Here is a 72,089-nt window from a genome sequence, read left to right on the forward strand (position 1 = left end):
GTTTCTTCTGAGCAGCATTAGCCGAAAACACCGATGTTGGTTCAGAAGCAACTGGGCCTGAAGCATGAAGTCGCTGAGCTTCCTCTTGCATTAACATGGAATAAGCCTGACTAACAGTAGGCAATGGAAGCATCAACAAGATCGACTACGAACAAAGACTATAAGTTTCATTTAGCCCCATTAAAAATTGGAACAATCGTTCTTTGAACAATATGTTCGAGTTACGCCTTGAATGTTCACAAAGAACCACAAGAGGAAAAAGCCACAAGCGCATCATACTCATCCCACAACAACCGCATTTTAGTAAAATACAAAGATACTGACGTAGTCCCCTGACTATGAGAAGCAATTTCTCGATGAAGAAAGAAAATTCGAGAACCATCTACTTTGTTGAAACGCTCATTAAGATCAGTCCAAACTGAGGCAGCACTAGAAGCAAATACTATTCCTGCTGAAAGTTCCTTGCTAACAGTGTTCAAAATCCAAGATAACACTAAAGCATTACATCTATCCCATTGCGAATGCAAATCGACTGTCACCGACGCTTTAGAACAAGAACCATCAACAAAACCTAACTTATTCTTCGCTAAGAGTGCGATTCGCATTGCACGACTCCAAACAGTAAAGTTCTCGGGTCCAAGAAGTTGATAAGAAACCAATTGTGTACTTGGAGTATCCGATGGATGCAAATATAACGGATGATTGAAATCAACACAAATTGCAGGAGTTCCCATCGCAACGAATCAATAACCAGCTACAAGCACACAAGCGACCTAAAAAAGACAAAAGCAGAATACTTTGTAAACGGTACTCACGACAACCGGAGAAGAAGCGCCATCGGTAGCTCTGATACCATGCTGAAATTCATCAACGATCGTCGTCAAATACTGATGCTCCGGGGATGAGCACAAGGAAACAGTGCAGAGAAGTTTCGTCGATTTAGGGCAGTGAGAAAAGGGAGAAGTTAACTATCTGAAGAACCTTTTTCTAATTGAAAAAAAGGATTAATCTTTAAGTTACACCCTCAACTTATTTATACATCTACAATCTAGTCCTTAACTGCTTAACTAAGTAACGACTTTTAGTTAGAATACTAAACTAATCAGTAACAACCAACAGCCCTTCAACAAAGGTTCATCTTAATGACCAAAGGATGGAGCCGAACTCGGCAAATATGGTAGACCTGGTGTCTATACCGATAATGACCTGAAAAGACAAACTAGAAGAGGATTCTTTTATTTTGGGGAGGGCATTTGAAACACCAGAATTTGCGATGGAATCTAATTTGGAATTCGTTGATGGAGACATTAAGAGATCGAATATTAATGGAAAACCATCAATTGATTTTTTTAGAGGGTTAGTCAATTGCTAGTTAAAGATATGGCTCTGACGGTAGTGATCAAATTACTTGGCCGAAATATTGGTTTTATTTCAGTCCAAAACAGGATTTCTAATCTCTGGAGACCCTCAATGCCTTTAAATTTAATGGACATTGAGAGTGGCTATTGTTTGGTTAAATTTCAGGGAAAAGAGGACTATGATAAAGTATTATCTCAAGGGCCTTGGATTGTATTTAGACAGTACCTTACAGTTCAGCAGTGGTTAATGGATTCTGATCCTGCAAAACCTTACCCAAGTATGTTTAAGACCTGGATTTGCCTTCCTAGTTTGCCAGGCCATTTGTACAATAAGAAAATCCTTTGGGAGATTATGGAATTGGTAGGAAAGGTTGTGAGGTTGGATTTCAATATTGATAATAGGGCTAGAGGTAGATTTGCTTGCATGGTTGTTTTCATTAACCTGTACAAGCCCTTGGTCTCCCAAACTCTAATCAATAGAGTCCTCCAATTGATTGAGTATGAATTGTTTTCGTTTGACTGCTTTGCTTGTGGTAGATACAACCATGGGAAAGAACTATGCCTAAACATAAAAAATGTTGCAGTGGTCGAGGAAGGTTAGCCTGTTGTAATCGAAAGAGGGGAGCCCAATGTGGCAATAGAATCGACTGACAAAGAGGTTGAATCAATGAACTATGGCCCATGGATGTTGGTAGAAAGAAAATCAAGGCAAAAATCGAGGGATGATAATGGATTTGGTACCGAAATTCAAGAGGTTGGATCTTCTAGATCCAGTTTCAATATCTTGGTTGATGGAAATAAGGGAAGGAATGATACTGTGGGGATTGGGGAAATTAGTAAGGGGTAGTTGGAGGGAGTTTTAAATGGAAATAGAAGTGAAACTATTAATTTGAGTACAAATTCAGGGTTGGGTAAAAGGTAGCATGTAATAGCCCGTTTTTAGTGAAATGGGAACAGTGATTTCGGGACCACAAATCTGAGCCTGTAAGGAAAATTATTTTAATATTATTGCATGGTCTGCATTATGATAGGAATGTATTATAAAAATTTTGTTAAAAAAATTTTACCGATTACATGTTTAATTTGATAAAGGACCAAATTGCATAAAGAACAAAAGATGGATTCTAATAGCTAAAGGAATTAAATAACTATGAAATTCAAAATTAGAGGTCTTTATATGGCAAATATACCATTTAGAGGAGTTAGTAGATAGGTATGCTTAATCATCCATGAAAAATTAAATAAAGAAAAGGATGAAATTGGAAAGTTAATAAAATAAAAATGATAAATAAATATCTAATATTATCATTTATCATCATATTTCCAAATTAAAAACATAGAAACCCCTAGCTATAGTGTTGATTTTTTGATCAAGCTTAATTGGCTTAATTAGGTAAGTATCTTGGTCCCATTTTTAGTAATTTTTATATTTTCGAGATCGTAATAGCTTAATCTAGCTATCTCGGGGATTAATTTGTAAATTTATCAAAGTATTAAAGTTTTTTCATGGATGAATATGCATGAATTATGAAATTTATGGTAGAAAATGAAAGGTTGTTGATAGATAAACAACTTTTGTAAAGTGAATTTTGATGAAACTATGATTTAGGGACTAAATTGTAAAGATGTAAAATTTATGGAAAAATTCTAAATTTTATGAATTAGATGACTAACATTCTTGATGAGGATATGTGTTTAGGCAATTGGCCAAATTGGTTTAGGCAATTGGCCAAATTGGTTTGAGCATGTTTAGTTAGCTTACCTTAATGTGAAATAAATAGTAAGTTAATTTTCTGTTATACGGACTTGTTATGCGTTATATGTTTACTTTGTTTTATTTTTTTCCTGTTTTATAGTACTCAAAAGCTCATAAAGGTTGGAGGTTGGTCGGAGCATCATCACACTATCCCTCGACTTATTTCAGTATAAATAGTAAATTACTTTTGGTTATAATGACATGTATATGTTAACTAGCCAATGTTAATATGAAAATGGTTTTGGTTGTAAATACCCATTGGAATGGCTTTTGATGATTATATTTTGATATGTATGTAAAAGGTCTTATCATGTTTAATGTATGCTAGTATAGTTTAATGATGGATAATTTATTAACATGTTTATGGTTGGATTTGAATGTCTTGTATTGACATGAGAACATATTAAGTGTTTATGTAGGTGGAAGGGAAAATTTGGGTGAGAAATATAGCTTGGAAATGACCTTATTTTGTCTACATAGGTAGAGACATGGGCGTGTGTCTCAGCCGTGTATAACACATGGCCTAGCACATGGGTGTGTGGTTTAGCTGTGTGTCCCCTGCATCTTTAAAATTTCAAAACAGAATGCTCAGAATTGATCACACGGCCTGGCACATGGGCGTGTGGCTTGGCTGTGTGACCCCTGCACCTATACACGGACGTGTGACTTGGCCATGTGACCCAAGTTAGAGAGTTGCACGGGTTGGGACACGGTCATGTGCCTATTTCGAATGCCCACACGGCCTGACTACACGGCTGTGTGTCCCTTGCACCTTAAAAAATTTTTAAAATTTTGCAAAAAATTCTTTGAGTACCCAGTTTAGTCCCGACTTGTTTCCAGTGCATATTTTGGGCCTCAAGGGCTCTTATAAGGAACATTACGATTGATTATGATTAGTTTCTAATATGAATTAGAAATGGTATGAAATGTCTGTGTTTGATCTGTAAATTTTGGTAATGCTCCATAACCCTGTTTCGGCGATGAATATGGGTTAGGGGTGTTACACAATAGCTGTTTCCAACAAAGTAAATCAAGGCGAAAATCGAGGGATGATAGGGGATTTGGTGTCAAAATTCAGGGGGTTGGATCTTCTGGACCCCGTTTCAATATCTTGGCTGATAGAAATAAGGAAATGAATGATATCGTATGGGGATTGAGGAAATTAGTAAGAGGCATTCGAAGGGAGTTTTAAATGGTAATAGAAGTGAAGCTATTAATTTGAGTAAAAATTCAGGGTTGGATAAAGGGCCAATAGTTGTTTCCAACAAAGGCCAAACTAATAGAAAAGGTGGGCCTAGTGAATTTTCTTCCAATGGGCAAAATAAATTGGTGGATAGGGCTGGTCTACTTTCAAAATCCCAAGAGAAACGACCTATACAGCCTAATGGATCTGTCCTTTCGTCCCTTCTAGGCCCAACTTCTTTTCTTGAAGACAATTCTTTTAATGTGGATCCGCATGAGATTGATTTTTTGGGCAAGTATGTTTCTGATTATGAGATCAAGAAAACTATTTTTGATATGGCACTTCTAAAGGTCCAAGTAGGGATGGTTTTCATACCTTTTTCTTTCAAAATCAGTGGAATGTAGTGGGAAGAGTTGTATACGATTGGGTCAGGAAGGTTTTTTAGGGTGGTTTCATTGATCCTGTCCTTAACAACACTCTTATAACCCTTATTCTTAAAACTACTAATCTAAATAGTTTCCAACAGTTTTGTCCTATCAATCTGTGTACTATGTTGTATAAGTTGGTGATGAAGTCATTGTAAATAGGTTCAGGTTGGTATTTCTTAAAATTATTGTGGAAGAATAGACATGTTTTATAGTTAGGATGAACGTTATTAATAACATTCTGATATCACAAGAAATCATCCACTTTATGAAAGGTAGGAAGAATAAATAAATGATGATTTAAATAATCCTTGAAAAAGCTTGTGATAGGGTAAGATGAGAACTTATTGATGCATCGGTAAGGGTTGCTAGGGTTGCTGGTATTCTGGATTTCTTGAAAAAAGTCATTTTTATCATTTCTAATTCTACCATGCAGATATCGTGGAATGGAACTCCTACATGGAAATTTAAGCCCACTAGTGGAACTCACTAAGGATGTCCTTTGTTTCGATATTTATTTGTGCTGTGTATGGAGTGGCTTAGGTATGATATTAAGTCAACAATTTTGAATGAACAATGGAGGCCAATTAGACTATCCAGAGCAGGTCTAAATCTGTCTCATTTGTTCTTTGTAAATGATCTTATTTTTGTCAGCAAAGCAAATATGGATCATGCTAAGCTTATCTAGAAGGTTTTGAGACGTTTCTGTGTTTACTCTGTCTCAAGATCAACGCGCAAAAGACTAATATTTGTTTCTATCATTATATTGACAAGGCACTTGGACATTAAATTAGTATATTGTTGGGCTTGAAAAAGGTAAATGATTGGTTCTTACTTAGAGTTCCATTATTCTACGAAAGAGTCACTGAAAGTACCTTTTATATTTGTGGTAGACAAGGTTTGTAGTAAGCTTCTCAGTTAGGATGCAAGATAATTTTCTCTTACTAGGAGAGCCGCTCTAGCTTACTTGGTACTTCTATCAAATCATAATTATTTTATGCAGTCAATGATGATACCGAAAGGGATCTGTGAGGAGATTGAAAGTTTAGCCAAGCAGTTCAGAATACTTTATTTCTGATGAAATTGGGGTTAATCTTGTTTCTAATGTCAATATTCTATGGGTGAGGGTATATCGGTCAAAGTATAGATTAAAGGATTGTTTTTCGAATAGTATATTGAGAAGTAATAGCTCTCATCTTTGGAGAGGTTTGTCAAAGATATAGCCTTTATTTAGGGAAAATATTGTGTGGTTAATAGGGGATGGAAGGATCGTACGATGTGGCATGATCCTTGGGTGCCACTGATTGGCCCTATAATAAAACAGGTTCCCTCGCATGGAAACTTGGAAATGGATTGTTTTCTCAAAGAAATGGTTACAACTAAAGGTAATAGGAATTTAGATTTTTTTTCGTGTATAGGTCTCGAAAGGTATCATAAAAAATATTGTGAGTATTCCTCCTTCGCATTCCGATGCAGGTCCAGATAGAATTACTTGGGTACCTAATTCTTCAGGGGCTTTCTTAGTTAAAAGTGCCTATAAATCGATTAAAGAAAACTAATGGAATCCGACGGAGTCATTTTGGAGAACTTCTTGGAAATTTAAGGGCCCTCAAAGCGTCCGTTTCTTTCTTTTGCTTATTTCCAAACAACACCTATTAACTAATTTGGAACAAATAAGGCGAGAAATTGGCCAAGAAGTAGGGTGTTTTTTTTTGTGAACATGTGACAAAGAATATTCTTCATGTACTTAGAGACTGTTCTGCGACAAAAGAGGTGTGAGGATAGATGATGCCCTCGAATTATAGTGGTAGGTTATTCTCCTTTAATCTTTCGGAATGGTTGATATCCAATCTAGAGTCTTGTGAGACGTTAGATTCTATGGAAGTTAATTGGGCAAGTTTATTTGGTATCATCATATGGTGCATTTGGAAGAATAGGAACTTATTCGTCTTTCAATGCCTTATTTGGAAAGCATCTAAGATTGTTAAAGTATTTATTTTTTGGGTGAAACAGTTTTGGTCCACACATAAGAAAGACTTGTATCTAAGTAATATCTCCATTCAAAGGCTCCATTTATCTGAAAATTGGGTCCACTTGCACACTGATGGTGCAGTTAGTTTGAATAAAAGGGATGCTTCCATAGGGGAAGTGGTGTGGAATCATTTGGGGGAATGGATTTTGGGTTTCAATCACCCATTGGGGGGATGTTCAGTCGTTGATATCGAGTTATGAGGCATTTTGGATGGCTTAACTCTTTTAAAAGAAAAGGGGCTAGACAAAATTTTGATCCATACTGATAATCTTGAGGTAGTCCAAGCAATAAAAAAGGAAACGTCTTCAAATCCAATCTCTGCACTGGTAATACGAATTCAGAAGCTGTTACAAAATGTATTTCATTGAATGATAAACCATGCCCCTAAGGAAGTTAATCAAGTTGCTGATAAGATTGCCAAAATGGCTTCAACCAATGTGAAAGGAGTATATGTGTTGACAACAATTTCGGAGGAAGTTCTTGAAGTCCTTAAAAACACCAAGGCTACTGATTTCTTTGATATTGTAAGCATAGTTTAAAGACTTATGGTCTTTTTTTTTTTTTTACAAAAAGAAAAAGGAAAAGGAAAACATAGATGGATTCAAGTAGAATGAGATTAAAATTGTCATAAATTTCATATTATCAAAGTTATGTAACATTACTTATGTAATATTGAGAGTATCCCTTTGTTATCAAATTTTGGTATTATTGATAATATATTACTAGCTCAAAAAATCTGTTTCATCCAATATAATTTTAAATTTTAAAATTTGTTTGGAGTAATAGTTAAAATTTTTATTTGATGCTTTTAAATTGTATTATCTATTTTTCCTCCTCCAATAATGTAATGATTAAAATAACTTTTATGAGGTGAATGATAAAACTTTTATCTTAATGAGTACTAGAATTTTTTTCACGTGTATATGTGTGGAAACCATATATTTAGAACACAAGTGTGTGTTTAGAAATAATATATAATTAATAATGAAAATTAAAGTTTGAAACTAATAATAATAGCATATATGCAATATGTACTAAATTTAAAAAATAGTTTAAATTGAAAGTAAAAAGAAAATTTAAATTGGTAAATACATAATATTAAGAATATTAAATGCACTCTAATTGTTTATAATGTTATTGTGATTTTTCTTGAGTTGACTTGTGATATCAACTCAATAAACGACGTTATCAATACATTCAAACAATGTGGATGAAACAATTTTTGCAATAACATTGAAATGTATAAAAAAATTACAGTAAAACTTGGTTGAAGTGATAAAGAAAATATTTTAAACTTGTTCGTGGCATGGATTCAAATATCATTATATGTAAGGACAATAAATTTTTTATTGATTTTATTAAAAATATAAAAAAAACAAAAATACTATCACAATAATATAATTTATGTTTACATGAAAAGATATTTTCGCAATTCTATTAATTAAGAATGACACCAACTTAATTAGGGATTTAAATAATAGTATAGATAGTTGACTTAATTTCAAATATCTTTAATATTAAAAGGTAGGAGGGTAAAGGAAAATTTCATGAAATTGTTTGTTAGATTTTTGATTTCTAATTGAAGTTTCAACTTTTTTTTTTTTTAGATATTATTGCTTCTCTTTATATCATATAATTTATAATTCATTCATATTAATTATAATTAGGCATGCTAATTGAGTAAGGTGAGAGTGAAAATTGTTAAATCCGCCGCTATTTAGTAGTTAATACGTTTTACTCCACCACTCATCCCGTTTTATTATGGATGTATAATTTTAAAAATCAGTATTATATCTAGAGATGTTAAATGCATCAATTCTTACCTCACCCTACTTCACTTCAATTTAATGTTTGCTATTTATATTTAATATATTTAATTTTTTAAAATCAATTAAATATTTAAATGTATATTTTTTAAAATATTTATATGTTTTTGCCATCCTTAATTATAATATTTGATGGCGGGTTCAAATATGTTTGTTGCTATATATCTACCTAAAACAATGGCATGAAATAGGCATCCAAATTAAAATTATATTAGTTATTTTTATCGAGATGACTCAACTTCAAAAATTACTATTAAACTTAGTTTGATTGGATGAGTTTAAAAACAAAAAACAGGAGGTGGAACACATCCATAACAAGATGAAACCTACATTTTAGCTTTACCAAGAATTTAGGCAAAAAAGAAAAATAAAGAGGTTTTATTCCAGATTCACATGCCCTCTTAGCTATTCTTCATCATTGCCGTGTCCTATCCTACTAACTTTTTCTGTAGCCTGTATAACATTACTAGATGCAATCAGAATAAGGAACATTATATTCAGGAAATGAGTCAGTTAAAGACAAGTTCTCCTTTTAATCTTCAGAATCTGATTCTCCAAAGGATGTCTTTCGTCCAACCATCCAACCTTGAAATCCGATTCCTATTACTTGGATCATCTAAAAAAATGAAGACTGTGCAGTGGAAGACTATGATATAAAGCTGGAGAAGGGTATTCATGAAAAAATCAATCACCATGCTCATTTATTAGCTGCTAGGTGAAGAACAATGACAATTCAAAGAGATGCCATGGAAATCTTTCCCCCACCCTACTTTTTAGTATTCACTAATTAAAGAATATCACTATCAAAGATGAAAGCCATTGACACATTTAATATATCTCAAACTATCATAGCATCTTATAGTTGTAAAATCCCGTAGAATTTAGAAGATCGAAAAGAATGAAGATTACCCCCTTCTGTTTTTCACTCTTGAAATATCCGTGTTCCATGCATATCCAAACATACATGGAAAACTCGGATAAAATTGAAGATGCAAATGTTAAGAAATACTCGTATTTGATACTTACACTTAATTCTGATGCATTTTCTAGAAGGTAGTTCAAATTTTTTAGTTTCCAATGATAAGCTGGAACCAATTACTGTTATAATAATCACCATGCATCAACAAGGTTACAGATTACTGGAATCAGGAAAAAAAGAAAGAAAGAAAGAAAGACATATTGTTGTACCATTCGCTAAAAGTTTTCATATCCTTGCAATCCCAACTCTTAAAAAGTCTATCAAATTTCCATTTTTCAGGTTTTCTAAAGGCTGATTAGATCATAGATTTGAATTGCGATTGCAACCGCATTTTCAGTCGTGTTGCGGATATAACGGATATTGTTGCGGTTACTGCGGATATTGCGATCGCGATTTTTTTTTTAAATTTGCACAACTTATTGTAAAACATAATAATTATAATTATAATTATAATTATAATTATAAAAAGTCACTTTTAATGATTTTTAATGTGCTTTCTAACATTTATGAAATTTTATTAATATGAGAACACAAATTTTACAATAATTAATTATTCTTATATTTATTTATGTATTTTCTAATAATATTATATTAATTAATAACAAAGTAAAAAATATAGGAAATATTAAACCTTCATCATATTTAATAAGTTTAAAATTTTTATAGATAAAATAATTAAAATTTTATACATGAGAGAGGTCTTCAATATTTCTTGATAGCTTTGAAGACGGTGAAGATAACAAAGCATTTTATGCTGCAAAAGAAAAAAGGAATAGATAAATGTATAGATTCTCATTAATTATTCCTATTTCCTACCACTTATTTTTACTCTCATTCTACTTTCATATATAGTTTAACATGCTTCAATTCTTAATTATTTTTCATAAAATATACTCCATTCATTTATCTTTAGATATATTTTAAATGGTTTAATATCATTAAAATTAAAAACATTAACAAAAGTTTTCTTTAAAAAAAAATACCTTACAAATAGTGTGGTACAATTTAGTTTTCACCAATTAGTGGAATGATGAGGAGGATTAGATCCTTCACCTTCACTTTGATAGCGTTCTTGACTTGATTCTCGTGGCCTTTGTCCAAAAATACATCCAAAAAAAGTAAAATTTTCACCTTGGTTTTCATATAACTGATATTGAGGATATACTTGAGGAGCATACATGAGAGGTGGAGGTGGGTGATACATTGGTGGTGGAGTGTAACACCCCTAACCCGTTTTTTTGTCGGATTAGGGTTACGGAACATTACCGTACAAATCATAACAATAATGTCATTTAATATTTAATTAAATGAAACTCATTACAAACCTATCAAACATATACATTTGGGCCTTAAATCCGGCCTTTGAGGTCCTAAAAATAGTTTGGAAACAATTCGGGACTAAATTAAAACAAATCAAAAAGTTGGGAAAAAGTTAAAATTTTAAACACAAGGGTCACACGACTGTGTAGCCAGGCCGTGTGACATAGCCCAGACCATTTGTTGTTCAAACAAAGGGACACATAGCTGTGTCTCAGCCCCTGTCTTAAACCGTGTAACTCACTGAGTTAAGTCACATAGCTGTGTCGCAGGCAATGTGCCAGACCATGTAACTCTCTGACTTGTGACACATGGTCGTGTCGCAGGCTGTGTGCTAGACCGTGTAACTCACTAACTTGAAATAATAAGTGACACACAGCCGTGTAGCCAAGCCGTGTGTGTCACACGGCCATGTGACAGCCCGTGTGCTCCATAATTAACCCTTAAAACAAGACAGCTCAATGCCTATGCTTGTATTCCAAGACACCCTTCTTCCCACACATACATGTAACCAAAAACACACCTTAAACACCTACAAAACATGTCATTCAAACATCCTAAATGTTCCAACCAATATGCCATTCAAGGGCACCACAACTCAAACAATAATCCAACACATTTCAAGCATTTTCATACCTTGAACATATACCGTACAAACACACAAGTGACATGCTTCAATATTGACATTCAAATGACCAATTACACATATTAAATTAAGCATTTTACAAGGCCAAAAAAATGTATACACGAGTTTGGCATCAAACGAAATATCTCAACTTACCAAGTAGTCAACTAACATATCCATTCAAACCTTATACATGTCAAACACACATCACACACTCACCAGTTAGTTACTTTATTCTTAAATTATATCACTTAATCATATTCCTTCACAAGACACACACATAAGAGACCAAACTCACTTATTAACACAAGCATATACCAACTCATTTCAAAACACACACACACACACACATATATATATATATACACGCAAGTATGTTAGGCATAAGCTTAAAACATAACAAACTACCAAAATAGTCAATGGATAGTGTGATTGTGCTCCGATGAAGATTACAACCGATTGAACCTTCTAGTGATCCACAAAACAAGGAAAACAATTATATAAGCAACTAGTGCTTAGTAAGCTCGTATATAGGAAACTTAAACTTATTGAACATTTTAAATTAAACAACCAAACCTACTTTCATCATGTCATATGCCAAACTTCCTTTCCTATACACACCACCTCATAAGGTTAGTAAGTATAACATTACATATAAGTTCCAAGAAAATCATGGCATATGCATAATAAGCATTTAGGCTTTCTACATCATCCATTACATATATGTATCCAATACACATTCTTCTCATTTGAATTCACATAGTTAGTAGATGATAAGTAAACATAACATCTATGAAACATATCATATATTAAGAAGTAAATTCCATGCATATTTCATTCATCATATGATAAATTCTCATCATTTTCATTTCATATATGCATATCCAACTTTCCATTTCATATGAACATTAGTAACATTAAGTTTTTATACATGCCTTTCCATTAACCTTTACTTACCAGTTGAACCGTAAAAAATAACATTGGATACTCGAGAATGCTCACACATAGTGTGTCTTTTCATGTAACCGTAACATTTCCTTTCAATTAGTGCTCACACGAGCTGTGAAATGGGCCTACTCACATGATCTGTGGGTCAGAATGATAGCTACATGATGCTGCTCACACGAACTATGGAGTATTCGCAACAAATGCAGGACATTAATTATCAGTAGGACATTCAAGATCAGCACCCAAAATCGTATAACCCTAATGTCATGTCATTCGTATCCTAAGTATTCACAAGGTTCAAATAGGACTTCTACATCTCAAATCCTTTATTTCAATCGCATTATAACATTTCTGTATACCATCATGAATTTCACATTTATAAATTACAACTTTAAGACAACTAACCTTCTAACAATATCCAAAATATCAATTATCAAATCAAGATTATAATTCACATAATTATACATATTAACTCATCGAAAACATCAAATGAAAAATTTAATCTCTATACTGACTTACCTGTACCAAAATGATGCTCCAACATGATCCAACGACTAATCCTTTATGTTGATTTTACCGCGATTAATGCCCGTTTGAGTTGTTTCTTGATCTAGATAAACATTTTTATTCAATTAATCCCGTTCCAACATTTAAAATAATTATTTTAACATATAACCCTTCATAAAAAAAATTTACAAAAGTACCCTCAAGTTTTACCTTTTATGCAATTTAGCCCTTAAACTCGAAACTTGCAATTTCACCATTGTTAACCATAAATCATGCTAGCCGATTTTTACCCAATCTTATAAAAGCCCATATTTATCAATAATTTCCACTATTTTCCTTGAATTTTACCATTTTCGTAAATAAGTCCTTAAACCTTTAAATCATCAAAATTACTTAACAAAATATGTCCATTTAACAACAAAGCTTAACAATTTATCATAAAACTTAAAAAACATATTAAATTCATCAATGGAAAATTTAAAATTTTTTAACAATTTTGAATACGGAGATACGGGTTAACTAGATTAAGCTGCAACGATCTCAAAAATATAAAAATTGTGAGAAACAGAATTCAAATGGACTTTCATGCACAAGTTGAAATTTGATCAAACCTTTAAAATCAATAATGGAGTTTTCATGTCTTGGTTTCAATCTGAAAGAAAATTGAAGAAGAAAGCTTTTTATTTATTTATTTTATTTATCAAATTAACTTTTTACGCTTATAGTTTTAACTTAAAAATTAACAAAACATGTCCATAATTGTCCACTATCAATATGTATGATATATTTACCATTTAAGTCCATTAATTAACTTTTCATAGCCATTTGACCTATTTAACTAATAGAAATCAACTTTTGTAGCTTTTACAATTTAGTCCTTTTAATTAATTAACTATTTAAACGTTAAAATTTCTTAACCAAATTTTAATATAACCTTAATAGCACTCGTAAATATTTAATAAAATATTTATGGGATCGATTTATAGAAATGAGGTCTTGATACATCATTTTCTAAAACCACTTGACTTTAAGGATTTACCATTTGAACCTAATTACTCATTCAAACAACACAATTTATCAAATCCAAATTTATTATAATTTATATTTGACTCGTAATAATATTTACGAACTCACTCATCGGATTTGTGGCCTCGAAACCACTGTTTCCGACATCACTGGAAAAACGGGTTATTATATGGAGGATACATTTGAGACTGATATGGCACACCATAATTAGGAAATGATGGATAATAACCTATGGTTGTGGATAACCATGTGAAGGTTGAAAATATGAAGGTTGTTTCGGTGGATAAAAACCTTAAGTGCTAGTAGATGAATCACTATACCTAAGGTTACTAGAACTCGATCTCCTACCAAATGAAGAGCCTACAAAAGTATGCTTATTGTCTTTTCCTTTTGATGGAGCTCTAGGTTCACTTGTCTCTCTCCTAGGTTCAGGAAACATATTTCCATCAAATTCTGATCTATCACAGAAATATCCACTAGTGGTACCAACCCCATATTCTCATCCATACCGACTAAAAGAACTAATTTCACCTCCATCACCAATATATCCATCATCATCATCAATTGGACTTAAACCACCACCATCGGGTCCATCACCACTCTAACTTGGCATTGCACTAGAACTTGAATGAGACAAATTTTGTTCTTGAGATTGATCAACATTCATTTCATCATCAGAGGTATCCATAGGCAACACACCGGTATTTTCACCATCTAACAATAGATTCTCTATCTCTTGAAGTCATTTTGATAGTGGATCAACATCTTCAAAGATATAATCAAGGCTGATAAGATTAAAATTATCGTTTATATCATCAATGCTCATGCTTTTTTTTATGCCTTATCTGAAGCCTCATATTATAGTAGGTAAACACTAGTTTCTCAAGTTTTTTATACTTCAACCTATTTCTTGCCTTGGTGTGAATATAACTAAATGTGCTCCAATTTTGTTCGCAATTTGATACAGAAGTTGTTTAACTAAGCACTTTAATTGTTAATATTTGTAATTGAGGAACACATGTGCCGTATATTATCCACCACTCAACTGCATAATATTATTTAAATTTCAAAATAACTTCAAAATGTACTATATAATTAAATAATATAAATTAAATATTTAATTAACTATTTACCCGAATTCATTTGCTTCCAAGCTCTTTGTGCTTGTGGAGTACCGAATATCTCACGTTTATCTCAAAATAGTAATGATTGAATAAATAAAAGATAGAGTAAAAATGAAAAAAATAATTTAATTTCAAATTATATAACTAAGTTACAAATAATAGTACTTGAATCTAACCTGATTAACCATTCTGACTTGAGTATCAAAAGAAGGTTCTAATCTTTCAATTACTAATCTTGTACCTTCTAATGTTTCTACATTCTTAGAATGTTCCACCCCAAATTAAAATTGAGGATTGAGAAAATAACCGAAGCATAATTTATAATAATATCATCAAATAATAATCTAAAGCTTAAAATAATAAAATATGAAAATAGTTCGAAATTATATGAAACATTTTATCTTACTAGATGAATGCAAGTCGAAATGCATAAAATTCCATCTATTGTCAATAATCTTTTCGTAATCAGTGAAATATCAACAATCTTGCCGAATCGCTCGTTTAGCTCTATCAACAGTCTCATAAATAAAACTCATTGTTGGTTTTTCATCACCATCCACAAGTCTTAATACTTTTACTATGGGCTCGTAAACTTTAATGAAGTCATTGGCCTTTTTCTAAAAATCTTTTCCCAAAACAAATTTTTTGGCTTCATAAGCAAGCCTTGACTTTTGTTGCCCCCATTTTGATTCTTTAAATTCCTATATATTCATAAGAAAATTTTTAAAATAATATAATTTAAATTATTTGGAACTAATAAAATCATTAAAGATCGCTATATTTAAGTAATTATATTAACTAATTATAAAATAATGACATTTGAATTAAACATTCCTCTCAGACCTTACTTTTGTCTTGTTATCTCTTCAAGTTGAATGAAATGAGTTGCAAATTGAGTAAAAACGGGTCGAAGTATTTGCTTCCCTTGTGGATACTTCTTCACCAAATCAATAGTCCAAATGTGATTGTATATAAAGCAAGTCACTTTCTTAGCCTCATCTAACACTTTTGCTACACTGGGCTTTTTCCCAATATCTTCAAGGCATGAATCTAAACAGTGAGCTACACATGAGGTCCAATTTTCCAGTGGCTTTCATTGTTGCCTCATTATTTGGACAATGTAACTTTCTCCAATTTCTTCTACAACTGAATCAAACAAATTGTAGTAGAATTCAGCATCTCTACTACGAACACGTGAGACATCCACAGATTTCCAAAAAATAGTTCCTTTACTGCAATAAACAAGGAAATTAATGATGTGCATTTGATTCAAATTGTTAGTTCAACCATCACATATTAGAGTTGCACCCAATTGTTTCAATGAGTTTTTAGTCTATTTACCCAATCACAAACTTGTTGATACTTTGACTCCAAATACACATCTAAAACCTCATAAGGTGTTGGGAACTTTACACCTTGTCCAACTTCTTTTGACACTTGAATTAAGTTATACAATCATGGAGACCTTGATAATTGAAAAGGAAGTCGTTCATATATTAAAATTTTAGATATTGCTTCACCTATCTTCCTGCATAAAGTCTTTAAAAAAGAGCCACTGATCTTTGGTTGCTTTGAGCTTTTACTTCTAGCCAATTCAAGCATAGCTTCCCTTAAGGTAACTCAGACTCACATAGAGTGGATTTACTTGTTCTTTCTCTATGATTTTCTCCAGCTGATCCATGAGAAGATCACCCTTCTTCATAAATGTTACTCCAACCACTAGTACTTCGTCTGAATTCTACTCTTTTATGCCACTCGTGTTGTGATTGGATACTTTCTCAAGTTGCTTGCCTTATAGTAGAAACCTCATCTGTAACGCCCCAATTTTCGGGAATTCTGTGAATGTTGGCATAGGTTTAATTATGTTAGTGGGCCTCTAGAAGTTCCAAACTTAAGATAGAACCCGGCAATTTTAGTTAATTTTTGTTCCATAAGAAAAAGGGGGTGAAATTATGAAATAGGACCTATGTGAAAATGTTTGAAAATGCTATAGGCTAAATTGAAGTGGCCAAATAAATAGGAGTGCAAAATAGGAGGATTTGCATGACAAACCTCTCATTTTACATGAAGTGGCCAGCCATCATGTTGTTGTAGACAATATGAGCACTTGATATCCATAATTCATGGTACAAATTGATAATGGGTTAGGTAAATGTTCCATGATAATGGATTAGGTAAATATTCCATGATAATGGGTTAGGTAAATGTTCCATGATAATGGTTTAGGTAAATGTTCCATGATGGGCATTTCATGTCTTTTGTATTAAAGAATTAAATGGATGAAATATGAAATTTTATTAAAAGAAAAAGGGGTGAAAAGAACAAAGTTTTGTCCATCTTTGTTCATCATAGCCGAAAGTTAGAGAAGAGAAAGGATAGGAGAAAGCTCTTGAATGTTCGGTCACTTGGGGAAGAAAATTGAAGGTAAGTTCATGGTAGTTTGCTTCTATCTTGATGTTCATGAGTTCTTCTTGATTCTACCTTAACTCTTGAAGCATATTTTGGTTTTTAGTTGTGTTGTGAGCATTTAGTCATGAATTAAAATGAAGGAAATGGTTGTTGTTTCATGTTCTTTTGATGAAAAATGGAAGATAGGTGAAGTTGAGCCAAACAAATGAGCATGCATGTGCCTTAGATGCTAAAGGGAAAAATCGGCTAACATGTTGTGCTTTAAAATGATGAAATGGAGATTATACTTAAGTAAAATCATAGATATGTGATGATTGATTGGTGATATACATGTTTAAATAACATGCATGAAAGGTATGTGTGAAAGAGTGATTTGGTAATAAATCTGCTTGGGACAGCAGCAGTAACGTGACTTTAGAAAATCACCATAAATTGTGGGAGATGAATTAGAAGCTAAATAAATTATGTAATTAAATCTTAATGAGTCTATTTTCAAATGAAATAAACGAGAACATATTTTGAATTCTGTACAATGAGAAATTTGATTCGTAATGAAGAGTGGTCAGATTAGTCAAACAGTGAAACATGGGAAACTTTAAGAAAAATCTGGTATTGATTGGCTAAACCAAAAATTCTGAAAATTTTATGGATAGAAGATATATGAGTCTATTTTCAGGTAAAATTAACGACACTTGATTTGGAGTTTCGTAGCTCCAGCTATAAATGATTTAGTGACTGTTGTTCAGGAAAACAGCTTGCAGTGAGATTATGATTATGTGGTAAGCATTGACAAAAATTTGTTAATGAGTTGCTTATTGATTTCTTATAAACTTACTATGATCTGTAGGTGTGGTTGGCTGAATATTGTAAGGGGTTAATACGTAGTTCGTATTTGAATAGTTAGATTAATGTGTTAGTAATCCAATTGTAGGCTGTTCGTGTGTGGATCTCTTGACATATATCGTCGCAAAAGTGTGTAACTAACACCCTCTTTCTTAGTCCGGATCGGCAAAAGTCGAAAAGCGAAATGCCAAAAGCGGTATTTTGTAGATTTGCGAGTGTGCGAATGCTCGTGAGGTAAATCGATTAATGTTTTTGGTAAGCTGCAAAATTTGGACTGCAAAGTGCATAATTTCTGTGCCCTCGATATTTTTGGGCTTAATGGGCCAAAATTGGAATGATGGGCCAACGGGCCTAATTCAGTAAGAACCCTCGGTAGTGATTCTGTTAGTACGTGAAAGGTAGGAATATGCATGAAAAACCCTAAAATAGATAAATTACTGAAATACCTTTAAAAGTGAAAAATTTACAGTTTTACCCCTAGGATATAAATTACCAAAATACCCCTAGGGTTAAATTGACCTAAATGCATGTTTGACTGTTGTTATTTATTGCATGCCATGTTGTTATTATCGATGCATGGACTGGGATATTGACGGAGGAAGTACTGAAAGTGGCTTGTCCACGTCTTGGAGGCTTTGCCTCAATTCTATCGATAATCGAGCAGCAAGGCAAGCAATCAGGAGTGTTAATGGGTGGGTTGAGCTATTCCCCACATGGAGTGTATGGCTGGTGCGGGTGGAGTGTAGTGGTTGGTGGGTTGAGTAGTCTCCCAAATGGGCTTGCATATGTTTATTGATGTTGCATGTATTTTGAAATGGGCCTATGGGCCATCTTGTTATCTGAATAAGGGCTAAGGCCTAGTTTATTGTAATCTGAAAAGGGCTCGCCTAGTATCACTGTTACTGAATGGGCTTAGGCCCAATGGGCTTGAGTGACTTGGGCTTTGAATGGGTTTTCCTTACACTGAGTTTCCCCAAACTCACCCCTTCTTTAACCTTGCGGTGAGCCTTGATGTGGGTGACTTGGAGCCGGAGGGATTCAGAGTGGCCATGGTGAATACTTTTGGGTTTGAAAAAGAGACTGGTTTTTTAAGTTATTTTTAATTACTATTTAATTTTTGGGTTGTAATAAGGCCATTTTAACTTTATTTTCTTCTTTGATTTTCGGGATTATATTATTTTAAACAACTTTAAATTGATGGATAATAATTCAAATGGGCTAGACTTAGGCGTGATTTCAAAACGATACTTGTTTTTTTTTAAAATAACACGATGTCACGAATACTCGATTTACCAAAGATAACCACTCAAAGAAATTTCAACTTGTTATAACCAAATGTGGCAATGGATGTGGACATGTCTAGGATTGGATCCAATCGGAGAGCTTGGTACTTAAGCAGCCTTCATGGCTCAACTCCTCTGTTATGGATACCTACCTGGTGCCCAGCTTCCATTCACTTTAATCTATAATGAAATTATCACTTTAACCTATAATGAAATTATCTTTTAAAACACTAAGTAGGTTTTTCTGGATCAACAATATAAAATGTTTTGAACGCTTCGATGTGGCATGTCGGATCCGGCCATAACGTGTGGGCCGGGTTTGGGGTGTTACATCATCAATGAATTCCTCGTGTTTATCCTCCTCTCCTCTTAATTGGGATAAGAATTCATCTGTTATCCTCTTTTTGTCCATTTTCTTTATGTTGCTTTCTTTCGATATATTCATTTTACTTCCTCTAATGACACCTGTTAATAAAATTAAAATAATTCACACTTTATATTATTATAAATTATGTATAATCTTTATTGATAAATTTACAATAAAATTTAAAAATAATAATAAAGTATCACATACCAGTAACATTAGGGTATGGTGCAACATTGTCAGTTTTATGAGCAATGTGCTCTTTGAATCGTGTTATTCCTCCTTTCACAAATTTACCACAAACTTTACATATGAAATTTCCTTTTGTATTTGGCACTGGAGTTCCAAAGTGCCAACCTATATCATTACTTGGTGCAGCCTCTGATCCTTTAGCCAGGAACTCTTAACGTGGTGGCATGCTTTATTTTTATTTATATACAAGAAATATAAAATTATATTTAGAAATATAAGCAATCCATTACTTATATTATCAACAATATAATACAAAAAAAAAGTAAACATCACTAACATTAAAATATTAAATTTATTGCATAATTCATAATTTTTTTTAAAAAGAAAACAATAACAACCCACCATAATCCATTATTACCCGATCACCCAAAACCCAAAAATTAAAAATTAAAAATTAAAACAAAAAGTTCCCCAAATCCCCCAGGGCCCAACCCCTTTCCTTTTCTTCTATCGTGAGGTAAAGAGCCAAAAACAAAAGAGGAAAAAAAAATTAGGATTTAGGTTTTCTTTGTTTTTCTTTGCGAAATACATCCCTTCTTTCTTTATTTTTTTTTCCAATTTCTATAAACTTTGACTAGGCTACCATTGATTCCTACCAAAATACCCAAAAATATAATGATAATTTGCAAAGATTTTGTCAAAAATTTCTCATCAATCCTTGCATGTTAAAACAAAAAGAAGTAAGAATCAAGACAAAAAAATCTACGTACTTACTTGAAAATTATGAATTTCTGAAAGTGCAAGTAAGATTTTGTTTAGATATTTTTGTGATTGTGTTGTGATTTTGTTTGGTTTGGAGTTTGGACAGTGAAATCTGAAAGTGAAAGTTTAGAGTTTGGACAGTTTTTTCTGTTTTTTGAACAAATTTCTTGTACCGATAAATCGATAACCGATTCATATTTTAGTATTGCTTTTGGATTGCTTTTTTCTATTGATTTTGAACTGCTCTTTCTTTTTTCATTGAAAATTATCTAATTTTGCAGGTGAAGAATATATTCTCTCTGTCTTATTATATTTCTATTGATTTTTTTTAAAGGAGTTGGATTGTTTTTTTTAATTTTATGGTAACAAGACAATAACGGGAATAGCGGCCCATTATTGCCGCAATTGGCCGTTACTCGTTAAATTGCTACCGTGATCCACCGCTATTGGTGTGATTCCGCTTCACATCGCTATTTTAAGCAGTAACAATTTTGAACGACGCCATTACCGTTATATAGCGGCTGCTATTCTGTTACACGACCACTATTTAAATCCTTGGATTAGATCCTCTATTAGGGAAACTTCTAAAAGACAAACCCTAAAGCAAGAAAGGCTACCTTAGTACATTGACAAGAAATTTACCATACAAGTACTTTTAGCACTATGATCATTGTGTCAAAGAACAAATTATGGACCATTTTAGAGAAAAGAAGGAAAACTTATCTGTTTATCAAATGAGTGGTATCTATAACCTAATTTTGCTTATAATCTTGAGCTGTGTTTGACAACAGTGCCTTACGTATACCTAGACATGGGTATGATATATGATCCCCAAATGCATTGAAAATTTAAAAATATTTGAACCTACAAATGTTAGATATATACACATATCCAATACTCACTGTAACACTCCAAACCCGTCCTAGACGTTATGACCGAATCTGGTGATGTCACATGAAATGGGTTTTAAATCGAGGTTGTCACGTTAAAGCATTTCCATTATATAATTCCCAAGTTTAATCGAAAACACTGTTTAGTTAGTTCTCTTATCAAAACTTAGTACAGTGAAAGCTTATCAAACCAATAATTCTTGAAATCTGATTCGTAATCTTAGGAATAGCTTGTTTATATGTAAAATCATTTTCCGTAAGCAATTTATCAAGCATGCAAAATAATGAGCGTCCAAATCCAAAATTAAGTTAAAAACCAATAGTTCAGAAAGTCCCCAAATTTTACAACTCTCAAAATAGTCCAGAATTTAATTTAACCAAAATACTAAGTTTTAGCAGTTTACAATAAAGAGGCTACCATTGAGTCTCTGTCGCATCGATCCGCCTAAGACTATGGATTACCTGTACAGAATAAACAGAAAAGAGTGAGTTTAGTAAACTTAGTGTGTAACCCTACAGAATTAAGCATGCACACAACCAGAGAATCAGAATCAGATAGATACAGATTCAGGCCTAAGCCCATTATAGATACAGATACAGAAGTGCAGACCAGAATCAGAATCAGTTATGGTACAGCATCCTCTACACACCATCTCCAACCATCCCTACACACCATGTAGGGTTAAGAACACCCACCCAGCCCTACACACCATGTTGTACCGATGCGGCACATAACAGAAATAATGCAGCCATACTGCCAGATAATAGACTTAAATTGCTTTTCAGAGCACTTCCTCTAATACACATCATCCCACCCCAATAACAGTAACAAATATAGAGACAGTTATGCAAGTCAACATGCTCAACATGCTAATAATCAGATCACAGATAGTCATACAGATCAATAATCATACATACACAACACTATCATACTCAGTCTAGGATATCAGTCAATTGATCATACAGTTTAGGGTTTTGTTAGCCCTTACCGACCTTGCAGTAAGCCCACAGTCGTTTAGGACGACCCGTGTAACCCTAGGGAAAAATTAAGATAAATGGGCTCACAAGCCTAAATTGGCCTTGCTTGTGCGGATTACATAGCCTGGCCCAGATACCACACGCTCGTATGGCGTGCCCGTGTGAGCCCTTACACCCAATTTGGCCTAGCCCATATGGCTCATACGGCCACACTCTAGCCATCACACGGCAGTGTCTTGCGCACGACCTGGCCTCCGTTGATCACACGGCCGTGTTGTCATACACGGCCTACCGCACAGCCTACCACACGGTCGTATAGTGTCAACAAATTACAATTTCAGCTTTCACTGAATCTCATTTTTCTACGTTTCGGGTATACACCTGGTATTGATTTGATGTGAAAACTGTCCTGAGCCTACCAGAACCGCTCCTCCAACACTCTAAAATATTAACCATTATCTCACAGGAGTAGAATCACAATCCTCTCGACTCACATAATGTACGACAAAAGCAGGAATGAGAGAACAAGGGTACGAACGTAGAGTAGAAAGGAATCAAGATCAAATGGGGAAAAGAAAGAAAAGAACCAGCAGAGAAAAATAGAAAAAACCAACGTCAAAAGATTTTTGGGAAAGAGGAAAAAATATTTAGAAAAAAATAAAATTAAAATTAAATCTTTGATGATATCCCACTACATCCTAACTACCCATTACTCAGAATTCTGATGCAACCGAAATTGCATCCTGAAGCTGACTAAAAATAATCGCTAATGCAGGGACTCGAACACAGAACCTCCAATACTCTAACTCCTTTACCCCTTTAACCAGCAAGCTCATTCTGATATGGAATTACAGAAAATTAAATATAAGCCCACTTAACAGAGATAGAGCTTTATTCCAAAAATAACAAAATTTGCTAAGGGTAAGCCTTGAACCCAAGACCTCTTAAACACGCCCAGAACACTTAACCACTAAAGCAAATATATAGTTGTGTTAAACAGTTACAGAAATATAAATAGAAATATTGGGGCGTTACACTCACACTCGAGTTTTAGTCATACACTCTTAATAACTAGTACCATCTGAATGGCGTCCTAACTTAAAGCCAGGAGGAATTTATTGAAAGGTATGTTTCTACAAATAAAGTGAAGCAACACCAATAAAAAAAGTAACACACCTAATCAAGACCAAAAAAACTATAACACCCCTAACCCGAATCCATCGCCGGAACAAGGTTATGGAGCATTATCGGTAATTACAAATTAAACAAACAAAAATTTCCAACATTTCATAACATATTAACAATCACATCAGAACCAATCAAAATCATATATATTTTCCCTTATACGAGCCCTTGAGGCCCTAAATTTGCATTAGAAACAAGTCGAGACTAAATTGAAAGCTAAAAGAATTTTTTGGAAAGCATTGAAAAATTTCAAAGCTGTAAGTGCCACACGATCGTATGGCCAGGCCGTGTGGGCATTCAAAATAGGGACATACGTCTGTGTCCCAATCCATGTCTATGCCCTGTAAATACGAAAAATTACACACTTTTTCATGCCCTTTTTAACTTAAATTCATGTAGTTTCGATAAAATTCCTGTCGGAAAATAATTAATTTTATAAAATAATTAAAATGTACTTAAAATATGAACATGTTGAATTTTAATTAATTTTATAATTAATTTTGATGAATTTTGGTTATTTTTAACAAATTTGCACAAAAGGAGAAAAATGGCTTGGCAGATATTGCTAGAAGTAATAAACTGAGAAGCAATTTGAAGTATCAAGGTGAATTAATTTTCAGCCTAAGACGATCCAAAATTATTTTTATTAATTCATAATATAATAATTTTAATTTATATCCAATTTAACTTGGGTTAATAAATTATTATTAATAAATTATGAAAAGTGGTCTAGTTGAGCCGAACCGAGTGAACCGAACCGACCAAGTAATGGACAGCCCAAAACCGCCCCATGTGCTGACCCAAATCAGCTTATTGGCTGATTATTTAGCTTGCAAAGAGCCTGAAGACTTGTTCAAATAGCATTCAAACCCCTCCACAAATGGTGGCTTTCTAGATTTGCCCCAAGCTTAATTTAACAAGTTTGATATCATCAGACTTACCACATGTGTGGCCGGCCAAGGGAGGGCTCTTTGGCTGCTAATTTTAGCTATTTTTAACAGCCCTCTTCAGCTATAAAAACCCTCTTAAGCTTATCATTTGAATCACATCTCATTCATTCACATCTTTTCTCTCTTCTCTCCACTTTCTCTCATTTTCCCATTCAAAGTTCCTTGCTCTTTTGCCGATTTCTCCTCTTGAGAAAGGGATCTTCTTCAGCCATTTTGGAGCAGCAATTGAGTGTTCATAGCAGCTTTGATCAGCAAGGACAACAAAGAAGGAAGAACAGAGCAACCTAATCAAGCCACAGAAAAACACCAGATTTGATTCTTGTTCCTTATCTCTTTAAATTTTGTTTTTTTTTTTTGTGATGAACACATCTATGAATATTTATGTTGCTGGAATGGTTAATTTAATCAGCTTAGCTTGAATTTAATTCGTGTTGGATTGATTGCCTTTCGTCCTCTTAAATTATTAAAATTGTGTTTATGCTGTTATAGGCCTCGGTAAAATGCTTGATTAAGTAAAATCACGCCTAAGTTATTCTTGCATTATAATTGTGAGGGAACTAATGAATTAATTATTTAAATGGATTGAAATTGTAATTAATTGACACAATACTTAATTAGTGCATGTTTATTCTTCTAAGGTAGCTGAAGGTTAAATTAGCATTGTATCTGACGATACATTTGCCTTGCATAACTTGCAAGATTATTGTGATTAAACTGTTTCAAGGTAAGGATACCTTGTTAACTCACATAGTCTTTTATGTGCTTATTAGATTTAATTAATCGTTTGAATTGACATAGGAATATGCAAGAGATTAGTTCAATTTAATGAGAATGTATGTGCAATAACATGTTTGCTTATTAGAATCTGTTTAATCGATTGAATTAACAGAGGGATATGTTAAGAGATGAATGGATTTGTGTAGGCGAGTATGTTCATAAGTTTATTTGCCGTGAATTTATTTGTAACAACATAAACATGAGTTTAATAGTTCTAAGTTAAAGAAATGTAATTAATCCAATACAATTATGTCATCTTGATTAAATCATATTTTGAAATCGTGCATTAGAACTTTTATTTTTATTTAGTTTAAAATCTTTTTTTTTAATCACCCTTTTCAAAACAAAATATTTTTTTACCAAAGTGTTTTAAATTGCATTCATAAATAATTATTTTCACAGTCCCTGTGGGTATGATAACTCGACATTTACTTGTCACTTTATTACTTGTTGTGATTGTGTACACTTGCACATTGTCGTCGTTCCATGCCCGTGTAACTCACTGACTTGGGCCACACTGTCAAGCCACATGCCCGTGTGCTCTAGGTCGTGTACCCTTCGAACTAACCTCACACGCTTGTGTGCCAAGCTGTGTGCTAGGCTGTGTAACAACCTAACTTACAACCCTTTGAAAATTAAAGGGACACATGGCCGTGTCACCTAGCCATATGTTGCACACGGCTGAGACACACGCTCGTGTCTCTACCCGTGTGGACGAAAATAGACCATTTTACAAGCCATATTTCTTACCCAATTTGACATGTACCTACACCCAACAATGTACATATACACAAGCTGTAATAAGGCATCCAAAACAAGCATAATCAAGCCTTATTCAAATCACATACAACCAATATGCCCTTAGGCACATCAAATAATAATTTATAAACATGACTAATCATGTGTTCAATATAACCAATTGTTCAACTTAAATATATGCATATTTGCACCAAAACTTACCATGTAGATCACTTAACAAAACATACCATTTGGTACCAAAACTCCAATCTAAAACTAGAATCAAATGACCATATAAATCATTTGCACCAAAGCATCACTTTACCACAATTACATCCTATCACAAAAAACATACTCAATATGTATAATCATGCCACAATTTTCATCTTCCATAATTCAACCATACTAAGTTATTCATCAACCATTAGAGGGAAAATATTTACATACTACATACTATACTTATTCTATCATCAAAATGCCAAAACACAAGCCAAATAAATGGCCAAAATATCAACAAAGCATATAGGTCAACATTAGCCAAAATAACTTATAAATGCAATTATAACCAAAATTAAACCAACCGAAAGTACCAAAAGAGCTGATGGATAGTGTGATATAGCTCCGTCAAGCTTCCAACCCGAACGAGATTTCGATTCACTATAAAACACGAAAGATACATAGAGTAAGCATTTAAGCTTAGTAAGTTGGTATAACATAAAATTTAACTTACCATTTAAGCACATATTAGGTAGTAAACAATACATATCCCAACACAACTTCGCCAAGTGCCTAAACACATATTCACCAACATGTTAGCCATGTAAAATCACATATAAACCAAATCATGGATGAGCTCAAAAAATAATCAAATTTCCATATACATGTATCATCCATTTCATTTAACTATATATCATGTAATAACCTTTCCATGTATTTCATGTATATACTTGTAATAGTTCGTATCAAACTCATAACATCTTGTAACAGAACATTGCCCGTTGAACCATTTAGAATATCATTTGATATGAAGGATAGCTCACACATAGTGTGTTAAACCTGTAATCCATCAATTCCTGTACATGTATGCTCATACGAGCTATGAATCGGTATGCTCTCACAAGCTGAAATCGGTAAGCTCATATGAGCTGTGGTGTGTTCACAATACATGCAAGACTACAACCAAAGCAGTAACCCTAATGACATGACATTTGTATCCTACAAATTCCTAAGGTTCAAACGGGGCTCGGTAATCATTGTATGTTGTCGAATATGCGATTGGTATTTATACATGGAAATTATACAAATCACATACATATAATTGAATTAAAACATATAAATACTCAATTTAATTACACGAACTTACCTCGACGAGTATACGTAGATATAGAGGCAATTAATCTAATATTTTCTCTTTGCCTTGATCTAACTCCGTACGAGGTCTGACTAGATCTATACGAATAAATTCAACTTAATTATATATATTTCAACCAATTTAGTCCAAAGCATATTTTGGAAAAATTACCATTTTACCCCTATACTTTTAGTTTTTTTGCAATTTAGTTCCTAGGTCATAAAAATGGAAATTTATATAATTTTACCACAACCCAGTATGGCCGAATATCAAATAGGTCCTTAGCATGCACTATACTTCAATTATTTCACAATTTCACCATGTAATATTTCTTATTTTTCAATTTAGTCCCTATTTGACAATTTCACTAAAAATTCCTTTACAAAAGTTGTTTATCGAACAATAACCATTCATTTTCTATTATCAAACTGCAAAACTCATAAATACTCATCAATTGTAAAACCCTAACAGTTTAACAGTTTCACAAATTAGTCCCCAGGCTAACTAGATTAAGCTACAACGATCCTAGAAACATAGAAATCATTAAAAACAGATTAAAAATTCATACCTAACTAAAGAAACAAAGGTGGCCAAATGATGCTTCATCCATGGCTTCTTTTTGTTTGAGTATTCAGTTAAAGAAAAGAAAATAAAGATGAAAGATTTAATATTTTGTTTATTTATTCATTTAATTACTAATTTCTAAAATTAACCTTTATAATACTTTAAAATTACACAATTGCCAAGCCAACATCTTCCACTAACTCATTAATAGTTTAATTACCGTATAAGGACTTCCACTTTAATGTTCTATAGCTATTTAATACCTTTAGCTATTAGAACTCAACTTTTTCACTTTAGGCCATTTAGTCTTTTTTATCAAATTAAGCATGTATACGGTAAAATTTCTTAATGAAATTTTTATATGATAATACTATCATGTTGTAGACCATAAAATAATAATAAAATAAATTTTCTAACTTCATATTTGAGTTCTCGAAACCACTGTTCCGATTTCACTGAAAACGGGCTGTTACAAAAATGTAAGAGCTAAAAGATAATGGTAACAACCCTGTCTACTCAGTAAGCCACTTCAGTCCAACAAGGTAAATAATACTTTACCAAGCAATCAACCAGTCCATCAAATGTTTTAAACTTGTAAAAGTACTCATATAGGTAGCCTTTACATACATTAAAATACCTTAATGATTCACTTTAGTTGATGTTTTAGTTATTAATATGCATTTTGAAGCAGTCAAATACAATTGGGGAGAAACATAATGCTTTTTGACATTTGTCTTCAAAGTTACGGGTAAAGCTAATTCAATAAACTATAATCATAACTGCTGAGAATAATTGAGTGCCATTGATAACAAAAACAAGGTGTACTAGGTTAATTTTGATTTGATGTGAAGGAATGGTATAAAGCCTTGTAGATTGTAATGGGGTCTTACCTCGACAAGGAGTTGAATGGATTAAGGCATTATATCAACATAATATATATGATAAATTTGAAGGTAGGTTGAGACTTATTCTCAAAAATACTCATAAACTTTGGTTCAATAACTTTAGTTCTCTAAAATGTTATATATGAATGATGAGCGTCGAAACCACCAAATATAATTTCCTACTCTCTAACTTAATTAAGTAGTAGTATAGAGTAGTAGGGTCCTTAATTAAATAGTAGTATAAAGTAGTAGGGCCAATCCCATAGGGACTAGGACTCCTAATTTTCCTATTTACATAACCAGATTCCTAAGTTTAGACAGTTGTTGTGCCCACGACCTGTATGTTGCAGAGCTAAAAAAATAAAAGGGGGATTTTAGTTGGTAAAGAAAATAAATAAATAAAAACAAATATAAAATAATAATAGAATTATGATTACAAAAAAAATTAAAGAAATTAAATTAATCGGTGAATTAAATATATTAATACTTAGCCTCAGCCTCGGTACACTCCAAAATCAAATCGATCCTTGAAAGTAAATTTTCCTTTCCAAACGAGAAGCTAGTTATTGCGATTAAGGATACCCCAACCGCCAACTTTTTCTTGTGTAGTTGGTTTCGGTACGACCTGCAAACCAACCCTTACTGATTATCTAACCACATAACACATGTCAGCAATTTAAGATCTCGACAGCCTTACAATCTAGAAAAACTCGACTCGAATTACAACCTCAACCGCGTGGGTTGTTTAAAATTGATCACTATCTCAATTGACGAAATCTAACTAGCTTTTTCCAATTGAACACGTCAATTTGTTCGCGAGAATTCGAACTCTGAAATTGACCATCTCTTTTTCCCAACTGTACACCAAACAACTCCAACCCAACACACGCTTTTTGAATTGAAATTGAATTAACTTTAAGGGACAATTGTGACTATCCCATATTCTAGAGAGATAATGAATACCGTATTGAAAGGTTTTAGTGCGGGTTCATATCTCACGATTTTCAATAAGAATGATAACCAAACTAAGGCTAAATGAGGCTTTAGTTGAGCATGAATTTAAGCATACTCAATTGGGGTTTAAGAGTGGATTTGAGTGTAATGGAGAAAGGTGAAAAGGAGAAAGGGCTTACAAAGTAATTGAACCAAAAGAAAGAAATTGGCAGTAAGCTTTGCCAAGCTATAGACGAATGGAAAGAAAAAAGGAAAAATATATATTTAATTCTAGTGGGTCTTTCCAAGCCACTAACATAAATATTTATACACTTTTCAAGTGTTATGTTTAGCATGAATCAACCAACTAAAATCAATATGATTCCGTTAAGATTATGCCAACTAAAATCAGATTTTTCCTATTTATAGAATTTAACAATTTCAAAAATCTGATTTGATCAGCCACTAACTCTACGATTTTTCTAATCCGGACCCTTTTCTTGCTTCTTGTTCTAATTTAATCCATTTTGTTTGATTTTGAATTTTGGCTCCCCAATTTTATACCTGATGAGATTTAAGAAAGAAATCATAAGCTCAATAGTATTCTATTAAAAAATTAGCCAAAAATAGATACATTAAAAGTAAAAAATTAACTTGCTATCAAGTTCCCCCTACTTAGCTGATGCTTGTCCTCAAGCATGATGTGTATTCCCACACTAGAAATCATTCAAAAAAAAATTGAAATCAAATCTTCTTCCTTAGTCATCCATAATGCAAACAATTAGGTGAATCAAAAATAAGTAATTGCTAGGTTTAACCAATAAGCATTTTATAAAATCTCTAACATTATGCAAAATTGAACCACTTCACTAAATTTAAGCTTAATCAAACTTGTGAGCAATTGTCCTCAATAAAATATTGCACAAGTTTGAGACGTAGTCAAATCTTTTTATGCAAAATGAGATGACAAACCAAACACCTCACTCCGATTACTCAATTTGACACGTCTCCAATCATTTTATTTCTCCTTACTCAAGGTAGCTTGATTTGCGGTGTGTTACAAGTTTTAGTTTGTCACTCAAATCTTTTTACACGAAATGATATGACAACCCAAACACCTCATCCTAGATACTCAATTTGGTCATATTTCTAAAATCTTCACTCTTAACTAAGCCATTAACGATTTTTTTATATATTTTTTTACTTAAATGAGGCTGAGTACTTTTGTTAGGCAAGTTTAAAGAGCCAACAATTTTTATGAAATGTTGACCTAGCCATAACATTTTCAACTCTACAAAATACATGTTGATCAAAGTAAGCAATAGTTATTCATGAATTACCCAATTATTTAAATAAACTAAGCATAGGAATTAGAAGTCCATTTCGAAAAAAATTAAGGAATAATCTTAGTATACGAATTAACACATGCAAAGAAGAAATAGCATGGCATGTCCTATGAATCCACCTAACTTAGCCCACATTGCCCTCAAAGTGCAATTTTAAAAGAATGAGAAAGAGAAGGGTCAAGTGTTACTCCCTGTGTATGTTTAATTTGGCAGAGGGTGGTGGAAATGACGGCTTTGCAATATAGCAAGGATATTTGATATTCAAGTCTCCATCATTATTCGTAGAAAGCAACACATTAAAATAGTTTAAATAATAATCTTATTATTTTTTATTTTGTACATAAACTAAATTAAATTCAAAAAAAATTTGAAATAAATATTTATGGGTTGCCTCCCAAAAAGAGCCTTTGTTTAATGTTGTTAGCTCGACAACCTTAATTTTATTCGTTTGGCTCTTCGAGAATTAACTCTTCCTCTACATCCACTTGGAAGTTCTCGTAAAAAGGTTTCAACCTTTGCCCATTAACCTTGAAATACTTCTCAGATTCCTCCATCATTAGATTGAGGTGTCTATAAGCTTCTCCATTCGAGTATGTCTTTTCCTTTATCAAATCGTTAAATGTTTCGATAATGGTTTGAGCTATAATTTTATAGTCTTCATGCAAATTATAGCTTCACTTATTGGTTTTTTTATCATAAATAATTCTTCATGTTTCTCCATAGCAACGAGATTTCAATTCCTGCATGGCACAATTTGTAATTCATCCTCTTTGTGATATTCAAAATGAAAGTTTGTCAATGGTTCAATTATATCAACACTAGAGACATTTGTCATTGTACTGGGGCAGCCCATGTCCTCATAAACATTGAAATTGACCACTTCACTGTCAAATTTCATGGTGAGTGTTCCACGCAGAACATCAATTTTTATTCGCGTAGTGCTTAAAAATGGTCCCCCGAGTAGAATATCAAAAAAATTTATTGAGTTGTCATCCTCTATGTCAATGATGTAAAAATCTGCAAGAAAAATTAGTTCATTAACTTTAACGATGACATTTTCCAACACCCATTCTGAATACACAACTGACCTATCTGCCCATTGGATGATCACTCATGTTTCATTTATAAGACTCGTGTTTAGTAATTTAAAAATAGATAAAGGCATAACATTAATATATGCATCTAAATCACACATGGCCTTTTTAATGCCAACATTACCTATTTTTCAAGATATAGCAAACATACATTGATCCTTACACTTAGGCGAAATTTTCTTTTGTAAAACCGCAAAGACGATTTCTCTTACAGCTTATTTCATTACCCATGAGCTTTTTCTTTTCAGTGCATAATTCTTTTATGAATTTTGCATAGTGTGGAACTTGCTTTATTGCATCGAGTAGGGGTATGTTAATTTCAACTTTTTAAAAATTCTCTAAGATTTCTTTCTCTTCTCGCTCCTTTTTACATTGGACAAGCATTCTAGGGAATGGGGGTGATACTATGAACGAATTTTGTGAAGCCGACTTCGTAGTAGCTGTTGGATCATGGTTTTGTTCTCCCCGTCTAGTTTTGTGGTCACGATTTGTGCTAGGTGTTAGCCCAAAAATCGTTCCACTTTTTAAGGTCATAGCACTTACATTTTGTTGTGGATTTGGCTCTATTTGAGACAACAACTTTCCTTAGGACTCCAAATGACTAACCATAATCGTAAGCTTACTTATTTGCTAATCTATTTCTTGTAGGTGTACTTCAATTTTTTGTTGGAACTTTTCAGTGCTAACAACTAACCTCTCCACTATGGTTTCAAGGGATGACTTTGGGGGTTGAAACTGTTGAGGTAGAGGTAGCCTTGGCTAATACAGTTGATTGTATTGAGGGTTCGATCCATAGCTCAAATTTGAATGATCCCTCCACCTTGCATTGTAAGTGTTCAAATGTGGATCATAACGCCTTTAAGGTAGCCCTGGGAAGTTCCTAACGACATCTACTTGTGTTGACGTGTCCTTGTGTAAAATCGGATACGAGTCTGTTAGATGATCAGGCATGGCACAAATTTTGCACAACAGAGCTGAGTTCGTTTTTCCTGCAATCAAATTTTTAACTACATTAGTGAGCTCATCAATTTTATTTACTAAGGATGGATTACTTAGCTCATAAACCCTTCTCGTGGGTTCTGTAGTTGGTCGGAACTGTTGGGAATCTGCAGTCATGGTTGAAATTAATTCTCTCGCTCTTTAAGGAGTCATGTTAACAAGTGCCCCTCCACTAATGGTATCAATCATCTTCATTGCTATAGGGAGTAACCCCTCATAGAAATATTGAAGAAGTGATTGTTTAAATAAGCCATGTTGAGGGCAACTTGCACACAATTTCTTGTATCACTCCCTATAGTCATAAAATGATTCGATCTCCTTTTGTTGAATTTCGACAATATCTCTTCTTAATTCGGCTACTCGAGTTGTTGGAAAGAACCTATTAAGAAACAAACGAGACATATCAAACCATGTATTAACAAATCCTTGAGGTAAATAAAATAGTCATTCTCTAGCAGAGTCGACTAACGAAAAAGGAAAAGCTCAAAGTTTAATTTGATCTTTAGTTACTCTTTATGGTTTCATGCTTAAGCAAACCATATGGAACTTCTTCAGATGAGTGTGGGCGTTCTTGTTTTTCAAACCGCAGAAAGTGAGTAATAAATGAATTAAGTTTGACTTTAATCCAAATGGTGTTCCTCTCGTCAGATAAGTTATGCACAGTGGTTGTTGCTCATCTAGTGCCACTGTGAGCTGACGAATGGTTTGATTCGTCATTTCTTCTGGTTCACTTAATGTATTGTCTATTGCTTCCGTGTAAGATAGTGTTTCACATTCGACCTCTCTCACTTGCAATTGTTTTCCATGTCGAATAGCTTCTCTTCGTAGTATTCAAAGTTAATTTCTCGATTTTCAATTCAAACTCTAAGGTTCACGATCTGACCTGGTCATAAGTAAAATAAATGAAAATTAGAATTGTTTCCAATCCTCGACAACGGTGCCAAAATTTGATGGGCATCAAAACCACCAAAAATAATTTCCTACGCTCTAACTTAATTAAATAGTAGTATAGAGTAGTAGGGTCGATCCCACAGGGACTAGGCCTGTTTATGTAATCGGATTCCTAAGTCTAGGCAGTTGTCGTGCCCATGACCTGTGCGTTGCAGAGCTGAAAAAATAAAAGGGGGATTTTAGTTGATAAATAAATAAAACAAATATAAAATATTAACATAATTATGATTGCAAAATAAAATTAAAGAAATTAAATTCAATCAACGAATCAAATATATTAACGCTTAGCCTCAGCCTCGATAGACTCTAAAGTCGAATCGATCCTTAAAAGTAGATTTTCCTTTCCAAATGATAAACTGGTGATAGCGATCAAGGACGCCCCAACCACCAACTTTTTCTTGTGTAATTGGTTCTGATACGACCTGCAAACCAACTCTTACCGATTATCTAACCACGTAACATGTGTCTGCAATTTAAAATTCCAACAGCCTTCCGATCTAGAAAAGCCCAACTCAAATTAATAGCCTTATATGCGTGTGTCGTTTAAATTCGATCACTATCTCCCTTGACAAAATTCAACCAGTTTTTTTCTAATTGAACACTCCAATTTGTTCACGGGAGTTCCAACTCAGCAACCGACCGTGTTGTTTTCCCAACTGTACGTCAAACAACTCCAACCCAACGCACGCTTTTTGAATTGAAATTGAATTAACTTCAAAGGACGATTGTGACTATCACATATTCCAGTGAGATAATAAATACCATATTGAAAAGTTTTAGTACGGATTTATATCTCACGATTTTCGATAGGAATGATAATCGGGTTAAGGCTAAATGAGGTTTTAGTTGAGTATGAATTTAATCATACTCAATTGGAGTTTAAAAATGAATTTGAGTGTAATGAGAAAATGTAAAAAGGAGAAAGAATTTACAAAGCAATTGAACCAAAAGAAAGAAAAAGAAAAAAATTGGCAGTAAGCTTTGCCAAGCTATACAGACAAGTGGAAAGGAAAAAAGATAAAAATATATTCAATTCAAGTGTAAATTACAATGTGTCTTTCCAAGCCTAATACAAATATTTAGACACTTTTCAAGTGCTATATTTAGTATGAATCAACCAACTAAAATCAATATGATTCATTTAAGATTATGTCAACTAAATTCAAATTTTTCTTATTTATAGAATTTGACAATTTCAAAAATCCGATTTGATTAGCCACTAAGTTTACAATTTTTCTAACTTGGCCCCTTTTCTTACTTCTTGTTCCGATTTAATCCATTTTGTTTGATTTTGAATTTTGACACTCTAATTTTATCTTAATAAGATTTAAGCAAGAAATCGTAAGTTCAGTAGTATTCTATTCAGAAATTAGCCCAAAATAGATACATTAAAAACACAAAATTAACTTGCTATCAATGAACTTTAATTTTGTGCAATTTATACATAAAATATTAATTTAATTTAATTTTAATAAATTACTAACTCAATTATTGCTACAATACTATTTTAACTACACACATTGCAATATAAAATATATATATATATATATATATATCTAAATACACCATTTAAATCGATTTTTTTTCCTTTTTCTTTTTCTCAAATGACTATTTGCCTTTGTTGGAAGTACTTTAGAATTAAAGAAGCAAATATCTGTTGTATCTTGATAAACCCGTATAAATTATAAACCAAAGGGCTTAAATCTTGATTGAAACATCATTGCAATATATATATATATATATATATATACACTTTTCGTACTTAAATTGAATTCCAATATTCAAATTAGTATCTATTGATACAAGGTACAATAATAAAGGAGAATAAAGCAGTGCTATGGAGATCGGTTCACCTGAAGAGGTCAAGAGTCGGAATAAGGACAAGAACACAGGTTGATTAAGAAGATAAATGCTTGGAATAACTTTAGGTATTGAAACATTAATCCCCTGTTCATTATTCTCCCAGTATTTATAGGAGAGATTCTCTTATTCGTTGATACAGCGTATCAGGATATACATTTAATCCTGTTAAATATATAATGAATAATCACGAGATTTTATCAGTACGAGGTAGTTAATTCTAAATATACTCCTTATTGCTTTAGAAGTGTATTCACATAGAGACAATATTCACTTTTAAGTCTGAGTGCTTGACTCTATAAATCGAAAATGAATGGTCATACTAGATATTGAGGTCAGGAGATCTGTCAGGATGTTATTTCAAAAGAAGTCAATAATGCTTCTAAATCTAACACAAATCCACTACGCGGAAGGATATAACAATATCTAATCTTTTTTCTTTTTAAATTGATATTCAATATAGTTTCGATCACACATATTAATTATTCTTTTTTCGAAACAGGGAAGAAAAACACATCTAAATGGAGATCAAACATTGAATACCTAAGCCATATATATCAGCAAGTAACAAACCAACAGCTTCATGGATAGAGTGGTGTATGACAGTCAGTCCTATCTGGTTATTCAAGGTTAAATTAACCCAGTAGACACCATTCAAAAGAGTTAATAACTGTTTTTTCACTTCCACTATTCAAACATTTTGAAAATGATTTATGGAGAAAAATAGCATAAAACTAATTATATTCGATATTGGAAGGGTCTTTTCTTTTTTGAATGTTGTAGTGGAAGGGTTTAGAAAAATAAAAATGAAGCCAGTACCTATTCCAAAATGGTACATCATTTAATTAATTTAAGTCACTTCATGCCCTACTTTCAGCTCTCTAATTTATGCTCTTCCATTCTAAAATATATTTTTTATCTACAATATTGTAATTTATTATATGACGAAAAAATTTATAAATTTTTGTGATATTAGTTTATTATTGTTTACTTCTCAAAACATTTTTCATAGCTCTATTTCCAATAATTTAATTCTTTTATATTTCATAATTCAGTCCAATTGTTAACATTTCTTTTTGTTAATTTTGTTAGTATAATATTTTCACATTTAAAAAAATTTACTTAGTAACAATGTAACTAAAAATAATGACATTGAACTTTAAAATCTAAAAAGGTAGAAAGACAAAATTCTTAAAAATAAAAAGTATAAGGTTAAATTTCAAATTTACAAAAAATATGGACTTATAGCAAATTTGAACCTTTGTTTTATTGCATTTCTGTTGTGACAGAAACTTGTGAGTTGTGAAGATAGTCTATATTACTTAAGACTCAGGTGGGAGTGTCAGATGCAGCAAATATGTCCAAGACAAATATATTTAATTTCTCTGCCAAGTTTTTTCATGTATTCAAAGGGTTCCCTGAATATGTGTTGGGTACATGCTAAGGAACAAATAAACAATGGAAGAAAAGATGAATATAGATGTTTGCATTAACAAAGACTATTCTTCCAACTGCCATGTATATATAATATGATGACCAAAATAGGGCTGCAATCAGTCATCAAGCAACTTGGAGGACACAAAATATTAACAACCATCAACAACAGATTTTTCTTCCACCAAAGAGTAAGGTGGAGGTTGTTATTTTAAATCAAGATGCACATAGATGTCATCTCTGCATTCACTGATACAATTAACTGATCGCTTCGATAACAATTTCCACAGTTAGAGAATCAACTGAAAAGGAGTGAAAAGTTTCAGCATCATAACTTAGTCAGCCATAGATAAATGTTTAGACGACATTCTCTCTGATTAAGCAATTACAGAGAAGAATGGCTGAAACATAACTTAGCCTGGAAACTATACAATGAAACTAAATATCACCTTTCCTTTTTCCTTTTTTGATCTTTTATAAAGTATCTAAAAGAGTTTATAACTATTGTTTCAGTTGCAAAAAACAGATACCATAGACAGCTATGTTATTTGGACTTCGACATGAGTCATGGATGCAGATATGTGTAGGACATATGTTCATTTTTCCCCCAAACTTTTCAAGTATTTGGAGGGTCTTGGAGCATCACATTCCCATTCATATCTGGATATGAGGTGGACATGAATATCAGAATAGGCATTCAAGAAAAACAAAGAGTTGGATCGACATAGGAGGACAAAGACCATTAAATAGAAGTAAATAGCAATTCAAGCAAAGTAGCTCAAAAGTTACCAGGTGAGCTTATGCACAGAAGAGATGTCAGGAGGCTCACCTTAGAAAATGAGCTTAGTCTTAGTCTTCATATTCAAGCTCTCTCAGATTGTTGGATACCAAATTAACTTTTAAGGATAACCGCTGAGTGTGCTCTTCAATATAATTTAAAACCATCTGAAGCTGCTCTTGGTAAGCAGCCGATTTCTTTTTCTCACGATGCAGCTCCGTGGACAGTTCTCTAATTTTAAGATCCTTTTCATCCTGTAAACAGCAGCTAATGCATATAAGGGCATAGCGTCGAGTTACACTTATAAAGGAATCCAGTTAGCGTGTACGCATGGCCTGTTCCAAGAGGACGTAAGTCCAGGAAGCTTAGCCATAAATTAAATAGCCAAATCCAGAAAATAACTGAATTGCAGAATTGTTGGGTTACCATAATAAAACCTCAGACAAAAAGGCACATCATATAACAGCAGTTATGACCCTATAGAATAGCTGATTGTCCCCAGCTAATGTCCAAAGTATTCTTTCATCAATTGATCGGATTGAGTAATGACAACGCCATAAAAACATTTCAGTAATGCAGCTAATGTCCAAACTGCTTCAATGATTGATTTCTAACCTCTGTCAAATTTATATAAGCAAAAACTAATTTCAAACATTTAGCAGATTAGTCAGTGCTCTTCTAGTTCTTTCCTAGATCATTCGCTCTCTCTTATGCCTGCTAATCTCTACTAATTTCCTATTTCTCGATTTGTACTTCTTATTGCTATCTCTCTCTTATGCTTTGTAACTTGATCCATAACCCGGGACCATAACATATCTCTTCACCTTTTATCTTCTTCTGCTTGAATCAAAAGTAAACAGTAATGCATAAGCCTAATACAAGCTTATACATGGCAGATATACTCCCTGATTTCTTACATTCAAAAGGTTCCTAAACTTATGCATCTATATTGTAAAATCAGCAAATCAGTTTAAAAGCATGCCAATTTTTAATTTATATTGGCTGTAAAACACAAGTAAAGTGATCTGAAAGAACAACTTGCTAACATCTCTAGGAATCATTCCACTAAAATACTTGCACTAACATACCTCACAAAACGCAATTCGATGTGACCGTCTAGGAGGTACTTTGCTTGGATTCAGTACATGATTATGTTCTTTAACAAAACCATAGATAACCCATTTTCCCCCATCTTTTGCTGCTATCCTCAGCATTGCATTACATCCCTCTCTTGTGGCAGGCCGCGATGTGAAAACTCGGGTTTCTTTCTTCTTATATTTCTCTGCACGAAAACCTTCTTTCGAGCAAACAAACTCTCGGCCAATTATCGAATTATCCTTAAGAGATCGACGAGTGCGATTGTTCCGAATGGTGAAGCCCATATGCCGACCATACATCTCATAAAACTCCCTAGCATCCTCAGCTGACTCAAACTCCATACCAATGTATGGTTCTCTATGTTCCATAGTCATAGGAAAATGTTGATCCAATGGGTTGATCAAATTACCATTTCCGTCCAGATTACTATCTGACAACTCATCATCAAGCATTTCATGGCCATCAAATGTTTCGGTCAGCCATTGTCGATAGTTTCGGCTTGTGTTAAGCTCCGGATTTGAGGTGCTAGCCATCACAAAGCTATCACAAAGTTATCAAAAAGTCAAGATCAGTCCAAATTAAGAAAAAAAACCCAGAAAGCCCAGAATCATTGAACAATCCAATTTTTCCACCGAGAAAAGAAGCAATGGCTAGCAGTGATTAATAATCAACAAGCCTAGATTTATCCAGAAAATGGAATTACACAGTAGCTCTTAATAATTTCAGTAATTTGCTCTAAATAGCAAAAGCACATGCCTCTAATTACCCAACAAACATCAAATTACATAAAATTTCCTACATTTGCAAATATAAAAGCTCAGAATTTCCAAGAAAAATGGAGAAAAAAATGCTTGATTTTGTAACTCTAATTACTATATAAAAAATACAAAAGAAACCCAAAATCTATCAACTTTCTGCCTTAGCGTCCCAAATCTTGGGTGGGTTTTTTTTTTCCTTCAACATATCAATGTTTAATCGTTCAAATAACATAAACACAGCAAGCAATAGTTCAGATAAAAAGGGAATTAAAGGAAAGTAAATGAAAGCCATTTACCTTGTTCTGGTAAATATGAGAGAGTTTCAATATGAAAAACGTTTAGAGAAGAACAGCTTCAGAATTCAATTTCAATGGCTGTCAGCCACCATTAAAACAAACAGATCAGTGTTAATTAAATGGGTGGGATTTTTAAGGTGTGTTTTTTCTTTTTTCAATTAAATGTTAAACAATGTCAACACCTATGTGTGTTGAGCTATCTTAAACCAAATCTGGACATCAGATATGAGTAGGGGTCGAAATCAGCCTACGCTTGATTTTCATCATTTAAGATATCATAATTCACAATCAAGATCGATTTTGTTTTATTGATTGCCCGAAACAAACACAGACCCATCTGTGTCCCTACGTGATTTTCATCATATATTTCAAATTTTAATTTAATAATTTTTATATTTGATATATATAATTATTGAGTATATAAAATATTAATTTAAAATAATATTATATCGATAATTATGTTAATAATCTATAAAAATTAAATTAAATTAAATTATATATTAATTACACATTGAGCCCATATTTATTTGTAATTTGTAATTTTATTTTTTATTATATATTATTGGTAAAAGAATTAAAACTAAAAAAATTAAATTGTAATAAAATTTTAAATTAATTCATCATAATATTTTTAATTTATACAAAGTATAAAGAATTGAATATTGCTTTGTATTAGTTTAATAGATTGAATTTTGAATTTATTTTTCAATTAAATCAAACAATTAACTTTTGGTTTATCAATTTTTTACATTTATTTTATATGTAACACATCAAACCCGACTTAAATGTTAAGACCGGATATTGAGGAATTACATTAGCTTATTTAAAAAAAAACTTTTGATTTAATTAAACTTAGTGTGCAATTTAAAGGCATTAAATTTGGCAAAATTTTCACAAATGTTTAAAAAAACTTAAATTCTGAATCACTTATCTAAAACCCAGAATTTGAAATCAAAATCTTGTTTTGAAAGTAATAATTTTGACAAATCATTATCAACTTTAAGCAAACATGCATTAAAACTATTTGTTTATTTACAAAAAAACACTTAAGGGTTACTTAATTTTGCAGTAAAAATTTTTTAGACTTTTAATTTTAAATTATTAATCCATGTGATTTTGCAGTTTCATATTAAAATACTCAAAAACCAACAAACAGAATAAAAACCAAAAACAAAGTCTAAAATAAATTTATAGTCCAAAATAATTAAAAGAAATGTAAACTATCTTATTTTATTAACCGAGATACAATCTGAGTTTCCACACACTGTCCGATCCTAAATTCAAAGATTACTTGCAAAGTTAAAGATAAAACAAAGAGGTGAGCTATAAAGCTCAATGTATAACAAACTCAATCAGAGATCAAACATTACACAATATACAAATCAGAGTATCACGAAGAATTTTCATAACGATTAGTTAAACAGAATTGAGAATGCATGATTATGTTAATGCGATATTTTTCAAAAAATCATAATGCAAATTTTTCAGAAAACTTCCTATCCAAATGTAACGCCCTAAAATCTTAAAAACTTGTTGTGAAAATTAGTAGTAATTAATTTATGTATCTATGGTTCTGTGTTCTGTGATTGAATTTAAGGTCTGGAGTTCAAGTCACGTAATTAAAAGTTTTATTGTTTTAGAACCAACCCACAAGCATGCACTACCCTTTTAAGTGTAAGAATGACAAGAATGAGCCTACTGGTTCACTGGTTAAGCACTTGTTTGTATTTTGTCTGGTTCTGAGTTTGAATCCCATCTTACACATTAGGAATATATTTTTTTGCAAATATCGAGAAGGGTGATGGTTAGTTTAAGTAGTCTAAGGAAAAAGTTATTGTTCTTTTCTTTTACTTCTAGTTCTTTAATTTTTGCTTCTTCTTCTCAAAATTCCTTTCTTTTCTTTTCTTCCTGCAATCGATCTCGTGTGGTTATAAAGTTTAGTTACTTGTAAGACCAACTCAGTGTAAGTTCCGTTATAAATTCCTGTTGTTATGTTTTCTATTCTGTTATCATTTTCTGTTAAAACGAGACTTTGCCGCTATTAAATGCTCGATTTACTACTTTTTTTAGGCAAGGGTGTTGCCAAAGATAGTAATACGCCATGTTAGGCTTATTCCTCTTGTTTCGTACGAGGTGAGTGTGTGAATTGGAATAGAATGGTGTCGAACCTTTCGATGCATGTTAACAATAAGTGATTTTTGTTGAAAGTTAGAATTGATGATGTAATCATTTCTCCGTTAAAACCAGACTAGGTGCGTATCGGAAACTCGACTTTTCAAGTTTCAAATCTCCAAAAATAGAGGCTATCAACGTCAAACGAGCATGTGGTAGGCCATGCGAACGGCTGTGTAACTCACTGTTTATTGAATAAAGCCCACATGGGTGGCCACACGAGCGTGTGACTAGGCCTTGTGTGGCTATTTTAGTGCAGGGTTCACAAGGTTAGGGACATGGGCGTGTGCCCAAGTTGTGTGACTCACTGTTGATATTTAAAATCCATACAGCCAAGGCACATGGGCTTATGCCTAGGCCATGGCAGTATGTTAGATCCGAGAACTGTTTTTGAGGCCGAGAAGGTTGCCTAACTTTGGTATTGGTTTCCTCGATATACGAATGACTGAATTTACTTATATGACACTGATCTGTGTGTCACATACTTGAATGTGCACTGTAATACTACTTTGTTAATGAACTACATAATTAATTATGTACTGTATTGGTATGACTGAACATGTGATATGTACTACTGCATTCTGCATTAACATGTGGTGGGGGATTATGAAGAAGATGGAAGTCTGTAATGAAACATGGCAATGCCACATTAAGTAACATTCTGGTTCTGGAGCTTGTCACTTATTGAGCTAGCAGCTAAGCTGCTTTTCTGTGAAAGTGTCATTGAACACTATAAAGGTGTGCAGGGACATGCCCATAGTGGTGTGCTGGGATAGCTGAAGTTGGTGTGTAGCGGATGGAATAGGGACATTGCATTCGACTTTGATCTGAACTATTTCTGAACTGGAATAATACATATATACATATGTAGAATCTCTGCTCTGAACTTAGAATGAACACGCTTCTATGTTGAAATGAATCTTTGAATTGGAAATTCTTATAAGTTACCCTTGTTGCATTTCATTCCATTTTACACATTGAGTTCATGACTCATCCTGTTATTGTTGATTTTAGGTGGTAATCAGACTTGATCCGGTCAATGTCGCAGAAGCTCGGTCCGATGTTAAATGTTGTTCCTAGTATTATTATTAGTAGGAATATTTGCTTTATGATGTTATGAATTTAGGAATGCTATGTCTTTAAATTACCGTCGCGTTGAATGTTATGAGATTAATGGTTTAATTTGATTGTGTTATGCTTTTGTGATCTTTAGAACGAATAATGTAACTCACGAACATGGCCTGTACATTTAGGCCGAGTTTAGGGTGTTACACCAACTTTGCTACACACCAAATTAGAGTTCCTCAGAACTCATCCAGCTAAATCACATTAACAGATAATTGTGGACAATGCCACCAGAGTTGCAGTTAAAACTGTCAGATCAAATATGTGTGGTGAAGCCACCATATTGCAGACAAGTTGCCAGACAAAAGTATGTGATTAAACCACCAAATAGTGTAGATCATTAAGCTGTCGAAACTTCCTCTATGCCATATTATCCCAACCACGTGTAATGTGACATGACATGCAAATATAGATACATAATGATAAGCATGTTGAACATGCATTCATATTTTTAACAGCAACTAGAAAGCATGCAATTACATACTTTGTAGATAGATATATCACAAACCCAACAGAAGCAAATTAGTTTCTCCAAAATGTCACGTACATAGTAAAAAAGTAGATTTAGATAAATACAGATTAACATATCCATACATCATATGCTCATAACAAACATAACAAAACAAAAACATGTCATCTAAATTAACAATAGTCAGTTCATGCATACTTAATTCACATACCTTAATAATATCATGTTTTCACGCTTTATTTATGTAGTATAAAGCCTACGGAGAGTCTAATTACGTATTACAGGTCAAAATGGGCCTAGACGAAAATTTTCAAAATTTGCCCTGCATGCTTGTGTAGCAGCCCAACTGGCCAACTCATGTGGTCCACATGGCTCGACACATGTCCTCATATATGGTCGTGTAGCCAACACAGCCCAATTAACCTAGCCCATGTGACACACACGGCCGTGTGACATTGTAATAGCCTGGTTTTAGCTAAATCGGAATAGTAGTTTCAAGACCACAAATCTGAGGTTGTAAAATTATTTTAATATTATTTTGTGTGTTTATAGTATGTGAATATATATGTGTGAAAATTACGTAAGCTAATTTTGTCGTTTAATAGCTCAATTTGAGAAAAATGACTTAATCGTGTAAAATGCAAAAGTTGTATTTTATTTTTTATAGTGCTTTAATTACTATGAATTTAAATGTACAAGTCCTTATGTGGTTGTTTGACCTTGGTTAATGGGATGGACAAAAATAGTCATCCATTAAGTGAATTTTTGTGTTATAATATAAGTTAAAATAGTAATTAGTGAAATAATAGTAATTACATTAAAAAAAATAAAATGATGGCCATTTTATCATCCATTATGGCCGAATGAAGCAAAGAAGAAAGCTTAAAATAGGGTTTTGATGTTCAGCGCTTACAAGCTTAATTAAGGTACAATTTTAGCTCGATTTTTGATGATTTCTACGTTTTTGTGATCGTTGCTTTGTGTTCTAGCTAGCCCATGTCTTAATTTTTGAAAGTGTTAATGATTTTGAAAGTTTCCATTGATGAATGCTCGAGCTTTGTGACAAATGATGATGAATTATGAAAGCTTGGTGCTTGATATACATATTTTGTAAAGTGATTTTGAGTAAAAATGCATATTAGGATTAAATTGAGAAAAGTGTAAATTGAGGGGTTAAATTATGAAATAAATGAAAGTTTTGGGCTGCTAGGGATCCCTAGGAAACTCGGCAAGGCTTGGGTGTAATTAAATTTTGCGTAATTTGTGTTTTTATAAAATAGGGACTAAATTGGATAAATGTGGAACTTTAGGGGCTAAAGTGTAAAAATGCCCAAATATGTGTTTGTGGATTTAATTGAATGAATAAGTGATTAAATGGGCTAATTTTGAATACATATAGATCAAGAAAGAAAGAACTCGGATATAAATTGGGGAAAATCGAAGGTTATCGAGTAATTGATCTGATTCGTCAATTCCGAGTACAAGGTAAGTTTGTACGTGATAAATGAAGTTACAATTATGTTTTTAATGCTTTAATAATGCATAAATTGTAGATGTGTGACTATGATTGCATACGATGATAAATCGACTATGTTTGGCACTTAGTGCGCGTTTCAAAATAACTTTGGCTATAAATAGCACTTAGTGTGCGAATTGGAATAGTTTCGGCTATATGAGGCACTAAGTGTGCGATATTGAGATAACTACGGTTTAATGTGATGGCATTAAGTGTGCGAGATTGTTATAGATTCAGCTAATCACTGATGTACTAAGTGTACGAATTCTTAGAGCATTGAAAGACTTCCGAATGAATTAATATATTGAAGAAAGAGGTGAGAATAAAATAAATAAATACAGGAAAGTTCAGGTATGTACGATACTTATGTGGTAGTTGATACTATATGTATAATGCTTGATGAATTTGCATATACATGTTAAATGGAGGTGGATTAGAATTGAATGATGAGATAAGAACTAATAAGTGTTTATTGATTGATGTTTTGATGTTTTGTATTATATGAACTGTTGAGTATAATTGGTACGAACTTACTAAACTATGAAGCTTACTATGTGATATTTATCTTTGTTTTATAGAATATCAAAGATAGCTCGGACATCGGGAATCATCGGGAACTATCATCACACTATCAAATCAACTCATTGGTACTTTTGAAGCTTTGTATATATGGTATATGGCATGTATAGGCTAGTAAGTTCATAATATGTTTTGAGAATGATATTGCCATGAGATTTGGCTTGCTTTTGTTGAAAATGTTGGTATGTATTTGGCCATTTAATTTGGCTTAAATTATGTGTTTGGTATAGTTATGTATTGGCTATTTTGGATAATTGTAAGTTGTTGTATTAATGCTTAAAGTATGAAATTTTGAGGTTTGATTTTGAGATGATAGTATGGTATGGTTTGTGATATGAAATAGATGTGAATTTGGTATGTTTTGTATGTGGAATTAAGTAGTTAAATTGGTTGATGATAGATAGCATGACATAAGTACGAATTGGCATGTTTTAGATTTCTTAAAGATGTAATGAAATGGTGCTATTTTGGTTGCTTTGTGTACTTGAGAGTAGGGTGGCAAATTTGCTTTACAAATAGCCTATTTTTGTCCACACGGGCAGAGACACGGGCATGTGTCTCAATCGTGTGCGACACATGGTGTGTCCCCTAGGATAGCCCTACGAATTTAAGTCAGTCTCAAGCATGGCCTAGACACACGGGTGTGTGGTTGGCCATGTGACCCAAGTCAGTAACCTCTCCAGTTTTCCCATGACCAAGGCACACGGGCGTGTCTCCGGTTGTGTGGTGCAAGTCAGTATGTATGCTCTGTTTTCACACGGCCTAAAACACGAGTGTGCCCAGTAGCTGTGTGAAGTACACGACCTGTTTACATGGGCGTGTGACCTATGAATGTAAAATTTTTCTAAGTGCTCAGAAATTTTTATATGTGATCTGCTTAGTCCCGAACCACTCTTAAGCATGCTTTAAGGTCTCGTATAACCTTATAAGGGACAATATGAATGTTTGCAAATGGTTTTTGATAATGAATGTATAAATGTATGTGAATGGGATGTGTTATTCGGTAATGCCTCGTAACCCTATTTCGGCGTCGGATATGGGTTAGGGGTGTTACATTTATTGGTATCAGAGCTACGGTTTAGTCGATTCTAGGACTAACTTAGCGAGTGAGAGTCTAGCTATACATGCCATATATATAAACTGCGATAGTGTGATGATTCTTGACAGTTAAAATGTGTTTATTTTTTAATATAGTAAATGGATCCCGAACGAGCAATAGCCAATGATGTTGAAAGTAATGCGCCAGCTCCCACCAAAAGGGGTAACACCAACCGATTCTAGGTCTATTTCTAGTAGTCAGGGAGGAGAGCCTAAGCAAGCCTTCTTCCAAATGATGAATGAGTGGTTCACGAAATTCGTATGAATGAATTCGACTGCTCAACAACCTCCACCCTCGCCTGTTCCTCAACAAGTCCCAATTGAACCACAAGTGATAGATCCGATTCGATTGAGTAAGCTGCTAGTGGATAAGATACGTAAACACGGAGCTGAAGAGTTTCGGGCTACAGTTGATGATGATGCTGAAAGGTCTGAGTTCCAGCTAGAGAACACGATTAGAGTATTTGATGAATTGTCTTGTACTCCGGAAGAATGTATCAAATGCGTAGTATATTTGCTTAGAGATAATGCATATCAATGGTGGAAAACATTGACATCGAAAGTTCCTAAAGAACGGGTTACCTGGGAATTCTTTCAAACTAAGTTCCGAAAAAAGTACATAAGCCAGAGATTTCTCGATCGGAAACATAAAGAGTTTCTAGAATTGAAATAGGGCCGAATCACTGTCACTGAGTACGAAAGAGAATTCATACGGTTAAGCAAATATTCTCAGGAATATGTGTCTACTGAAGAGATCATGTGTAACAGATTTGTTAACGGGTTGAATGAAGATATAAAGCTGTGAGTTGGGATACTTGAACTGAAACAATTTGTAGTATTGGTTGAGAGGGCTTGTAAAGTCGAAGATCTCAACAAAGAAAAGAGAAAAGTTGATTCAGAGGTAAGAGATTCGAGGAAGAGATCAATGAATAAATCTTATCATCCTTCGTCGAAGAAATCTAAAGATTATTTTAACCAATCGGCAGCTTCAGTGGGATATCAGAATAGAGATCATGGAAAGCAATACACCAACCCTAAAGCTTAAGCCACATCGATATCGAGTGTTGGTAATGTAAAAGATGTTAAGCCCGAGTGTCAACAATATGGAAGACAGCATTATAGAGATTGTTGGGGGAAAAGTAATAATAGAACTTGTTACAGTTGTGGTTCACGAGATCACTTTATTAAAGATTGTCCAAGATTAGCTGAAAAAGATAATGTTCACAACACGAGGCCAAGTAACACTACAGCTAGAGGTAGGCCACCAGAAATTCGGGCAATGTGAGTGGTGGTAGAGGTGTGACACGAGACACTGCTACGAGATCTGATGCCAGAGCACCTGCATGAGCCTACGCAATTCGTGCTCGCTAAGAAACATCATCTCCAGATGTTATTACTGGTACTTTTACTCTCTATGATACTAAAGTTATTGCATTGATAGATCCATGATCAACTCATTCGTATATATGCGTGAATTTAGTATCCAGTAAGACTTTGCCTGTAGAGTTTACTGAATTTGTAATTAGAGCATCGAACCCTTTAGGTAAGTGTGTTTTGGTTGATAAAATGTGCAAGATTTGTCCATTGATGATTACGGATAGTTGTTTCCCAGCCAATTTGATGTTGTTACCATTTGATGAGTTTGATACAATTCTGGGTATGGATTGGCTAACGTTATATGATACTGTTGTGAATTGTAAAAGAAAGACAATAGATTTGAGATGTCAGAATAATAAGATTACTCAAATTGAGTCAGATGATCTGAATGGTTTTCCAGTAGTGATTTCTTCGATAGCTCAAAAATATGTGATATAGGGTTGTAAAGCTTATTTTGCTTATGTACTTTATACGAAAGTGACTAAAAAAAAGATTGAATCAGTCCCAGTTGTGTGTGAGTATCCAGAAGTGCTTTATGAAGTGTTACCGGGTTTACCACTGATACGAGAGGTTGAGTTTGGCATTAAGTTAGTGCCGGGAACAACGCCGGTATCGATAACTTCGTAAAAATTGGCACCGACAGAGTTAAAAGAATTAAAAGCTCAGTTATAAAAATTAATCGATAGAGGATTTGTATGATCGAGTTTCTCGCCCTGGGGTACTCCTGTGTTGTTTGTGAAAAAGAAAGACGGTACTATGAGAATGTTTATAGATTATAGACAACACAACAAAGTGGCGATCAAAAACAAATATCCTCTACCACGAATTGACGATTTGTTTGATCAATTGAAAGGGGCTAATATGTTTACAAAAATAAATTTGAGATCAGGTTATTATCAATTATGAGTTAGAGACTCTAATGTGCCAAAGAATGCATTTAGAACGATGTATGGTCATTATAAATTTTTGGTTATGCCTTTCGGACTAACGAATGCACCAGTTATCTTTATGGACTTAATGAACCAGATTTTTAAACCGTACTTAGATCGATTTGTTGTTGTGTTCATTGATGATATATTGATATATTCGAGAGATGAAACTGAACATGCCGAGCATTTGAGAATCGTATTGCAGACTCTGCGTGATAAACAGTTATATGCAAAGTTCAGTAAATGTGAATTCTGGTTACGTGAGGTTGGTTTTCTAGGGCATATTATGTCAGCATCGGGTTTTCGAGTTGATCCGAACAAGATTTCTACGATTATAGATTGGAAGCATCCGAGAAATGTTTCTGAAGTCCGTAGTTTTCTAGGACTAGCTGGTTATTATAGGCAATTTATGAAAGACTTTTCGAGGATTTCGACTCCGTTGACGAGATTGCTTCAGAAAGATGTAAAGTTTGAATGGTCCGAAAGTTGTCAGAAAAGTTTTGATCATCTGAAAGCTTTATTGACCAAAGCTCCTGTGTTAATTCAACCAGAATCGGGTAAAGAATTAGTAATCTATAGTGATGCATCGTTGAATGGTCTGGGCTCTGTTTTGATGCAGGAAGGCAAAGTCATAGCTTATGCCTTAAGACAGTTGAAGCCGTATGAAAAGAATTACCCGACGCACGATTTAGACTTAGCAGCCATTGTATTTGAACTGAAGATTTGGCATCATTATTTGTATGGTGAAAAATGTCATGTTTATTTAGATCATAACAGTTTGAAATATCTGATGACTCAGAAAGATTTGAATTTACGACAGCGGAGATGGCTAGAATTGTTAAAAGATGACGAGTTAATAATTGACTACCATCCGGGAAAAAAAATGTTGTTGCTGATGCTTTAAGCCAGAAATCCTTGTTTGCTCTACGTGCAATGAATCTCAGTTGGCTTGGTTTGATAATGGCTCGATTGTAGCAGAGTTGAAAGTAAGACCATTGTTTTTACAGTAGATTTACGAAGCTCAGAAAGTTGATAATGAAATGTTAGCAAAACGAGCTCAGTGTGATTCGATCCCTAATTCAGAGTTTCAAGTTGATACTAATGATTGTTTAAGATTCAGAGGCCGAATATGTGTTCCAAGAAATTCGGAGTTAATTCTGATGATTTTAAAATAAGCACATAGTAGTTGTGTATCTGTTCATCCAGGAAGCACGAAAATATATAACGATTTGAAATAGCATTATTGGTGGCATGGTATGAAACGTGACATTTCAGAATTCGTTTCTAAGTGTTTGATTTGTTAATAAGTACAAGCTGAACATTAGGTACCATCTGGTTTCTTGCAACCGATTATGATTCCTAAATGGAAATGGGATAGAGTGGCTATGGATTTTGTTTCGAGTTTGCCCTTACCTCTGAGTAAGAAAGATACAATATGGGTTGTTGTTGACAAATTAACAAAATCATCTCATTTCATTCCTGTACGTATGAATTTCTAGCTTGATAAGTTAGCTGAGTTATATATCTCCGAGTTTGTGAGATTGCATGGGGTACCTATTTCCATTGTATCGGACAGAGATCCGAGATTCACATCGAGGTTTTGGAAGAAACTACAAGATGCGCAGAGTACAAAGCTACATTTCAGTACCGCATTTCACCCGCAGATGGATGGTCAGTCCAAGCGAGTTATTCAGATACTCGAGGATATGTTGATATGCTGCATTCTTGAATTTGAAGGTACGTGGGAAAAGTATTTGTCATTGATTAAATTCACGTATAACAATAGTTTTCAATCGAGCATTAAAATGGCACCGTTCGAAGCTTTATACAGTCAGAAGTGTCAAACATCGTTATATTGGATTGAGTTAAGTGAGAATAAGATTCATGGGGTTAATCTGATCAGAGAGACTGAAGAGAAAGTAAAAGTAATCCATGATAGTCTGAAAGCAGCTTCGGATCGTCAGAAATCATATACAGATTTAAAAAGAAAAGATATTGAGTTTCAGATCGGAGATAAAGTGTTTCTAAAAGTATCTCCGTGGAAGAAAATATTTTGGTTCAGTCGTAAAGGCAAGTTAAGTCTGAGATTTATCAGGCCGTGTAAGATTGTCGAACGTATTTGGCCGATTGCTTATAGATTGTTGTTGCCACCTGAGTTAGAAAGGATTCATAACGTATTTCATGTACCGATGTTACGAAGATACCAATCCGATCCTTCGAATGTTATTTCCCCGACTGAAGTTGAGATTCAGTCAAATTTATCGTACAATGAAGAACCGATTTGAATTCTAGCTCGTGAGATCAAAGAGCTGAGAAATAAAAGAATAGCGTTAGTAAAAGTGTTATGGCATCAACACGGGGTCAAAGAAGCTACATGGGAACCTGAGGATGCTATGAGAAATCAATATCCAAACCTATTCGCTGGTAAGATTTTCGGGGACGAAAATCCCTAAGGGGGGAGAGTTGTAACAACCCGATTTTAGCTAAATCAAAATAGTGGTTTTGAGACCATAAATTTGAGGTTGTAAAATTATTTTAATATTATTTTATGTGTTTATGGTATGTGAATATATATGTGTGAAAATTACATGAGCTAATTTTATCGTTTAATAGCTCAATTTGAGAAAAATGACTTAATCGCGTAAAATGCAAAAGTTGCATTTTATTTTTAAAGTGCTTTAATTACTATGAATTTAAATGTGCAAGTCCTTATGTGGTTATTTGACCTTTGGTTAATGGGATGGACAAAAATAGTCATCCATTAAGTGAATTTTTGTGTTATAATATAAGGTTAAAATAGTAATTAGTGAAATAATAGTAATTACATTAAAACAAAATAAAATGATGGTCATTTTATCATTCATTATGGCCAAATGAAGCAATGAAGAAAGCTTAAAATAGGGTTTTGATGTTCGGCACTTACAAACTTAATTAAGGTACAATTTTAGCTCGATTTTTTTGATGATTTCTACGTTTTTGTGATCGTTGCTTTGTGTTCTAGCTAGCCCATGTCTTAATTTTTGAAAGTGTTGATGATTTTGAAAGTTTCCATTGATGAATGCTTGAGCTTTGTGATAGATGATGATGAATTATGAAAGCTTCGTGCTTGATATACATGTTTTGTATAGTGATTTTGAGTAAAAATGCATATTAGGGATTAAATTGAGAAAAGTGTAAATTGAGGGGTTAAATTATGAAATAAATGAAATTTTTGGCCTGCTAGAGGTCCCTAGGAAATTCGGCTAGGCTTGGGTGTAATTAAATTTTGTGTAATTTGTGTTTTTATGAAATAGGGACTAAATTGAATAAATGTGAAACTTTAGGGGCTAAAGTGAAAAAATTCCCAAATATGTGTTTTTGGATTTAATTGAATGAATAGGTGATTAAATGGGTTAATTTTGAATACATATAGATCAAGAAAGAAACAACTCAGATGTAGATCGGGGAAAATCGAAGGTTATTGAGTAATTGATCCGATTCGTCAATTTCGAGTACACGATAAGTTCGTACGTGATAAATGAAGTTACAATTATGTTTTTAATGCTTTAATAATGCATAAATTGTATATATGTGACTACGATTGCGTACGACGATAAATCGATTATGTTTGGCACTTAATGTGCGTTTCAAAATAGCTTCAGCTATAAATAGCACTTAGTGTGCGAATTGGAATAGTTTCGGCTATATGAGGCACTAAGTGTAACAGCCTAATTTTCAGTGGTGTCGGAACAGTGATTCGAGATCACTAAATCCGACAAATGAGTAGGAAATATTATTAATTTAGTGAGTATAAGTTAAATGTGAAGTTAGGAAAAATTTTGAAATAGTGAAATGTACTAAAATATATATATATATTAAAATAATTAGAATTGAAAACGAGGTATCGAGACCTCGAAAATTTTAAATCGAGCCATAAATATTTTTATAAATATTTATGGAGTGTTAATAAGTTAGTATTAAAGTTTCGTCAAGAAATTTTAAAGTACTGATAGCTAATTGAACAAAAAGGACTAAATTGTATCAAATGCAAAATTGTGGGAAATGATTAAATAGCTTAAATGATAAAAGAAAGAGGGTTTAAAAGGAAAATAGACCCAAGGTCTATTTGGGCTGGACGGCAAGAGCATGAAATCACCAAGAAAATAAGGGGAATTAAGGGCAAAATTGGAAAATTACAAAATTTACTTAATAAAGCTAGGACTAAAGTGGAATTATCTAGATTTCTCTTTATTTTTCTGCATTCTCATCAGCAAAAACACCATGGAAGAGTTCCCTTAAGCTGGTTTTTCATATTTTTACTGCAATTAAGTTCAATTCTTGATTATTTCTTAAAATTTTTGTGTTTTTGTGACTTTTACAACTAGGTCCATTTGTTGAATTCATTAGTTCTTGATTCTATGAAAGAAATTGAAAGTTTCTATGAATATGTGCTGGAAGTATATGATGATTTTACATAGAATTAGAGCTTTAAATTGTTTATATGCTGATTTTATTGAAAGAATTGAATAGAAAGTGAATGTTTGGGACTTAAATTGTAAAAGAGTTTGAAGTTAGAGTTTTATGTGGAAATTCTGAATTTCAATAGTTATGAAATAACTTATAATGTCTAGGAAAAGTATTATTTGAGAAAATTAGTCTAATTGAGGGGTTAATTAAGTAAGGACTGAATTGTATGAACTGTGAAATTTGGGGCAAAATGAAAATCAACATTTTGCACTAAAACAGTTTTGGACAGCAGCAATAGTCTAACTTTGAAAAATCTCCAAAAATTTTAGAAATCTAATTAGAGGATGAATAAAATATGAAATTAAAGCTTATTGAGTCTAGTTTCTTATAGAAGAAACGGTGTAAGCAATGGAATTGTAAATCATGAGATATAATAAGTTTTGTGAGACAATGTCAAAATGATTTCGGGTTCCCCTGTTCTGACTTTGGAAAATCATAAAAAATTGGAGAAAAATAAAGGGATTAAATTTATATGTTTAAAATCATTAAAGAGTCTATTTTCAATAGAAATAAGCGGGAACATCATCCGAATCTCGTATGATGAGATAATTAATTCTTAGTGAAGAAGGGTCGGAACTGTCAGACAGCAGAACAGGAGAAACTTTAAAGAATAAACTGTACTTATTGGCTAAATCAAAAATTCTTAAAATTTTATGATAATAAGATAAGTAAGTCTAGTTTCAGGGAAAATTAGCGGATCTTAATTTCGAGTTCTGTAGCTTAAGATATAAATAATTTAGTGACTATGACGCAAATGGACAGTTTTGAATATACATAAGTAAATAGTGAAATTATTGATAATATTACTTGTTGCATGTTATATAAATTAAGGATGTGGAATGGAGAGGAGGAGGAGGAAAATATGTATGAATATTCAGCTAGCATGGCTAATTTGTATGTTTTAGGCTCATGGACTAAATTGAATAAAAGTAAAATTTTATGGGCAATTTTGTAAAAAATGTTAAAATGACCGATTTGCATGAAATGGATTATTTTATTATTTAAATTACAAAATTGAATGAAATTATTAATTTAGCTTAAGATCAAGGAAAAACATGTTTTAAGGATTAAATTAAAAAGTGTTGAAATTATAGAAAATTCTGACATTTTATAGAATTCATAGGTTGTTATCAATTTGTGTGAGAATAACGGCTAGAAATAAGGATTAAATTGCAATAATTTTATTTTATTTTAACCTAAGGATGAAATCGTCATTAATTAAAAGTTTAGGGGTAAAATGATAATTTTGTTTAGAGCATTAGTTGAATGTATTATAACATGAAATAAATGAAAACGACGATCAAATTTCTTTATAAAGATTCGGATGACTTAAATACGAAACTTGAACGTGGAAAAGAAAAGATATCGGATTAATGAAATATCTGATAAATAAATCGGTAACTTCGGTAATGCTCTATAACTCTATTCCGGTGACGGATTCGGGTTAGGGGCGTTACACTAAGTGTGCGATATCGAGATAGCTATGATTTAATGTGATGGCACTAAGTGTGCGAGATCGTTATAGCTTCAGCTAATCACTGATGTACTAAGTGTAAGAATTCTTAGAGCATTGAAAGACTTCCGAATGAATTAGTGTATTGAACAAAGAGGTGAGAATGAAATAAATAAATAAATACGAGAAAGTTTAGGTATGTACAATACCTATGTGGTAGTTGATACGATGCGTATGATGCTTGATGAATTCGTATATACATGTTAAATGATGGTGGATTCGAATTGAATGATGATATAAGAACTAATAAGTGTTTATTAATTGATGTTTTGTATTATATGAACTGTTGAGTATAATTGGTACGAACTTACTAAGCTATGAAGCTTACTGTGTGATATTTGTCTTTGTTTTATAGAGTATCAAAGATAGCTTGAACATCAGGAATCATCAGAAACTATCATCACACTATCAAATCAACTCATTGGTACTTTTGAAGCTTTGTATATATGGTATATGGCATGTATAGGCTAATAAGTTGATAATATGTTTTGAGAATGATATTGCTATGAGATTTGGCTTGCTTTTTTTGAAAATGTTGGTATGTATTTGGCCATTTAATTTGGCTTAAATTATATGTTTGGTATAGTTATGTATTGGCTATCTTGGATAGTTGTAAGTTGTTGCATTGATGCTTAAAGTATGAAATTTTGAGGTTTGATTTTGATATGATAGTATGGTGTGGTTTGTGATATGAAATAGATGTGCATTTGGTATGTTTTGTTTGTGGAATTAAGTAGTTGAATTGGTTGATGATAGATGGCATGACATGAGTATGAATTGGCATGTTTTTTATTTCTTAAAGATGTATTGAAATGGTGCTATTTTGGTTGCTTTGTGTACTTGAGAGTAGGGTGGAAAATTGGCTTTACAAATAGCCAATTTTTGTCCACACGGGCAAAGACACGGGCATGTGTCTCAATTGTGTGTGACACATGGTCATGTTACACGGCCGTGTGTCCCCTGAGATAGCCCTACGAATTTAAGTCAGTCTCGAGCACGGCCTAGACACACGAGCGTGTGGTTGGCAGTGTGACCCAAGTCAGTAACCTCTCTAGTTTTCCCACGGCCAAGACACACGGGAGTGTCTCCGGCCGTATGGTGCAAGTTAGTATGTATGCTTTGTTTTCACACGGCCTAGGACACGGGCATGTCCAGTAGCTGTGTAAGGCACACGACCTGCTTACACAGGAGTGTGACCTATGAATGTAAAATTGTTCTAAGTGTTCAGAAATTTTTATATGTGATCGGTTTACACCCGAACCACTCTTAAACATGCTTTAAGGTCTCGTAGAACCTTATAAGGGACAATATGAATGTTTGTGAATGGTTTTTGATAATGAATGTATAAATGTATGTGAATGGGATTCGGTAATGCCTCGTAACCCTATTCTGGTGTCAGATATAGGTTAGGGGTGTTACAGACATCGATAGAATGCGTTTCAATTTTTGGCTGTTCGCTATTTTTTGAGTTTTCCGTTACACACTTTATTAATTTTTATGTCGATTCTACACTTGCAATTCTAGATCCCTTGAACGAAACAACGACTTAAAAAGGGAATTTAGTTCGCCGGAAAATCTACTGTCTCACAATCTTCTCCAAAACCATCCTGTAACTTTGGGTGGTAAAAAATCTTCATTTGTTGAAGTTGAACTTTGTGAACTACACAAGCACGACAAAGCTCATCTTCCCATACCATTTTCATTTAAAAAAATATGATTTTTGAATGAGAGAAGAAAATCTTCTAAATAGAAGCAAATTTCTTAATATTTATAGCTTAAAAGCAATTAATCCACAACAAGCTTCACATTCGAGGAATTATCTACTCTTTTCTTCATAAAAAATAATTCTAAATTATAAGCTTCATGTCATTAAATATAATTTTAATCCTAAACATATTTTAAGTGGAATTAATAATCCCAAGATGCAATAATAGTCAATCTAATAAGTTAATCTAGGAAATTTATATTGTATCAACTCCATTAAAGAAGGTGAATTAATAAAATAGCTTTTTCACCATTTAAATATTTAAAGCAAACAATTGAAATATAACTAAAATAACAAGTATTGGATCCTAAGTCACAGATTCATAATGTGATTCAACCATATTAATCCTGCATCAATCTTACTTTATAACAGCACACATAATTTTTTTTTAGAACACATATATAAATCTCAATGAAATTTCAATCAACTTCATTATACGGGTATCAGATAGTAACTCTAATTAATAATTTACCCTTTGACAACAAATAAAAATAAACAAAAATTATAACAATAAATCAATGAATCTTAAACTAAATAAATTTAATTAGAAGTTAACCCCAAATATTCCAACTAATTCTAATCAAATGAAACTTTATAATCTTTGAAAATAAGACTTAAGTATTGCATCAATTCCATTAGAGAAATAACAATTAAGGCACCAACATTAATGTGAAGAATGAACATCTATAAATTAAGGCAATTGTCCGCAACTGATATAAGCGGTGGTGGAAGGCAGTGGATGATGGTATTTGGAGCAAAAATAATTGGGGGAGCGGAACACAAAGTGGCAAGGATTTGAAGGGATTTAAATTGATATGAGAAGGGTGCGAGAGTAGATAGACGGCCAAAGAGAACAACAATAAAAGAGAAGTTGAAATTTGAAATAATGATAAATAAAAAAAATCAATCCCATAAGAAAAACAAAAATATACAAAAAAATCAAATATTTATATAATATAAGATACCACTGAATCAATAAACTCATTCTTATTATTAGTTAAATGACAATATTATTTATGTCAAATAATCAAGGATAGAGGTTACAACAAAATTACTAAAAATTTAAAGGAAATAATTTAAATACAAGACTTCTCACACGCAAATTCTACACTTAAAAAACAAATTTATTTAAAATATAGATCGATTTAAGTTTTAATATTCAAACTTAAGCCCAACATGGCCTAACCAATTTTCAAGTTTGTACTATATTATTTTTCATTTAATTTATAATTATGTATGTAATTTATAACATATAAAGAATTAAATATATTGTATTATATTATAATGTAAATATTAAAAATATATTAAGTTATTTATTTTATAAATTTAATAAAATAAAAATATAAAGTTAATAAAATATATATTTAATATTTAATAAAAATGATTATATTTTAAAATATGGGTAAGTTTCGGTAAAATTTAAGGATACAATTTGCTGAAAAAATTGAGTTTAGAAAAATGATTTTGGTGCAGAGTAGAAAATTAATTTTTTTCCTCGAATTTTTGTGTTATGTATAATAATAAACCTTTACTACTTGCATTTTTAAGCGGAGTGGATTTGGTTGTTTATGGATTTTCTACCGACAAGATTTTCTCCACTATTCTTAGACCCTCATTTTGCTTAGAGAGTGTGTTCTAAATACACAAGTCAATCCCACGCAATGAAAACTTATTAATTTTTCTAAAACAAAATAGATATCCCAATAAAACATGGTAACAATGCTTATTATGGTATATTTTGATCTAGTCCATAATCTATATTTACAAAGAAAAACACAAGTGTTCTGGCTGAACAAGAAATAAATAAATATATATATATATATATTATATATATTAATAGAAAATACAGAACCCTTTGAGACTACATAGTGTGGGCAACACACCCTTTCTAGAACTCTAGAGTCGTTACTCATCTCACTTTAAATGGGTTGTTGGACTCATTTGTGTATTATATACAATTATATGTGTTATCTGAGTTTTTAACTATTTCATATATTTTATTGAACTCAATAAATAATTTTTATTCTCAAAATATTATTTATTTAATTAAAACAAATTTAATCTGTTCACTCAGTTAAATTATTTCCTTGCCCTAATTTTAATTTCATTAAAGTCATGATGATTCGATGTATCAAAATCTAAGTAAATAAATTTAATTGTTTTGATAAACAAAACTACTATGACTAATTATTCCAATTCTTTTCGAACCTCAATTATTTAATTATAATCAATTAAATAATAATTTAAAAAATTAATATAATCTTTAAGTCATCTCTTTGGTTATAAAGAGAAAATGTATTCACTGTGGATAGTGATACATACGATCTATTTCTCTAATTCGTCATTATCATTCATTCATTCATTCATTATATCGATTCAAATGCAATTTGTAAAGGGTTATGTTGAGCTAGCGGAGGGACAAATTGAGCATATACAATTCGAAACTCAAATAATTTATAATTAAGTTTCGACTATTCGTCTATTAATTATAACATTATTTAACCATAGAGTAAATCCATTAAAAGTATCATGAATGGACTTTCCCCAATATATATCATTACAAAAGCAACTTAATTTAAGCTCATCCAATGATATTTTCATAAGTGTGTTACCTTCATAAGCCATCCTTAACTTGTTTGGGTTAAATCCATTGACCCAATATGATTTTATTTTAGCTCATGTAACCAATACATCTTTCTTCAAGAAAAAGTCAATTACTAAAATATTATAATTAAATAATTTGTCCTAGAGAAATGACCTATGGTCATGTTACTTTTTCATCAACCATGTTGTAACGACCCGTAAGTAAGGGATGTCGGGAAATATACTTACAAGACCCCACCTTGGTTATCGAGTTTAAAATTATTAATAATATAATTTTAGGAAATTACTTTAAAAGTAAATAGAATGTTAAGTCGATACTTTTAATTGTGAGGATTTAAAAATTTATTATAAGAAAGAAATAGATACAAGGATTATTTAACTAAATAGCCCTTTTTTTTTAAGTCAAATGGAGTTAGTGGGTTTATATGAGAAAAGAAAATAGATATTTATGTGAAATCATTAATAACTAGATTATATTAGAAAAGAATTGAAGTTAAGAAAATAAAATAATAGAAAGAAGAAATATGTGATATATTTGGTAAAAAGGTGATTAGGGGAGAAGGTAAAAACCATTTCTTCCTTGTCTACCGTGAAAGAAGAAGAGGAGGGGAAAAAGAGAGCCATTCAGCCATGGTTAGGCTTCTTGAGTAAAAAAAAAAAAAAATTGTGAGTGAAATTTAATTATTCTTGTATGAAAAATTATGTTTTTGAAGAAATAATGTTATCAATTAGTTTAACCATATTGAATTTTTAGAATGACTGGAATTTTAAAAAGTTGCCATGGATGAGAAATTCAAAGGTTTGATGTTATTTTGTTGAAATACTAAGTGTCTTTGAGGTGATGATTTGAGTATAAATTTTGTAGACTAAATTGGTCATATTAGGTAGTGATTTTGATGATAAAAATTCCTAGGGACTAAAATTTTATAAGTTCATAGTAACATAGCTTAAATTGTTAACTTGGTGAAATATAGGGACTATTTTAGTGGACTATTCTTATGCTGGAAAATTTGAGACTTATTAACTAAGTTCATTATGTATATAATATAAATTGATTAATATTAGTAGAAATAAGAGTGGTATTAATTGAGCTAAATTGTTAAAAATAGATCAAGAGAAGAATAGAGCAAGTATCAACCGTGGAAAGAAAAAGATCACCGAGTAGATATCCGTCTTATTTTGGTAAGTTCGTAGACTCGAACTTGATTTTACTTCTAATTACTTTTTAAAATAAGTAATGTTAAATTTATTCATGATATAAAATATATCTGTATTATTGAATATTATAAGGAAAATAAATGAGAAAATTGTGGAAGTAAATAATTGTGTAATCGCCGGTATGTTCGACTAGCGCTGGGCGCAATCTTTGTCAACTTGTCTGACTAGTGCTGAGCACACAACCGTCGATTAACCCGACTAGCGCTGGACACAATTACCGTTGGTTTATCCAACTAGATCTGGGCTCACAATAATTATCATTAGTTAATCCGACTAGCACTGGGTGCAAATATTGTTGGTTTATCCAACTAGAGCTAGGCTCACATTCATTAGTGTCAGTTAATTCGACTAGAGCTGGGCGCAACCTTTTCTGTGGTTTATCGCTAGGCACTGGATGCCACATTGTTAATCGATCAACGATAAAGTACTTGAATTATTAAGAGAATTGAAATCGTACTTGACTATGTTAGAAGTTCATATTAATGGAGAATGGAATTATGTTTAGCTAATAAATGGAACCTATTAATGATAAGTTGATTTACATGTTGCAGGTTAGATAAATAGTAGAATTAAACTCGAAATCCTAAAGGAATCCCGTACTCAATGTTGGTGACGTATTCTTTTTGTGTTTTGGTGTAACACCACAAACCCGGACCAAACGTTACGGCTGAATCTGGCGGTGTCACATGGAATGGAATTTGAAAATGAGCTTGCCAAGTTAAAATCGTTCCAGTTAATTAACCTTTAACTTAATTCGAGGTAAAATGCCACTCTTTGTTATGTCTAAAATAGTATCTTTCTAGCACAAGCTTTGAAAACATTTGTTTTTAGAAAACCGTTTATGTTGCGACAAACCTTTGTTTTTAGCAAAAATTGAGTTGTTACCGTTTAGTGGTAATAAAACTGTAAAGCAGTTAAAAATCCCAAAATTCAAAACCAATCAGTCCATAGTCCCAAAATTACACAATAACCCAAAAACAATGTAAATCCAAAGCTGAATTAAAGTAGTACGAGATAGTGGTGGTCACCGTCGAGGCCTTCGTGGCACCAAACCGCCTAAGTTTGGGGATTACCTGAACAAATTAAACAGAAATGGGTGTGTTTTTGCAACTCAGTGTGTAATCCCCACAAAAAGTCATGCATACAGTTTATACATCAAAATACAGTCATTCACAGTCTGGGCCTAAGCCCATTACAGAATCAATTTAGGCCTTAGCCCATCCAGATACAATCTCAGATTTATTTTAGGGTCTTCACCCATATCAGATACAGAATGTAGATACAGTAAATCAGAATCCTACCCACCAGACTCTACACACCATCACTGTCTATCCCTACACACCATGTGGGGTTAAAAACACCCACCCATCCCTACACACCATGCTGTACCGAAATACGGACATAATTAGAATATCGCAACTGAGCTGCCAGATAACAGGCATAAAAGCATTTCAGAACACTTCCTCCAAATATCATCAACCTACCTCGATGCAATGCAACATGCAATAAATGTCATGCTATTATACAATTAATAGTCTATACATTTCAATCAATACTCATGCTCAATATAGAAATTAGACAAACAAATTACACATATAGGGGTCTAAGTAGTGCTTACCGACCCTATAGTAGGTCCACAGTCGACTTCGGCGACCCGTGCAACCTTAGAGAACTTTTCAAAAAAATAGGCTCACATGTCCATGTGGCTTGCCCGTGTGGCCTACAGGCCCAAATTGGCCTTGTCCGTATGGATCACACGGCCTGACCCAGAATCCCACACGCCCATGTAGACTACCTGTGTGGACCCATACGCTTGTGGCCCATACGGCCCAATTCAGTCTAGCCTGTTTGTCGCATACGGCCTACCTGGCCATCATACGATCGTTTCGTGTTGCGCATGAGCTAGCTCGTTGATCACAAGCTCGTGTACCATCACCCGTGTGGCGTCCACAGAATACTTTTTTAGCTTTTTGCTGAATCCTGTTTTCTGCGTTTCGGGTACACACCTGGTATCGAAATGATGCTAAAGTAACCCCGAGCACTTCAGTACCTAATTATTGATCAATTCAACACCTTAATTAGTCTTAATCCCAAGGTTATTCCGAAAACACCATACCCACAATAATCCAAAACATCCACATAGCGCTTACCTTGAAACCCCGAATACTTTAACTATTAAACAGCACTAGGGCTGCCCTTTACACCCATCTCTTTGCTGTCAAAACATATTATACAAACTTTCGATTAGAAACTTAAAATCAAGCTACAAAACACAAATATTGCTTACCAATAAGGGACAAAAAACAGTAACAGATTCCTGAAAAGTAAGACAAACGAACAACAAAGGGGAAGAGTATCGATTAAGATCAAAAGTAACAAGTGGAGGGAAAGAGGAGAGTTGCCGTCAGAATTTCGAGGAAAAATGGAGAAGGAGCTGAAAAATTTGAAGAAAATAATCAGAACAGGAAATATTTTGATAACTTCCCCTATTAACTCCTCAAATCTCTTACCACTATCCCACTAACAGTCCACTACTCAGAATCCTCTTAGAGCCAACTCTAGCCGAAAATTGAAGCAAAAATACAACTCATTGCCACTATAGAGAATCGAACACAAGGCCTCTAACACTCCAACATTCCACTTAACCACCAGACTAGCAGGCCTGTTCTGATATGTTTTACAAATATTTAAACTTAAGCCTACTGAACAAGGTTAAGGCTTTATTTAGAAAAATTCCAAAAATTTACAAAAGACATGGCTTGAACTTGGGACCTCTCACACACACCCAGAGCACCTAACCACTGAAGCAGATACACAGTTGTGTTAATTAAAAGCAAAAGTAGGAACATAAAATTTGGGGCGTTACAATATACCCCTTAAAAGAAAATTTCGGCCTTGAAATTTACCTGATCAGAACAGATGAGGATACTGCTGACGCATTGCATCCTCAGGCTCCCACGTAGCCTCCTCAGTGCTATGATTCCGCCACAGCAGCTTCACTAAAGGAATGGATTTCCTCTTCAGAACCTTAATGTTGTGATCCAAAATCTGAACTGGCTCCTCCTCGAAGGTCAGATCCGGCCGCACCTCTATCTCATCAATAGGGACAATATGCGTGGGATCAGAGCGGAAGCACCTCAACATCGAGACTCGAAACACATCGTGAATACAGTTTAACTCTAGAGGTAGTTCTAACTGATAAGTAACTAGTCCCACTCGCTTAATATTTTGGTACGGCCCAATAGACCTAGGGTGTAACGTCCCCCTACCCGAGACCGTTGCCGGAGTCAAGCAGGAGACATTACAAAACTTATCATAGCACTTAAACAGTTTTCGTAGTAAACTATCCATCTGCATCATGGTTGCTAAAAAAATCATATCTCGAGTTACGAAACTCGAAATCCAATTCCGTAAATTTTCCCTGAAACTAGACTCATATATCTACTTACTAATTTTTTTCTAGAATTTTTGGTCAGGCCAATTAGTACAGTTTATTAGAAGAAGTCTCCCTATTTCAGGGTTCGCTACTCTGACCCTTGTGCACTACTGAATCAAATTTCTTCCTTTACAGAAATCCAATGACTATGCCATTTGTTTCAATTAAAAAATAGACTCAATAAGGAATCCATACAAATAAAGTTTGAGTCCTAATTCTTAATACACAATTTATGGTGAATTTCTAAAGTCAGAACAGGGAATCCAGAAATTATTCTAACCCTGTTTCACCAAAACGTAAATATCTCATAAAATACAACTCTTTTACCTATTTTGTTTCTTCCATATAAAAATAGATTCATTAAGCTTCAATTACATATTTTATTCATCATCTAATTCACTTTATACTATTTTTGGTATATTTTCAAAGTTGGACTACTGTTACTGTCCAAATCTGTTTTAGTATAAAATGTTGATAACTAAGTTTATAACATCTTCATTTCTTCTCTCTACAACATTTACCAACAATTCCTCTTATTACTCTTCACTAACATATCAAAACATACCATACTTAAGGTTTTGGTAACATTTACAAAACATACCAAAATATCATTTAACAACTTAGATACTTTCAAAATAACCAAAAGACATCCTAGGTACAATGCCATTTTCCAAAAAGATAGAAACTTCACCAATTTGAGTTTGGGGATCGCTTGTATCTTTGAGTCCTTATACTTTCGTACCTAGCTGCATGCACGAAACAAACCGTCGCTGAGAATACTCTAAGTGGTATTTCTATAAACAATAGCTTAATCAACTTTAAGACATGGTAATTCAAACACATTATTGCTATTATTCAATATCAATCAAGACTTTAATAACCTTTACTTTATTTACCCTTATTAACATAACTCGGACACTAACGGATACATGGATCCAACCCACACTCGGATAAGCACATAGTGCTTCATCGAACAAATCCGAACTTTAACATTATAGTACACAAAGTACTTCATCAAAACAAATCCGAACTTTAACGAGAGTCGACACATAGTGTCTCATCGACTCAATGTCGGAATATCCCAATACTTCCAATTCCTATGACATGTCAACTATATCCGACTAGCCCGACAATCATTAATAGGGTATTCAAAATCACATTCATTTCAATATGGTAAAAATACTTACCTCATTCACATTTTCATACAATATAAATATCAAATATTGCAATAACGATTAAGCTCGGTTTATAGAAATACAAACCACTATTTATCGAATTTAATCGATATCTTCGTTCACTTTCTCTTTTCCTTCTTTGATGACGTATCCGGTTACTACGTTTGCTACTAACAATCATACAATTAAAAATCATCAATATACTAATTCATAAAACACATTTTCACTTTCTATCAAACTTTTACAAAATTCCAATTTCATCCTTTTCCATTGCTAATCTTTTTCTTTAACTTAAGCTTCATATTCTCTTTTAATCAACTCATTAACAATTTCTAACTCATAAAATTCATTATAAAACATAAATTTTGAGCTCTATTCAACTTAATCCCTATTTAAACCTAACTTAGAATTCTTTTAATAAATCACTCAATTTTCACTTCTAACTTCAATTCCTATCAATTTAACCCATAAAACCTCAATTTATTCAACCAAATCAATATCTAAAAATTTTATATTTTTCTTCATTTTAACCTCATACATGTAGAACTTTGAATTAGGCATCCATAAACATAAAAATCATAAGAAAATGAGCTAAAACAACTTACCAATTAATCTTTAGGGCCTTAATCCTCAAATTTCCCTTTTCTTTTTCTTTCTTTCTTTCCTTCTTTCTTTCTCACGTTTGCTCTCTGTAACTCTTTCTATGTTTCTTTACTCATTATTATTAACCTATAAAAAATATAAATGAACATGTGTAATAGCTATAACATAAAATATCTTATAGCTATTACACATATATACCAACTATTACACATGTTATATCATACATTCACACACATGGCACTTAGGGTCTAATTGCTAGATTAATCCCTTTTACTAATCTTTAATCTATAATTAAACTTTTATACTGTATGCAATTTAGTCATTATTCTAAATTCAAGCTACTTAACTTAATCAAACATTAAATAACCATTCAACTATAATTCATAAATATTTCTAATAAATATTCATGAATAAATTTCACGGAAATAGTACTCAAGACTCAATTTCCGATACCGTAACTTTCGGTTCATTACAATTCTCTCCCCCTTAATAAATTTCGTCCTCGAAATTTACCTGAAAAGAGATGGGGGTATTGAGATCTCATCGTTTCTTCCGGTTCCCACGTAGCTTCTTCAACACTGTGACTTCGCCATAGCACTTTTACTAAAGGAATACGTTTATTACGTAATTCTTTTACCTCTCGTGCTAGAATCTCAACTGGTTCTTCTTCATACGATAAGTCAGGTCGAATCTCTACATTCTCGGTAGTAATAACATGTGAAGGATCTGATCGATATCTTCTTAGCATAGAAACATGGAAGACATCGTGCATTTTCTGTAGTTCAGGAGGTAAGGCCAATCGATACGCTACTGGTCCAATTCTCTCAATAACTTCGTAAGGCCCAATAAAACGAGGACTTAATTTTCCTTTTTGACCAAATCTTAGAATTTTCTTCCAAGGTGAAACCTTTAAAAATACTTTATCCCCGACTGAGTATTCAATATCCCGTCGTTTCAAATCGCATCGATTTACGCTCTATCAAAAGCGCTTTTCAATCTTTCCGAATTTTCTTAATCAGATTTTCTATTTCTTGAACCAATTCAGTCCAATCATCTTCTTCTCATTCGATTCATCCAACATACGGTGATCGGCATCTTCGCCCATACAAAGCCTCATACGGTGCCATCTCAGATACTTGATCGAAACTATTATTATACACAAATTCGCTAATGACAAATAATATTCCCGTTAGGCTCAAAATCAATCATACAGAGCTCAAGCATATCTTCTAAAATTTGTATTACCTGCTCAGATTGACCATCACTGGATGAAAAGTCGTACTAAAATGAAGTCGAAAATCGAAAAATTCATGTAATTGCTTCCAAAACCTTGACGTAAACCTTGGATCTCTGTCGAAATTATTGATTTTGGAATACCATGTAATCTAATGATTTCCGAACATAAACCTCAAGAAGTTTCTTTAACGACCAATCGGTTCTCACAGCTAAGAAATGAGCTGACTTCGTAAGTCGATCAACTATTACCCAAATAGCATTCTTTTTACTTGTAGACATCGGTAATCCCGTCACAAAGTCCATCGTTATTCGGTCCCATTTCCATTCGGAATATTGATGGGTTGAAGTAATCCGATGGAACTTGATGTTCTGCCTTCACTCGTTGACAAGTCAAACACTTTGCCACATATTCAGTTATATCCTTCTTCATTCCCGACCACCAATACAATTCACACAAATCACGATACATTTTCATACCTCTAGGATGAAATGCAAATGGACTATTATGAGCTTCTCGAAGAATTAACTCTTTCAACTTAGAATTATTCTGAATGCAAAGTCGATTCTCAAATCTTAGACGACCATTTCCATCAATGCTAAAATTTTTGTTGTATCATTCGAATCATCTCTTTTCTTTAACAACTTATCATCTTCTAACTGTGCGATCCGATTTGATCAAACATTACCGGCTTTATTCTTAATTCACCAAAAGGCTTCCATCTTCAAGGATACTAAGTTGTGCAAACATTGCTCGTAATTCAATCGCAGCTTTTCTACTCAGTGCGTCGGCTACTACATTAGCCTTCCCTGGATGATAGTCTATGACACAATCATAGTCTTTCAGAAGCTCTATCCAACGCCTTTGTCTCAGATTCAATTCTTTTTGTGAAAGCAGATACTTCAAACTTTTATGATCCGTATAAACATAGCACTTTTCACCATAAAGATAGTGCCTCCAAATCTTCAAGGCAAAAATTACAGCTGCTAATTCTAAATCATGAGTTGGATAGTTGCGTTCATGCGGTTTCAGTTGCCTTGAAGCATAAGCAATGACTTTCCGCTCGCATCAAGACACATCCCATCCACTCAATGAAGCATCACAGACACTACAAAATCTCTTTCTGATTCTGGTAAAGTCAACACCGGTGCCTCTGTTAACATTCGTTTTAATGCTTCAAAACTTTTCTGACATTGCTCATTCCAAACAAATGGAATCTTCTTCTGTAGTAGCTTGGTCATCGGTAAGGCTATCTTTGAAAATTCGTTGACGAATCTTCGATAGTAACCAGCCAATCCGAGAAAACTTCGTACCTCTGATACATTCTTAAGAACTTTCCACTGAATAACTGCTTCAATCTTCTTTGGATCCACTCTAATTCCATCCGCTGATACGACATGACCAAGAAACACAACTTCTGATAACTAGAATTCACACTTGCTCAATTTTCCGTACAATTGCTTTTCTCGTAGTATTTGCAAAACAATCTGGAGATGTTGCTCATGATCTTTTTCTGACTTGGAATACACCAAAATATCATCGATAAAAACTACTACGAACTAATCCAAGTATGGCTGAAAAATCCGATTCATAAGATCCATAAAAGCAGCAGGGGCATTTGTCAGTCCAAATGGCATCACTAAAAATTCATAATGCCCATACCTCGCATTTGAATGCCGTCTTCAATATGTCGCACTCTTTTACTTTCAACCGATAGTATCCCGACCTTAGATCAATCTTTGAAAATACTAAGCTCCTTTCGGTTGATCAAACAAATCATCTATTCGGGAAGTGGATACTTGTTCTTGACAAATAATTTGTTGAGTTGTCGATAATCAATGCACAACCGCATCGACCCATCTTTCTTCTTAACAAATAACATTGGAGCTCCCCATGGTGATGTACTAGGTCGTATAAAACCTCTCGTCCAATAAGTCTTGCAACCGTACTTTTAATTCCTTTAGCTCAATAGGTGCCATACAATGACGGAGGTATCGATCTCGGATCTGTACACAGGTAGACTTCAATCACAAATTCTACCTCTCGATCGGGGTAATCCGTAATTCCTCGGGAATACATCGAAAATTCACATACAATCCAATTTTACTACATCGACTTTCAACCGAATCCGAATTAATCACATATGCTAAGAAAGCATTACAACCTCGATGAAGAAGCTTGCTAGCTTTAATGGTCAAACAATACGAATTGATCCACTAGTCCGAATACCATTTACTTCAATTCTATCTTCACTTTCATTCGAACAATAAACTTCTTCTTATAACAGTCTAAAATCACTCCATGTTCGATAACCACCCATTCCCAAAATAACATCAAAGTCGCCAAATGGCATAATCAATGATCAACAGGAATATTCTATCTTGAATCATTAACGAACATCTTCGACATATATGGTTCACTAAAGTAGTTTGTCCCAATGGACTAGACACTTCTATCATAACTTTAGACAATTCAAACTCTAATTTTTTGTCTCAACTACTTTCAGATTAACATATGAATGTGATGACCGTGGTCTATTAAAGCATAAACGGTGTTGAATTCAATAAGAATATACTGTCACCACATCGTGAGCATCTTTCTCTTCTCGAGTCCTCATAACATACGCCGAAATGGAGTTCTAGCTTCGATTGTTGTGTAGCACTCTCACTAGTTCTTCTAGTACCACCTCTAGCAAACGAACTACTTCGGCCTGATCCCCGGCCTCTGGAAGCAAATTCAGATCTTTGCACTACTATCGGTGTTGTTCCAGATATCTTTGGGCAATCTTTAATAAAGTGATCGGTAGCTCCACAACGGAAACAACCTCCAGTCAACTTTCTACACTCCTCTTTGTGTCGGTTTCCACAATGCTCACATATTGGAATTTCAGTATTCTGAACTGGACTTTGGATACTGCCAGTAGACACAGTAGTCTGTCTTTTCCGACCTCGATCACTCCTTTCCGATCGAGAACTAAATCTCCAATTACCTCGTGATTCCTTTGACCGCTTAGGCTGCGGACTTGAACTAACCATTCCGGGACGTTTTTCAGTTGAATGAGCAACTTCAGACTTTTTATCCCTTCCGAGAATTTGTTCAATCATCTTAGCTCTTTCCATTAAATCTGCAAACTCAGTGATTCTAAGAGGCATCAACTGTAGTCTAAATTCATCACGTAATCCTCTTAAAAATCTTTTACATCGGTCGGCTTCAGTTGGTACAAACTCAGTGGCATATCTGCTCAATCTCAGAAATTCTCGTTCATAATCCACTATAAGCATCTCACCTTGTTTCAGTGTTAAGAACTCTTATTTTTTGTCCTCTATGTACATTTCTCCCAAATACTTATTTTGAAACTCTTTTGAAAGAAGTCCCAACTTATCTGTTCTCAAGTACATTCGAATCACCGATTCCCACCATACTAAAGCTTCCTCTTGCAGTAATGAGACAACACACACTAAGCTTTCTTGTGGTGTACATTCAAGTTGCTTCAAAACTCTCTTTGTAGTCTTTAACCAATTTTCAGCAGTAGTCGAATCAATTCCCTTTGCACCCAAAAATTCTGTAGCTCCATATTTTCTCAATTCTTTAATTGGAGCTCTTCGAGTAGTAGGGATAGAGGATGTAGCAAGCATAGTTCCTACCGCTTTTTGAAGGGCATCGGCGATTATTCTAAAGACTTCAGTATTATCACTTCCAACATTCGGTTGATTTCCCACTGGATTCACACTTGGAGTTGCGGACTCTGATTCATTCACATTATACGGTTCATCATCTCCACTATACATCTCTTGATCAGTATCCTCAATGCTTTTATCAGACATTCTTAATGCTATAAAACAAAAATATTCAACAAACATATCAGCATCCAATCCCAACTCAAATTTGACTCAGTAATGGCATGTACCTCTAGATTCACATTGACATTTGATTTAGTCCTAGAACCG

General features: G+C 33.3%; 2 protein-coding genes across 3 annotated transcripts in view; both read right to left on the bottom strand.

Moving 5' to 3' along the window:
* Positions 1-37,834: 37,834 nt before the first annotated feature.
* On the bottom strand, positions 37,835-41,139 carry LOC108487561 (protein FAR1-RELATED SEQUENCE 5-like). 2 transcript variants are annotated; one of them, XM_017791935.2, is made up of 4 exons: positions 40,824-41,139; positions 39,760-40,309; positions 38,723-38,925; positions 37,835-38,195 (listed from the first exon to the last, which is right to left on the bottom strand). In XM_017791935.2, the coding sequence occupies exons 2-3, from the start codon at positions 40,300-40,302 to the stop codon at positions 38,743-38,745; spliced, it is 726 nt and encodes a 241-aa protein (XP_017647424.1). In that variant the 5' UTR covers positions 40,303-40,309; positions 40,824-41,139; the 3' UTR covers positions 37,835-38,195; positions 38,723-38,742. The 2 variants fall into 2 exon arrangements, with proteins under 2 accessions (XP_017647424.1, XP_017647423.1); XM_017791934.2 differs by having other exon boundaries at positions 37,835-38,553; positions 40,824-41,137.
* A 26,292-nt stretch (positions 41,140-67,431) lies between these two features.
* The window catches only part of LOC128282035 (uncharacterized), a gene marked incomplete at its 3' end in the record, with an annotated part of 8,196 nt that continues 3,538 nt past the window's right edge, over positions 67,432-72,089 (bottom strand). Inside the window, exon 4 of the mRNA XM_053020255.1 lies at positions 67,432-67,789. Coding sequence (XP_052876215.1) covers positions 67,432-67,789 — 358 coding nt within the window. The remainder of the gene's footprint in view (positions 67,790-72,089) is intronic.

Source organism: Gossypium arboreum, chromosome 10 (genome assembly GCF_025698485.1).
Source record: "Gossypium arboreum isolate Shixiya-1 chromosome 10, ASM2569848v2, whole genome shotgun sequence".
In the NCBI taxonomy this organism is placed as follows: domain Eukaryota; kingdom Viridiplantae; phylum Streptophyta; class Magnoliopsida; order Malvales; family Malvaceae; genus Gossypium; species Gossypium arboreum.

Bases quoted from the DNA above. Each gene is read 5' to 3' on its own strand.
- LOC108487561 (XM_017791935.2), bottom strand. From the start codon at position 40,302: ATGGCTAGCACCTCAAATCCGGAGCTTAACACAAGCCGAAACTATCGA. The intron at 38,926-39,759 runs GTATGTTAGTGC...TGCTGTTTACAG, and splicing joins ATCGAATTGCGTTTTGTGAG to GATGAAAAGGATCTTAAAAT.